Source organism: Molothrus ater, chromosome 17 (assembly GCF_012460135.2).
Source record: "Molothrus ater isolate BHLD 08-10-18 breed brown headed cowbird chromosome 17, BPBGC_Mater_1.1, whole genome shotgun sequence".
Taxonomy (NCBI): domain Eukaryota; kingdom Metazoa; phylum Chordata; class Aves; order Passeriformes; family Icteridae; genus Molothrus; species Molothrus ater.
The window spans coordinates 14,636,379-14,699,257 of record NC_050494.2 but is presented as its reverse complement, the minus strand read 5'-3'; the positions used below and the strand labels follow the sequence as shown (position 1 = coordinate 14,699,257).

Here is a 62,879-nt window from a genome sequence, read left to right as displayed (position 1 = left end):
GCTGCCAGTGGCTTGCACAGGGTTTGGGAGCAGGGATGAGTGAGTTAAGCCTTCAAGACATCTTGATTTTCCAAGAGACACATAGCTCCCAACAAACTTCCCACTGTGGAAAAAGCCTCTAAAGATGGAGTGGTGGGATGTGCAGAAACACCCGTCTCCTTTTCCAAATGCCTTCTCAGATTGCCCCAGCTTACATCCCAACCTCCTTCTGTGCAGCCCAACACCTGGCTTTTGAGCCAAACAGGCAGGGAAGGAAAATAGGGGGAGCTCAAATATGTTCAAGCTTAAAAAAAATCTACCTCTTTAATCTTTAAAACAAAGCTTTGACATTGTTTAAAAGAAGAAAAATGTTGACAAATAATAATTGAGAAAAGGACTAAAGAGAAGGGTAAAATAACACAAACATAAAACATGATTTTTGAATCTCAGGACAGATTTGAGCTCATTGTAGCTCAGAACTTTGCCTGGTTTTGGTCAGGGGGCAAGAAAATCCCCAGCAGACCCAGACCTGCTCTGTGAAGGGGCAGTGAGGAGGGGGATCTTTACTGGGCAAGCGAATTAAACAGCTGGAAACCAGCTACAATGGTTTCTTCTTGGCAGAAGGTGACGGCTGTAGGAGCAGGGATGACTCACCCAGGAGACCGAGACGGTGTCACAAGGCTGCCGGGGGCACCTTCAAGGCCAAGAAGTCAAAGCCCCCAGCTGCCTCCCTGGGCACGTGGGGGCTGCGCTTTCCCTCTGCACTCGACATCTCTGAAAAGCTGGGAATTCTTCCCCTCCGGCAAGAACTGGAGAAATTCCGCGTTCTCCAGGAGAGGGCCGGTGCTGCCGTGTGCCGGTGGGGACACGGGGACGGGGGACACGGGGCACGGGGGCACGGGGCACAGGGACGGGGGACGGGAGACACGGGGCACGGGGACGGGGGGCACGGGGCACAGGGACGGGGAACACAGGGACGGGACACGGGGCACGGGGCACAGGGACGGGGGACACGGGGCACGGGGGACAGGGACGGGGGACACGGGGCACGGGGCACGGGGCACAGGGACGGGACACGGGGGACACGGGGACGGACACGCGCGGCAGCCCCGCAGCCGGGCCGGGGCCGGGGCCGCTCCTCCCGGCGCCGCCAGAGATCGCTGTGGGAGCGCGCGGCGCCGGCCCGGCCCAGCCCGGTCCTAAAGCCCGGCCCAGCCCCAAAACCCGGCCCAGCCCCAAGCCCGGCCCAGCCCCAAAGCCCGGCCCAGCCCCAAAGCCCGGCCCCGCTGCCCAGTGCCCGGTTCCGGTGGCACCGAACCTCCAGCCCACCTGCGGCTTGTTGAGCTAAGGTGGCTGCGGCTCCGGGGGCCCGGGGCTCCCCTCCTCCAGCCGCCCCGGCCCGTTTGGGGCTGAGCTCTTTCCCTCGCCCCAGGGTCCCGCTCGCTCGCCAGCCGCGGCCGGGCAGCCCCAGCGCGGCCCCTCCTGCGGAGCGGGGCTCGCATCAGGCTCCGAACGCCTCCGGCAGCGACGCGGATCGAGCTTGGCAGGGGCTCGCTCAGCGGAGGTGACCCGGGCTCGGGGAGATGCCCCAGGCACAGCACGGGCTCCCTCCAGGCCCGGTGCCGGGCGGTCACTGCCCATTGTGCTGCCGTAACGCCCGACCGTGGCTCATTTACCGCCCGACCGTGGCTCATTTACCGCCCGACCGTGGCTCATTTACCGCCCGACAGGCTCTAAGCGCCCACGGGAGCGAGCTCTGTTAGGCACGGCATCCTTGTCACCCCTCTGCGCCCCAGGACGGGCTGCTGGCCCGGCCGTGTCCAGGCTCCTCAGCTCAGTCACCTGGGAAAGGTTTCCAGGCGCAGCAGGCTCTGAACTGTGAAGGGATGCGCTTTGTCAGGCGCAGGGCTGCGCTCAGGCTCAGCGATCAGCCCTGAGCCCTGTGCTGGAGGCAGCTGTTGATAACAAAGCCCCTGACACACACAGGTACCCGGCGTGGATCCGAGGCTGTCACCCCATTAATTGGCATTAATAATGCCATTAGCTGCTGTAATGCCATGGAGGGCAGCAGCGCTGGGACGAGCGTGGGGAGGCGCACGGCACCTGTCGCAAGGTGGCCCGCGGGTTCATGGCCACCCGAGCGTGCTGCGCAGTGAGCGGGGGCCCCAGTCCTGCGGGTGGTTGCGCAAGGGGGTTCCGAAGGTGCCACCGCACCCGCGGCCCTCGGACTGTCCCCGCGGCTCGAGGCAGCGCCGATGGAGAGGATTCCCCAGCCGAGTGTCCGGGCATCCTGTGGCTCTCCCGGGTGACCAGCCCGGCCTGTTTGGCTCAGCCACCGCGGCCCATCCGCATCCCCGCCAGCGGGGTGAGGGACCAGCCCCCGCTGCCCACGGGGAGAGCTCTGGCTTCACCCGGGGGATGCCAGGTGAGTCGCTGCTTTCCCCCTTCCTGCTGCTGTCGGTACTAACCGTGGGAGAACAGCAGCAAGAGGGAGATGCCCCCTCTCCGTCAGTGGGTTTTTGCGAGGCTGGGGTTTTTCACACGCTGCAGAGCCGGGGATGCTGCAGCGCAGAAGGCTGAGCTGCTCTCAGCCCGCTCAGGAACGCTCTCCCTGCAGCGGGGGCTGCTCCCCGGAGTCGGGCCCTCGCAGGGCTCCTTCCCTCGGCACAGCCCACCCAAAAGGGCTCTGCTCCCCGCTCCTGTGTTTGCTGCTGGCCCAGCAAGGGCATCCCCTGGGCCACGGGCTGGGGCTTCCCTGCCCTTCTCGTTCTTCCCGCACAGGAGCACTCCCAGCGCTCTCCAGGGGCATCCACCTCCCCCAGCCGCTGCGGGGGTCACAGGGGCACAGAACCCCCTTAGCTGGGTACCCCTGGAGCACCGCGGGCGTTCCCCGGGCAGGTCAGGAGCCCTCAGCACTGCAGGAGCCCCGGGGCAGCGCGGCCGCCTGGGCAGGGCTGGAAGGAGCCCGGCACCCCCCGGCTCCAGCCCAGCGCCGCGGGTGGGAGGAAGCTTCCCAGAAGACGGAGAGCTAAAAAAAGGCAAGGCTTGGAGCAACCCGGGGCTGCCAGCTATTTATTCTAGCATGCCTGTATGCTGCAGAGCAGGAGAAAGATATTTTAAAGCTGCTGCAAGGAAGCTTGTCTGTCTGCCTGGGTTTGTTGTCCAAAAATGCAATTACCAACAGTCCCCAGCACCAATCCTGCACCACCTTCAGCCAAGTGCCTTCCTAACACCCTAAGGCAGCCAACCCCCCCATCAGAACTACACTGAAGCAGATGCTTGGATAAAATGCTCAGGCACCAACACATCAGGAAGAGTTTGGGGAGCATTCACATCTCACACTCAATTTATTTCTGGCCAGTCCAAATGAGAAATTTCTTACCAGCTTTTAGCATCAAGGGCTCACCCTTACTGAGTCAAACTCTCATTGACACTTAACCCCTCTGGGCTTACAAACCTCACCTCCTACCAAAAAAAGCACACCCCAAGACTCTTGTTTAAAAAAAAATGAAAAAGCAAAGCACTGCAATCTCTGTTCTTGGATATGTATTTTTTACTGAAAAAATCATTCATAAATTAACAAATACAAAAATGTACAAACACATGGGTAAATAAATGTAATGACACAAAGGATTGCTTTGCTGAGAAGTGTGTGTGTGTTGTAAAACACTAATCTTCAGTGCAAAAACGTCCCCCTGGCACCTCTTAAAAACATAACAGTAAGCTCAAAAGCCATGATGATGGAAAGCTGCTGGAGAGTTTAAAGCCACTTCTGATGGTGAGGGGCCTGAAGTGCGCGGCCGATGCTCAGATGGTACCTCCCTTAGAGAAGCAGAGCTTTATGGAGAATTAACTGTCAATAAATAGTTTTGCAAATAAAACCCACATGGCTCATTTAAAAAAAATAAATCAGCATCGCACAGGACCCGCCCTCCAGCAGGGCTGAGTGACGGCGCTGACGTGGAAGGGGCAAACGAGTGGCCTTGTCGAACTTCAGCTGCCAGAATATGTACAAGTTCTCCTTAATACAAGAATTTTTACACCATAACAGCACATGCGCTTGACAGTATGTTTTTAACAGTTACATTTACTATACAGTATTTGACATAGCTGATAAGATTAACAGTGCACATTTTCAGATAATCCACATTTTAAAAAGGGAAAAAAACCTCAACATGGTTAGAAGGAAGGATGGGATGCTGCTGGGGATGGACCCTTCTGTGCCAACCGCAGAGTGCAGTTCTGAGCAGAGGTAACGGCTTTTGTTCCACACCAGGTGCGCCGGGTGTCAGGGACATGGAAGGCTGAGGATCCCAACTAAGGCAGTTCAACACTTACTCACACACACATGCATGATTCCGGGGTAGTGAACTTGGACTACTTGAAATACATTCCTTGTTTGAAGCACCATTAAACAAAGACAGGTTTCTAGCAAGGTCTCAAGATGAAAGAAAAGAGGGGCAGGGCAACGCGGGTTCAACACCCGGAAAGGGTCCACGTGAATTACAGATCAGGACTCTGAAGCAAAAGTCTTTATTGCTGTATGCGCCAGAAAAAGCAAATCCTCACCTCTGCCTATAAATAACCAGGCTGAATCCCCTCGGGAAGCGAGTTTAAAGCACATGTAAGTTCAGAGACTTTAAAACTTAGTTACAAACTCATCAGCGCTTTTCAAGGGCAGGCTCGCTGTCCTCTCATGCCGGCCGATAAGATCTGCACAAAACTTGTGTTTTCTAAACTAACGTTTTCTGGATACAGGTTAGGAATGCCCTGGGCAGTCACACCCACCACAGATGCGTATGGGGATCATACGTCCACAGAACTGAGGAAACAGTGTAAACCATGAGAAGTTAAGGAAACCGAAGGCAAACAATGCAATGAAAAGAGTTGAAGTCCTTCGGAGGTCAAGTACCCGCCCTTGTTGTGTGGAAATACAAACTAAAACCAACACCCAATGTATTTACTTTTAAGTCAGAGAGGTCCAGTGAAAGTGGTGGTGTCAGTGCTGTGTAAGGGCTGGACTGTGTCTGTGGGGACAGGGCCCAAAGTCCAGCCTGCCCACAGTGTGAAGAAAAGAGGGATGACATTGGGTGGCTGGATGGGCTGTCAGACCCAGCTCTGGCTCCCAGTCCTCCTATTTTCACGTGTCCTTCATGTCTCTCACTGAGCTGGGACCCCATCCCATGGCTGTGCCCATGCCAGTGCTGCCAGGTACCGAGGGGACAGCACAAGGTGCTGCCTGCCCCTGACAGCACCTCTGCGCCACTGGATTTACACAATAAATACAAACTAAACCAACCTCCCAAACCATTCCAGCACGTTCCAGAGTGAGGGCAAGCTGCTGTGGGGAGGGCTCAATGGGAGCAGTGGCTCCATCCCAGCCCCCCCGGGCTCAGCCCTGCTGTCAGTGGGACACAGAGCCACAGCCACGGGACTGCCTTCCACAGGGCTTTTGGACTCATTTGCACATCACTTTGCAAAAGTGACAGAAACGGGAGGGTTTGTAATAAATATTCCCATTTCCTCACCCTCCCTGGAACAAGCCAGCCCTGTGGTTTCTGGAATGAGTGATGACCCAGCTGTATCTCTCACCCACTGCACTGGAAGGTTCTGGGCCCTGGCCCACAAACATTTCTGCAAATGCCCAGCTGGGATCATGCGAGCAGGCTCACTGGCTTAAAAGGGAACACCTTGCACACGTACAGTGATGCTCACACAAGTGTTTTCAGAACTCAGGACTAAAATGAGTGACCGTATGTAAACCTCTCGCTTGGACTTGAGCCATAGGAGAAAAAATAAAAAGGGGCGATTTACACAGCATATTTACACTTACACTTCTTTAAGAAGCGATTCTGTTGTATGTACTTCAAGCAGGTCATTTAAAAAACCCCACAGACATAGAAGAATGGCATCAGAAATCGTCTGATCTCCCACCAGGGCAGTTGCCAACCAAATTGCTCGCAACGTTCACTGTCAAGAAGCCAGAGTCCCTCAGCTGAGCTGCTTCCCGGAGGAGAAAGCACATCCCAGGAGAGTCCCAGTGCCAGAGATTGCTAGAGGAGGAATGTGGAGACGAGAGCAGCAGGTCGAACTGTTGTCCTGAAACCCAGAAAGCAAGTGGCAGAAAAAATAAAGAGACTGCTGAGCTCGCTGCCCAGGTATCGGTCTGGATTGGTACAGCTAGGGCAATTTGTGCGTGCACTTTCAGCCTCATTCTCCAAAATACTGTGATCCTTCATTCGACAAAGTGTTGCTTGTCCTCAATAACCCTTGGAAAGGAAAGTCTAGCGTGGTGCTTTCTTGGTGGAGGGCAGAGCAAAGTTATTTTCTGCTCTTAATATTCGGTCACCAGAGCCAGCTCCGGTGTCAGGTTAACAGTGATGTTCTTATACAAGGCGTCATATGTGACGTTTGGAAAGTAGTTCAAGTTATTGAGGCCGTCCAGGGCTTGCCTTTCTTTTGACTTCCTCAGCAAGGCGTACCTGTGCAACGAGAACCAGAGGCCAGAGTCACTTCCACGGATCTCCCAGCACCTGCAAACTCCTCCCAGGGCTACCAGAACACCTCTAAAAGAGCCAGGCCCAGGAGTAGCTGCAAAACAATGGACTTCTGAGTCCTTAATAAAGGTAACCATCACATTTAAATACCCTGTGTAAATAAATATCAGAAAATTCCAGAAAAGTCCATCCCTTGATAAAGGGCAAAATGCTCACCAGCAAGCATTCAGCTGCCAGCACAACCTGTGGCACCTGCCCAAAGCCTGCAGGTCCCATCCCCAGGAGGGGGCTCAGCCTGGGGGCCCTGCCAAGCCCATCTTCCACACCATCCCAGAGAGACACAGCTGAGGGGGGATGTGGTCCTTGCCACCTTTATGAAACCAGACATGGACAAGAACAGAATGGCTTTAGCCTGAAGGATGGGGGCGAGGAAGTAAAACCAGCAGAATGGTGATATAGGGAAGGAAACTGCAGCTGGTGCACAAAACCAGCCTCAAACACATTGAGAGGCAGCTTGAGGAAACAGAAAGAGGAGGGTTGGGAGAGGAAAATAGGCAGAAATATCTCAGCAGGACAGTGACTCCCTTCAGCACAGCACTGGGGGCCTGGAGGCCCCAGGGTGAGTGGGAGCTGGGCTAAGACCTGGGCACAGAGAAGGGACCAGGGAAGGGTGGGGCAGGGGAAGGTGCAGGGTGAGAACAAAGGGGGAAGTACCAGGAACCAGAGCTCAGTCCCACGGCATTATCAGCCTGCCATGCTTCACTGGTTTGACTAAATATGTTCTTTTTAAACCAAAAGCAACTTCTCTTTTTCAAGAGTGAAGTAAGAGAAGCATCTCTGACTGGCTGCATTCTGTCCAACAGAGAAATGAAAAGTAGGGCTAAAGATGGAAACCCAAATGGAAACACCCCCAAAAATGAGTCTGCTGCAAAAGAAGACCAGCAGATAACTCAAATCTCAGCAGCAGCAGCCTACAGCCCCTCTGCAGAACAGAGCTTGCACTGCTTGTCCAGCAGCTGCTCAGCTACAAGTGTTAATTCCTGAAGTTGTTTGTGAAAGATGTATTAGGATTCTTAAAAAAATTTACTTGCCTTCCTAGGAACTGCACTTCACCCCGATGATGGTGGGGAATTGATTTGTATTTCCCTGTGTCTCCTTCTGGTCGAGTCACCGAGTAGCCTGCATACTGCACTCTGCATTAGAAAGGGGAGAAATAAAATAAACAAAAAATAATCACCCGTTGTGTTTGCTGTGCTGGCAGTGCTTCCAGGGCTGCAGTCAGAGCTCCTGGGGCTCTGGCCATGGCTCAGCCTTCCCATCCACGGAGCAGCCACACAAACCTCCCGCTGCCCTGGGCTCAGGCACGTCCCACAGCACCTCAGGGCCCCGCTCAGCAGCAGCGTGGGACACAGCACAGAGCCAGCACTCCTCTGCTTCCCACACACTGCCCTGCAGGCTGCAGCAGCCCCTGCCCATGGAGCCAGCACAGCCAGGGCAGGCACAGCCAGCCCAGCCCCTCTCTGGGGTGGCAATTGTCCCCTCAGAGCACTCAGAGCCCCTGTCTGGGGTGGCAATTGTCCCCTCAGAGCCCCTGCCCGGGGTGGCAATTGTCCCCTCAGAGCACTCAGTGCCCCTGCCCGGGGTGGCAATTGTCCCCTCAGAGCACCCAGTGCCAGGCTCAGCTCACAAACCACCACGGGGCCCACGGGGCCCGTACCTGTTCCAGAGGTCGTCATCCTCACCACCCCAGCCCCAGAAGGCGTTGGGGAACCCGTTGATCTTCTGGAACTGCTCGACAGTGAGGCCACTCACGCCCCCGAAGAACTCGTTGTACGGGAGCCTGAGCAGGAGAGAAGGGTCAGGGCAGAGCCCCCCTGCATGGGGCTCTCCCACCTGCCCTGGGAAAGCCCCAACCCTGAGGATGCTCTCTGACATTCCCTCTCATGCTCCCTTTGCACAAAGCCTGAGAAAAAACCCAGACTCATTCTCTGCCTTAAAAATCGATAAATGAAATCTATCAGTGTGTCCTCAGCAGTTGTGGCAGCAGGGAGGAAGAAGAGTGCTTACAGGTACATGTACTTATCCAGCTTGGCTGCAAAGTGCCTGGGCATCTGCCCACAGCCGTAGTAGTTGCGGTCGTTCTCTGGTATGTGGTCCACGTCGTGGAAGATGAGGCAGTCCCAGTCCAGGTCCTTCATTGCTTCCCGAAAGCCAACGTTGAAGAGCATGGCACGGTTGAAGGGTTGGTTTCCAGCCTGGCAGGGAGAAAGTTCCTTCTCAAGAGGAGTCCCTGCAGTTCTTGCTCTGTGTGTGTTCCCAGCCCTGCCTAGAAAACTGCAGAGGGCAACCAGGTCCCATACTGGGACCATGAAAGAAGTGATGTATTGGAGCAGACCAGTGAGATCAACCAACACTGGAATATTCGATTTACAATACAGGAGTAAAAATAAAGTTGCCAAGGCCTCGTTTCTCAGACACTTGGAAAAAACCCCAATTTTGATCAATCTGTTTTAGCTAGAGCTAAATATGGAGGCACATTTACCGTGTGGATGAAGCCAAGCAGCCTAAGTGAGAGGTCCATGTACACATGAAATAAGAGTCATGTTCTACATGAAATGCTTAACTCTGGTCAGGTCATTCCTGTGCCTGGGGGATGCTGCCTGGAACCACTGCAGGGATATACAAAAAAACTGCAGCATTGTCTGAACTGCAAATACCTGGTCCAAAGCTTTTTTTAAAAAATAACTCCTACTAAACAGAATTTTAAAAATAAAACAGCAACAAAAATCCCCAATTTCTGTTTTTCATGTAAAACCAGTAACTTCTGGGCACCAGTAATCTCTTAGCTGTGCCACTTTTAGACAGAACAGGACGACTTAGACATTGCAGCATGAGCCTGCACCTGGCACGTCAGAAGTGTGACCTGGCAGGGACAGGGCAGAGCTGTGCCTGCCCCCTGCTCTCACCTGCTCCACGACGTAGAAGGCGAACTGCAAACGCTGCCGCTGCAGCATGGGAATGAGGTGTCTGAAGAGGACGGGCAGGTGCTCGTAGCGATTGCGGAATGGGATCAGGATCGCCACCTGAGAGCAGAGAACAGGCCCTTACCCACTGACCCCGGGCTGGGCAGCAGCTGGGCTGGGCTGGGCTTAGAGGAGCAGGAGCAGCACTAACCAAGCACTCTAAGGTCTCCCATGCAGAGCAGCCTTAAACCCTCCCAACTTCCAAAACATGGATTTCCTACTCAATTTTTGAGGAATTGTTGCTTTGGAAAAATTCAGTGTCACCTTGAGAAGGGAGACCTGCAGTGCCCCCTTGCCCTCTCTGCCCAGCACTGGGGACAGTGAAGCAGCCCTCGAGTTCACTATTCCTTCCCTGGGCACTGCATTGCCACAGTTGAGAGCTCCTCCCATCGCTGCAGAGGTGCTCCCATGAACACCCTCCTGCTGCCCACAGGAGCAGCACACGGGGCTGCCCAGCTCCCAGTTACCTTCCAGCGAGGCAGGCAGTCACTCGGCTTCCAGTGCCCTCCCAGCTTGATGGAAGGGTCTTTGGAGAAGAACTGGTGGATGTCCTCCATGGTGATCTCGCTCATATTTACATCAATGGGGCCCTCTGTGGAGCAGGAGAAGCAGAGAGGTGAGGACCTGCTGTGGTGCTGGGGCAGCACTTGCTGCATGCCTGTCCTCCATCCCCAGCACTCAGCTGCTTTTCTCCAGCACCAGCAAAAGCAATCAGGAAATGCTGCTGGTGTAACACCTCAGCCTCCTCAGCCTTTGTGGCTGCTGTTGGATGCAGCTCTCCACGTGAGCCCCACTCCAGGGGCACCCCTCTGCTCCTCCCTGCGTGTTTCCAGCAGACTAAACCCCCCACCTCAGCAGAGAGCATTCCTCCCTTTGGAAACATTTGCCCCCAAAGCCCAGTTTTCCCCCTGAGGGCAGCTTTGGTGGGAGCATTTCCCCCGGGGGCCCAGCCCATGTCGCACAGCAGCCCCGGCACAGCTCGGGGCTGGGCCTGGCAGCACTGCCGAGGCACAGGGAGCCACCCCGCCGTCACTGCCCCTGGAAAAGGGCTGGCAGAGCCTTTCCACCGGCTCCCAGCACACAATCCCTCTTTTGTTTGTGTTTGCCAGGCAATGGGCTCCTACTTCAGCAGGGAGACATGCCTCCGACACAGCAGGGATTAATTCCTGAGGGTGGGTAAACAATGATTTCCCAGGAGGGAGCTGGCTCTGAACAGTGCTCCCATTCATCCCTAGGTGCCTGGCAGGGAAAGGTGCAATGGTGGTGAGGCTGGGAATGCCACTGAGAGCCCTCCAAAGCCATGGGGAGCAGGAGGGGGCACGGGGTGACAGGATGCCACTCACTCATAGAAGGGAGCCTCTCAGGACAGGTATTGTTGGGGAAGTAGGTAAAGTCTTCAGGAAGAAACGTTGTGGCTTGCAGAAGGGTGTCATTGTGGCTCAGATCAAGAGGATAATCTGGGAGGAAAAAAAAAATAGAGAAGCTTTCACCTGAGCTATAGATCTGTTATTTCCAGCCACCTCCCCATGCTACTGCAAGCAGACTCCAAAGTCAACCACAGCTGAGGATGTCCCCAACAGCACAGCTGTGTCCCCAGTGGAACGGGCTCTGGCCTTGCAACCCAGCTGGGTGCTCATCCCCATCCTGGGACAGGTGCCTACAGGAGCCCCAGCAGCCTTAGCACCACACCAAAGAAAGGTTTGCATTTTCTGGCCAAAGGAGGAATTTTGATCATCCAAAGGAGCACGTGACTCTTGAAAGGAAAAGCTACCAGTGCCTTGTCCCTGAAGGACCCTGGCACAGCAAGGGGATATGTGCTCCTCCAGCAGGTCTGTTCCCAACAGGAAAGAGGCAAGTCCCCAGGCAGGTCTCAATGCCAGCTAGAACTGCCAGTGCAGTATCCTCCACAGGGCAATCCTGCCTGGAATCCTCCTCAAAGGATCAATAAAAACTCTCACATTACACGCAGACTTCCCTCTGCTCCCTGCAAGAGCAGAGGAGCCCCCGAGCTCCCAATTCCCCTTTAACACCCTTGAACCTCCCGGGCAGCACTCCCAGCCTGCTGCACCTGAGGATGCCCGAAGGTTCTCCACCTGAACAAGCTGTGGGCGCTAGTATGTAACATCACGGCAGTAACGTTGTTTATTCACTCAAGTAAACAGTATCCAAACTATCTCAAAACTCAAGATGGGCTGTACACAGAGCCTAAGGGCTTCTCAAGTAGGATAGAGGTTATTTTGGATGCTTGATACTGTTCCAAATTTCCAGAAGCAATTTTCCCTGTAAACTCCCATTACCAGAGCACACCCGCAGTACTCGGCCCAGGTCCCTGCCCACAGTGAAGCTCAACTGCTCTGTTTTGCACCAAGAGCTGCCTTTTTTGCTGGGTTTCCTCTTGCAGCTGTCTCAGTGCCCACAACAGTGGGCGCTCCCCAGGCAGTGACACCCACCCAGGCGCCCAAAATCAGTCAGGGAGGGAAGGCTCTGACCCCAGTGTTAATGCAGTCCTTGTGGCCACAGCACCAAGTGCCTTCCAGACGTCACCACCACCTATCCTGTGCCTGCTCTGACCTGCCTGCCAGGGAAGGTTGCCCAAGGACGGCGCACGGTGCTCATATGCGCTAAAACTGTGCTCGTGGCTGGGGCTCCTGGGGAGGGACGGTGTCCTCACGTGCCCCTGCAGCTGGGACTGACTGGGATGAGGTTCAAGCAAAGCCCAGTATGGCAGCACCAGCACTGGTGCCACTGGCACTGTGGCCACCAGCTCCCGCCTGCTGCAGGGGGACACGGGTTCCTGGATCACCTGGTGCCCCCCAGGCCACAGCCCCAGCAGGACGAAGGCTCTCCCCACTTCCAGCAGAAGCAATGAAGCATCTCACCCTCCTCCCTTCAGGGGATCAGCCACTTCCTCACCCTGCCTCTGCTTTACTTGATGTTTCCAGTCTTAAAAATAGCTCGGGGTGGCTGCCCTGGCTGACTTTGTGCAGCACAGGGGTGACCCGGGGTGTTCATCTCCTCCTAAGTCGATAATTCCCCTCCCGTGCCATCCCAGCCAGGGCACAGCTGAACTGGTGGCTGCACCTCAGCAGGCTGGGCACCAAGGACACAGCTCATACTCCCGCTAATGAGAAAATGATCCTGCCTTGTAAAACTCTGTCAGCCCCTGCTCTGCTGCTGAACCCCGGCGGGCGAGGAGCCGAGCTCCCCACGCCAGCCTGGTGCCAACAGCCCCGGCGTGTGGGGACGTGCCAGCAGGGAGGGGACAGGCTGGGTGTCACCAGCCCAGCAGCAACGCCTCACACACAGCCAGGGGCAGCTCTGCCTCCCTGCACCACACTGACAGCACAGCTCAGAGCCCCACACGCTCCTGTGTGGGGATGATGAGGGGCTGGCAGGGCGAGCCTGCGCTCCGCTCCCCACATCCTGCCCAGAGTTCAGCAGATTATTTGTGGCAGATCCCCAGCCAAGTCAGCTCGGTTCATACTCGCACGGGAAGAGTGAAGCTCACGGGCACAGGCTCCTCCACGTGCCCAGAGCCAGGGCTCTGCGCAGGCGCACGCCTGGGATGGTATTTTTTAAATATGAAACCTGATCCTTGTACTGAATTTGAAAGTGTTTACCCTCAGACTGGTTGCAGCTACAAGTTGAATTCCTGGAAAGCAAAGAGGTTTTCAGATCAAATCCCATCACTTCAGACCTTTCAAAATTTTCACTTCTTATACAAGTTAGAAGCATTTGAACTTTTTACATATATAAATAAATAAAATTTTTATATTTTGACAGTATTTCTATATATAGGGTATTTTTACATTATATATATATTTTATATATAAAAATAAAAGCTGTAGACAATTAATCAAAGCTCCCACCCGGCATTTACCAGTATAAATTAATGCCTTCAACTTAATTTTCAATGAGAATGGGACTTTGAATCAAAATTTCAGTTATTCAAGAAATACCTGAGTCATTCACACTGCTGTTCCTCTTGGCATAGGCACTGCGGACCACCTGCTCATACACCTGAGCTCCTATAGTTCGCATGTTCTCACGGATCATGATGCCTTGGGCTTGCATCATGAAGAGGTAGGTGTTCACTGCAAGGAGGAAGAAAAAGGAATATTTCCATCAGCATCAGCTTTTGTAGGGAAAAGAAATCAGGGTCTTTTGGAAGCACTGGCAGCCTCCTGTTTGATTTGAGCTCCCATGCCAGAAGGATCCCTGGGCTGCACGTGCTGCAGCAGAGCTGGGAAGGGCAGGAATTGGGCAGTGGAGGCGTAGGGCACGTGAGGGAACCCAGCTGTGACAAGGGGGATGTACCCAGCCAAACCTGACTACCAGGCTGAGAGACAGCACTGCAGCTTAACCAACAGCACCTTTGGCTGCTTAATTAGGGGGTTTAATTAGGAAATACCATTATAACAGGAAAGCCAGCTGTGTGCCTGGAGAAGGGCAGCTGTTCCAGACTGCAGCACCGAGGGCTGGCACTTGCCTGGCAGAGGCACCACAAAAAGCACCACAAAAAGCATCCCCACACCAGGCTCTGAGCCCCCAGCATGTCACACCCCTGGGCAGGCAGCAGCACAAGCCCTGGGTCCCCAGGGCAGCTCCCCAGCCACGTCTCTTCCCCCTCTCCTCTCCTGCTGACCCTGTGCCCTGGCACAGCTCAGGCTGAGCCTGATTAGGTTTCAGTTCAAGCTGACACCCAGCTGGCAGCACCAGGCCCCAAAGCAACAGCAGCAAGCACAGCCCTGTGTCCCCAGCAGCTCCCATGGCACAGCAGGACAGACACCCACAGGGGCAGCAGGACAGACACCATGCACAGCACCCCTCGCCAGTGCCACTGTGCCCGCCACAGCCCTCTTGGTGTAGTTTGAGGCTTAAGAATGAAGTGGAAAACAAAATCTTGACATGAAGATACTGAGAAGGGGCAACCTAGAATGCCTATTCTGCACTAGTAATTAAAAAACCAGGTCAAAAGACACTCCAGGAGGGATAAAGAGGGCACTGGGCCAAGGAAACAACAGAGACCCTGCTCAGAGGAGGGCAGTAGCTGATGCAATGTCACCAGGAAACACCCAGAGCAGACAGGTCATTTGTACAGCAGGCATATCACAGCCTGAAACCAGCAGCTACCAGTGCCAGGAGGGCACAGCCATGGCAGGAGCACCGGCAGCACAGGTTGGATACGGCACCGCCACAGGAGAGGGGCATCCCCACCCCGGGGTACACACCCTGCATCCCCACAGCTGCCCCCCTTCTGCACCCACACACCGAGGCAGCTCCAGAAAGGCTGCCCAGATACATTTCCCAATCCCAAATGTATTTTGTTTTCACACAGTAAATATTTGAAAGGGGGATGGAGCCCCACGTCATGCCCAGAGCCCTGCCCGGCTGCTGCCCATGCCCAGCCTCCCCCTGAGCCATGAGGAATCACTGGATTTTCAGAAAGAAGGGGGTCAACTGCATGAAGTGCTTGGCAACTAAACATCTTGAAATGCAATTTTGAATGTCCATTTCCAGCCCCTCTCTTCCCATACACGTGCCCTTTGCAGTTGGGCCAGTGATGGCACCTTAAGCCAGCGGTTACACAGCAATGAGCAGGAGCTGCCTTAGACAAAGCTCAAACCCTCTTGGCTCAGCCACCTGTTCTGGGGCCAGCTCTGGAACCAGAGTGACCTCCAGGTCAGCTGGTGGCACCTACAGCTTAAACCAGAGTGAGCTCTGGTGCAGTTTCTCAGCAAGGCCCAGCCACAGCCCTGCCTCCGGTGTGCCACGTTAAGGGTTGGTGCTTGGGGCATCTGGTCCCCAAGGCCACATCCTGCCCAGTGACAGCAGCCACCCTGCTGCTGGCACCAGGCCCTACCAGCAGGCAGCAGCAAGCAAGGCATGCACAGGGCACAGCATCCCCTGGGGCTGGGCAGGGCATGCAGCCACGGGCACAGCATCCCCTGGAGCTGGGCAGGGCATGCACAGGGCACAGCATCCCCCAGAGCCGGGCAGGGCATGCACAGGGCACAGCATCCCCTGGGGCTGGGCAGGGCATGCAGCCACGGGCACAGCATCCCCTGGGGCTGGGCAGGGCAAGCAGCCACGGGCACAGCATCCCCTGGGGCTGGGCAGGGCATGCACAGGGCACAGCATCCCCTGGGGCTGAGCAGAGCATGCAGCCACGGGCACAGCATCCCCTGGAGCTGGGCAGGGCATGCAGCCACGGGCACAGCATCCCCCAGAGCTGAGCAGAGCATGCAGCCATGGGCACAGCATCCCCCAGAGCTGAGCAGGGCAAGCAGCCACGGGCACAGCATCCCCCGGGGCTGGGCAGGGCATGCAGCCACGGGCACAGCATCCCCCAGAGCTGAGCAGAGCATGCAGCCACGGGCACAGCATCCCCTGGAGCTGGGCAGGGCATGGCAGGGCACAGCATCCCCTGGAGCTGAGCAGGGCATGGCAGGGCACAGCATCCCCTGGGGCTGGGCAGGGCATGGCAGGGCACAGCATCCCCTGGGGCTGAGCAGGGCATGCAGCCACGGGCACAGCATCCCCTGGGGCTGGGCAGGGCATGGCAGGGCACAGCATCCCCTGGAGCTGAGCAGGGCATGCAGCCACGGGCACAGCATCCCCTGGAGCTGAGCAGAGCATGCAGCCATGGGCACAGCATCCCCCAGAGCTGAGCAGAGCATGCAGCCATGGGCACAGCATCCCCCAGAGCTGAGCAGGGCAAGCAGCCACGGGCACAGCATCCCCCGGGGCTGGGCAGGGCATGGCAGGGCACAGCATCCCCTGGGGCTGGGCAGGGCATGGCAGGGCACAGCATCCCCTGGGGCTGGGCAGGGCATGCAGCCATGGGCACAGCATCCCCCGGGGCTGGGCAGGCACGGACTGAGTGGGACAGCGGCACGGCAGCCTCGGCGCCGCCTCCAGCCAGCACTGACAGCCCTCCCAAAACCCCTGAGCCTAGCCAAGAGGCAGGCACAGCTTCTCTCCTCTGCACAGAGCTATGGGGGCTGAAGCCGCTCAGCCAGGCTGCTCTCGGGCCCAGGCTGCTGCAGGAAGGGGCAGCCAGGCCGCATCTTCCAGCGCACACGGAGCTGGGTCAGCGCTGAGAAACAACTCGCTGATGCTGATCAAGTAATTTCACTTTCTACTTCATTATGCTTCTGCTTGCTGGGTAAAGCAGATCCAGGTTTGGTGAAGCATGAAAGAACAGGAGAGAAGTCAGCGTGCAATCCTGGCGAATTTGAGGAAGAGGCAGGCTTGTCGGGCGCACTGAAAGCGCCGTTTGTTCCCTGCGCGGCGCAGACGGAGCCGGGCCCCGCCACAGCCACATGACACAGCTCGCAGGGCTCCAGCGGCTGCGGGGATCCTGAGCAGACTGTCACAGCATCCCAGGGGAGCAGGCAGCAACAACACCAGCTTTGTGTCAGGCAGCACTCGCCTTTTCACATATTAACCCCTTTAAGCAGATGATTAAGGAGATACCTGGCCAAGGATGGTGTGCCATCAACACGCCAAACACCCAACATAACAGCCCCCCACGACCAGGGACCAGAGCCCCTTCTCCTACCCCCAAAACTGCCTGCGTGAGATAAGCTTCACAAACACTGTGTTTATCCAGAGCATGCAATTCTTTCAGGTCAGAAAATCGGATTTAAACCACGTTATTGTAAACATTTCACCCCCTGTACACACATGGTGCTTAGATTGGCTCCAGGGGCTTGCTGTGGCCAGGGCTGGGGCTGCACCAACATTTGGGAATCGCTGTACTGAGCTCAAATCTCACTCCTCCTCCATTTACTGCCCTTTTGATGAGCAAATTAGCCATGTTTTAAATTTATTAAGCCTGACCTGGCTGACCCTGCAGAGCCCAGGGCCCCTCTACCCAGAGGCGTTTCCCAGAGCAGATGCCCATCACCCCTGAGCATTCACTGCTGCAGACACAGACTCGTGGTGGGCTTGGCCTGAACCGTGGTTCAGCCAGAAAGCAATTCTCCCTGTTGTGATATATTGCTAATCTCATCACACAGGATGATCTCGAAAATTACATCGGCCTTCTGCCTTTCCTCCCTGTGAGCATGCGGGGCTCCAGAGCCCAGCACGGAGTGACAACAGCCTGGCTGCTGCCACTGGGCAGCTGGACAAGGACAGCATGGCAGAGGGGAGCTGTCCCTTCTCCTATTCATTTCCAGCAAATCCTCATGCCCCACGCAGAAAACAAGCAGAATTTAAGAATCCATTTACCCAAATAACTGCCTGAAGATTATTCTCGTTGGTTCATTAAAGGACAAGTCAACCCCGCTGTGATTTAAACACACGGGAAACATGACAGCTTGTCACCAGCTGGAGCAAGGCTGCACCCCAGGGCATGGCACCCCTTGGGAGGCTGCACCCTAACCTCTCTGCTCACAAGCAAACTGGGAGAGCAAGTGCTCACTCCAGCCAGCAGTGGATGCAACAACTTCAGCCAGGGAAGTAAAGTCCAATTACATAAATGAGCACTGAAGTCTTCCTGTAATCATTTCTCTGTTAGTATTTTCGGAGCACTTCTAATCAAGAAACAGCTGACTCTCCCATGGAAAATTAGTTTCATCATGATGATACATACTAGAAGAGGCAACAGGGTAATTTGCAGCTTGGGAGCTGATTTGGAAGGGGACTGACTGTGATCTGTGCCAGCCCCCGACACAGGACAGGGGCAGACCTGACACGTCCCACTCCTGACCCTGACACGGGAGCTTCCTGCAGCATCCCATCCTGCAGGGGACAGCGGGGTGCCCCGGGCTGGGGGACACAGCCCCTGCAGCCGGGGCAGGAAGAGGGGCCGAGTGCCTCACAGCAGCCCTGCACGCCTGCAGCAGCATCAGCGCCCAGCACGGCAGCCAGGCTTTCCTGAGGAAGGAGCCAGCCTTCCTCTGCTTTGAGATTTAGGGCTTTCAGTCACATTCAGCATTTTTCCCATTCATTAGTGCACTCGTGCTGCAGAAGCACAGAGGGGATGTTTGGGTTCATCGTGGTCTCACTGCTACGTGCAGCCTTCTCCTGCCAGTACCTGGAGCCCTGTATCAGCAAGGACAATCCCAGCCAGCCCCCAGAGCCCCCATTTCAACCAGCACAGTCACAAACCAATGCATCAACCAGGAAACTCCTGCTGAACACTGTGCCAGATGCTTGGAGTGGGCACAAGGCACCCAGCAGAGCTCGTGGGACACCTCACGTGGGAGATGCAGCAGTGACTGGGAAGGGGTGAGGGTCCCACAGGCAGCAGGGTGGGTGCTCAGGCCACCCTGCCAGGGCTGGGGGGTCCTGCCCGCTGCAGACACCTCCCGCAGGGCCCAGAGACAGCAAAACCAGCAGAGTCATGTCAAGGCTACGCCTTCTGCTAAGCTCTCCCCGCAGATCCCCAGCATCAATCCAGCTCCATTAGCATTAGCAATATAAAGGGGTTTAATCAAACTAAGCCTCTAAGCACTGATAGACAGTTAGGATAGTCTTAACTCATAAATAACCCAACTAGGAAAAGTAGCAGCATCCCAGTGTTAATACACCATGAGACCTCAGTCTCCATTAGCTTTCCAGTGGCACTGTATTCCCCAGACATGCTGAGTGCCAGAACAATTAAATAAGAGGTTCCTATTAGTTTTAGAGAATTTAATATTAATGCCATCACTGTTACTTAGCCCTTTGCCTCTAAATAGCACAGGAAGGAATAATTTGATACATTAAATGGTCTAAGAATTAACAGTGCAGCAGCAGCACTGAGCTGGTAATTACAAACCACTTGTTCCCAAAATTGGCAAGTTGGCAGCTTGCACGTGCACACAGCAAGCAGGAAGATGGGAGGCTAAAGTGACACTCAGTCAAAACCTGAATATGGGAAATTTGTACCTGAACTGTCTTACAGAAAAATGACCCCAGGGAAGCCTCAGGAAGGGGAGGAAAATCCATATTATACTAAGAGACTCTAAATTTTTCAGGCACACATTTAAGGTGGCAACTTCCATTTGCACTGCCACAGCTGCCTGCACAGAGGTGTTTGTGTCACTGCACTGCTTTGGGATACCCAGCAAGGGGAGCACAACATGCTCTGCACACACGGGAAAACCCAGAAGGCCAAGGGAACTCATAAAACAGCCACAGCACCAAAGCAGGCGTGGAAGGAGCTCTGCACCCCAGAGCAGGCAAGGCTGGCAGTGGGGCCAGGCCAGGTGCAGTGCCAACACGTGCCAACCCAGCCCTGAGCACGGGAGAGCCAGGAGCACACAGTTACCTGTGCACCAGGGCAGGAATGCAGGGGGGGCTGTAAAATCACACTGGGCTGTGCTGCAGCTCCTCTCTGAGGAAGGGCACAGTGACACGTGCAGCTGGAGCACAGAGCATAACAAGCACTTGCCCAAGTTAAATATTACCCTTCCTCGAGAGATTCAGACTCTCCTGCTTTAATTGCCATTCAGGAGATGCAATTGCACACGGCTGCATGTCCTGTCTATTTTCCATCCCTCCGTGCCCATCTCCAGGCAGTCTGCTCTCCCCATCCCGCTCCCTTCACCAGGATCAGCACAGAGGCTCCCCAGGAGGAGCAGAGATCCGCCGGCAGCACGTTCCGTGCAGGCAGAGCACAAACGCAGCCACCACAAATGAGCAATCAAAGGCTCTTCAGCAGGCGCTGACACCGACACCGACCCGACCTCGGGGCTGGCAGCACCGGCTGCTGCTACCACAGCAAACATTTACACTTCCAAACACTCACAGCTCGGCGCTTGCTCCTTCCGTTCATTAGGAGACAAAGGGGTGGGAATTTCTGCCTCCTGGACACCCTCCAAAGGCGCCAGGAACCCCAGGGCCTGAGCCCAGTGCTCATGTAGGATCAGGATGAACAAACAGAGGGAGAGCTTTCGTTAAGAAAAATAATAAGAATTAAGTGAATGCTTGGGCAAGCAAGGGAGAGGAAAAAACAGGCAGAACCTCCCCAGTACTGTCCTTGAAGCAGGAGGGCAGGGAAGGACATGGGGACAACTCCTCATCCCCTGTGCCATGGGAACTGGAACTGCTGCAGGAGACAAAGGAAATCCTCTACTGCAGGCAGGCCCTGCCACCAGCCTGGGCATCCTGCTCAAACAGGCAGCCACAGGACACGCAGGAAAATGGGGACATGTGGAGTGGAGCTGCCGAGGAAATGCAGTCAATAGGGAGTTCACCAGTGCTGTCCTTCAGCTGGAAGCAATCTAGAATACAGTCAGACCACAGCAGAGAACAGGAGACAGGTGGGATTCAGATTTTAAATTTCTATACACATCAAACACCAGTTAAATAGATTTTGAAATCATTGTTTTGTTAGTCTTCCAAATTAGGAGATTATACCCATTGGAGAGTACCCATTGGAAACTATCAAAAAATAACTTAAGAGTAATGGATCTACTGACTCAGTTCACACACCACAAACTGCACTGCCTGGAGTTTTAACACCCTGACTTTGCTGGAGAAAAAGAGAACAGGTTCTGTTGTTTTGGCTATTCCTCCCTCAAAAAAACCACAGACCTGATTTTTCAAGCATGTTCTACAAGTTCAGCATGGCTGAACAAAAAGGGTTATCACATGCACAGCCGCATGTCTGCTGCAAGGGAGCCGTTCCAAGGGGGTCCGAGAGGCTGTTCCAGGTCAGTGCTTTGCCTGTCACACCCGGCTGGCCCGGGCTGCGAGGAGGAGCACACGGGACAGGGGCTGCGAGGGGCGGCACACGGGGCAGGGGCTGCGAGGAGGAGCACACGGGACAGGGGCTGCGAGGAGGAGCACACGGGACAGGGGCTGCGAGGGGCGGCACACGGGGCAGGGGCTGCGAGGGGCGGCACACGGGACAGGGGCTGCGAGGGGCGGCACACGGGGCAGGGGCTGCGAGGGGGAGCACACGGGGCAGGGGCTGCGCTCGCCCGGGGCACACGGGGCTGGGGCTGCGAGGAGGAGCACACGGGGCAGGGGCTGCGAGGGGCGGCACACGGGGCAGGGGCTGCGAGGGGCGGCACACGGGGCTGGGGCTGCGAGGGGGAGCACACGGGACAGGGGCTGCGAGGGGCAGCACACGGGACAGGGGCTGCGAGGAGGAGCACACGGGACAGGGGCTGCGAGGGGCGGCACACGGGGCAGGGGCTGCGAGGGGCGGCACACGGGGCAGGGGCTGCGAGGGGCGGCACACGGGGCAGGGGCTGCGAGGGGCGGCACACGGGGCAGGGGCTGCGAGGGGCGGCACACGGGACAGGGGCTGCGAGGGGCGGCACACGGGGCAGGGGCTGCGAGGGGCGGCACACGGGGCAGGGGCTGCGAGGGGCGGCACACGGGGCAGGGGCTGCGAGGAGGAGCACACGGGGCAGGGGCTGCGAGGGGCGGCACACGGGGCAGGGGCTGCGAGGAGGAGCACACGGGGCTGGGGCTGCGAGGGGGAGCACACGGGGCAGGGGCTGCGAGGGGGAGCACACGGGGCAGGGGCTGCGAGGAGGAGCACACGGGACAGGGGCTGCGAGGGGCGGCACACGGGGCAGGGGCTGCGAGGGGCGGCACACGGGGCAGGGGCTGCGAGGGGGAGCACACGGGGCAGGGGCTGCGAGGGGGAGCACACGGGGCAGGGGCTGCGAGGGGGAGCACACGGGGCAGGGGCTGCGCTCGCCCGGCCGCGCACGGGGCAGGGCGGTGCCGCAGCATCCAGGAGAGCGGGCGCTCCCCGCTCCGTTCAGCGAGACCCGCGGCACAACTCCCAGTGCCATTTACGGCTAGAGCACGGTCCAGCGTGTCCTATCTACATCGTCTGAAAAAGCAGCTCGGGAAAAGCCCTGCTCCCAGCCGAGCTCGCCCACGATGCGTGCGGCCCAGGGGACCCGCACGGGGTGGATCCCAGGGCAGGGATTCTCATCCCCGAGGAGCGCTGGCCTGTACCGAGCCTGGCCCTGTCTCCGAGCTCCGCAGGGCAGCTGGGGACACCCAGCAGCCGCCAGGGAGGGGCACGGCAGGGGCAGAGTGTGCCACCCCGCCCGGCTCGCCCTGTGCACACCCAGGACTGCCCTGCTCGGCGGGACACGGCCACCTGCAGCAGCCGTGGCCTCTGACCTGACTTGAACCTGCTGCTTCCACTCTCACCGGGGCTAAACGGCCCAGAGCCAGGCCCCTCTCTGCAATGCCACGCGGCAATAAAGCATCCCAAGCTGCCTCAGCCCTGACCTACAGAGGCTGCTTTGCAGCACACGCGATTTGCACCATGGAGACCAAGGAGAGATCCCTCAGCAGCAACACCCCGAGCCTGTCCCTGCTGTGGTTTCTTTTCTGTACATCGCCAGGTCCTGGGAAAGCAGCCATGCCAGCAGCCAGGGAAGGAGCACAGCCACAGCCCCACCTCCACACTATGCATCTGCCTCGCTTGCCAGACCTTTCAACTCCTGAAAAATTCTCCAAGCTGGAATTCTTCAATCATGTGGGATGATTGTTGTCCGAGATTTTCAAAGGCAGCAGCTCAGAGCTCCCTGCCAAGGGTACTCTCACCATGCAGTGAGTGTACCCATTTAAGACCCACAGCAGCTTGGCCTCCACAGTCAGATTACAGAGCTGTTCTTGTCTGCAATAATTAAAGGCAACACTGAATGGCCTCTCCAGCTGCTGTGTTTTATTAGAAGCAAAAAAGCTATCAGAGAGAGGATGCAACTCTGAACTTCCAACACACAGACCATTACCTACAGGATTTTGTAAGAACTCTGATGTCCCAAGACATTTATTAGCTTTGTTGTGAGCTAAGCAACCTTGGAATACACAATATTTTTATATGATTTTCTTCCGCCTGACAAGCAAACTGGTAATACAGCTGCTGTAAATAAATTAACTGATTCCATTATCAGCATAGGGAACGACTTCACTGGAAAAAAAAAATCATCCCTCTATCTATGAACTTATTTAACACCTAAGAAACTGCCCATCAAATCCCAGCCTGTGTGACACCTCCCTATGTGTCAGCAGTAGAGCAATGCCATGAGTCTGTTTGGGATGCCATGAACAGGGAAAAGAAAAACCCTTCCTTCAATCGCCCCAGGCCCGTGGCACCCGTGCCCTTCAGGACCAGACCCTGTGCAGGGCAGGCCATGAGCCCAGCACTGCCCTTCCCTCCTCCCCAGACACCCCAACCCTCACCAGCAGCGCCGGCGCCAGGCACGGGCAAGCCCTGAGCCTTATCACGGGCAGGGGGAATCAGAGAGCAGATCCGCACCACCCTGTACCACAGCAGCACTGCCATTAAGTTACACATTAATCCCAGATAAGCGGCCACAAGGCTATTGAGCCAGCCAGCTCAGCAAGGGATCAGCACTCGCACAGACCCGAGCTGCAGCCGGGGCTCGCGGGCCACCACCACTGAGAGGGACGAGGCTCAGAGCCCACCAGGCTCACCTGGCTCCGTACACACAGGAACACCCTGAGGCAAGTTCAGCAGAGGCTGTCTGTGATCAGGCTGTGGAGATGGGACACAAAATATCCTGCCTGTCCCTCTGTGGGCAGGAGCAGCCACCACTGCCTCCTCCTGCCCCGGCCACCAGCTCTGACTGGGTCTGCAGCTGCTTGGGAAGGGATGAGCACACACAGGGGCACATGAGGAACAGCAAACATCCTTTTCTTCCTTCCCTCTCTCCCACTGAAACACCTTTAAGCTCCTTGCGCACAGCAGCAACTTAAGTTTCTTTAAGAGACTTGTCTGCCAAGGGTTCTGACCACTCTCCCATTGATACAAGCAACAGGGCAGAGGGGGGAAAAATAATAAACTAATCAATTCCAGCCTGTCTGCAGCCAGAAATGGAGCTCTGCGTGAGTCAGACATACAGCTACCTTGGAAAAATTAAACACCTCGGGAATGGGAGGCCAGTGCTCCCAGGTGGAACAGCCAGAAGAGCAGAGCAGGCAGCGAGGGCAGGACTCCTCTGGGCCAGGGCAGCCCCGAGGGGTCTCAGCAAGGAGCTGGCTGAGGCTGGTATCCCACAGACCCTGCCCACATCGGCACCTCCAGCTCACTGGGCATGGCATGAGCCCACGGCAAAGCAGCAGCCCACCCTCCTCCTCCTCCCTGCCAAGGCACCAGCCATTCCCTCTATCTGTGGGCCTGTGAATGCCGTGTTGCTCTCTGGCACATCCTGTGGGTCTGGGGATTGGTGAGCCCTCCCCAGCCAGGGGGGACACCCCACGTGCGGAGGGAGGCAGCTGGGGGAGGGCAGTGTGGGGAAAAGGGTCAGAGTCAGCACCTGCCACGAGCCCTGCTCTGCCCCAGCTTTCTGCAGCGCAGCAGCAAACCCACAACTGCTGTGTTGACAGGCGTTTTCTCTTGTTTAATTAGGTGAGAGCAGGGTTAACCCAGAGCACCCTGAAGCCGGGCAGCCCTCGCCCCCCTCCTGCCACAGCTCCCTCCATCTGCTCCTGCCTGAGGGCCCTTCCCAGCCCCATGCACAGAAGCAGCAGCAGCCCTGGAGCTGCTCACAGGGCCAGGTACCAGCAGAGACCCTGCTGCTGCAGCCCAGACACTGCCAGGCCATCCAGGACAGCCCAGCGCACTCCAAAGTCAGGCTGAAGGGGTGGCTGCACACTGACAATCCTGCCCAGGCCCTCCAAACACAAAGGGATGCTTGACCAATCCTTTCCTATAACTCCACACATGAGTTAGGGCAGGAAGATGCATAACGGGTCTGGGCAGAAGTAGAACTGAGGCAGCACCTTATTTACAGGTTTGATTAGCAATAATTGAACAGGGAACGTTTTACACCTGGCTGTCACACAAGATGCTCTGCCAGCCCCACACCAGGGCTCAGGCCACAGCCAGGAGAGATGGGGCAGCCAGGACAAGGGGCCCACAGCACAGGCAGGGTGTGACAGAGCACGTCCCTGCACTTGCTCCAGGGTTATTCCTGCGGCAGGCAAGGAGGCAAAAACAAGGAGGCCTGAGAGGCAGAGGGGAGAGATGCTTGCAAAGTGCCAGGGCTGCTTTATGCAAAAGGAAGGAGCAGTGATGCTGTGGGAAGCACCTGCTGCTGCCTGAGAGCAGCCTGACCCACCTCAAAGCAGAAGCTGCCTGTGCCCCTCAGCCAAGTCTTTTGGTTGGGGTATTTTCAGTTCTACAGGCAGTGCCCACATTGACAGAGTGGGAGAGCTGTGACCTATGCTTGCCATACTTGCATCAAATGACAGCAAGACAGAGCTTGGTTCCTAGAATAAACTTCCCCTTTTCAGAAAAAGAGAGGGTGATTTGAATAAGCAGTGTATTTTCAACATCTTGCTCAACTGGACCATCGCAGTGCCCGCAGGTGAAGCGGTGCAGACCATGCTCACAGGGCACCCAGAGCAGCAACACACCTCTCGTGGCAAAAACCCCAGCCCCACAGGAAAGAGACACCACACTGCACAATGCACTGGCCCTGCCACTCCAGGCCAACCCTGACAAGCACAACAGCTCTTAACTGGAAAGTGATTTTAAACTTTTAACACCTTGCAAACACCTGCCTATAGGGACAGCTCTGAACCATGGGCTCCCTCTGCACACCAAGGGCACAGCAAGGAGTGAGTGCCTCTGGGCTGGCAGCAGCAAGGAACACCCTCTGCCTGGCTCTGCCTGGCTCCTCCACAACCAGCACCAGCTCCTGTGCTGCCAAAGGTCCCAGGGCAACGCTGCACTGGGGCCAGGACAAGGGGAGCAGAGGCCCCTGTGAGCTCCAGCACTGCTGACAGCCACTGCAGGGAGATGTGGGGCTGCCTGTGTGAGCAATAGGGAGTCTGGTCTCCAATGCAGAGCCACACAAGCTCACAAGAGTCACAGCTGCTCTTCTAGAAGGTGGAAGCCTGACTGCCAAACAGCAGAGTATCTCACTTAGCTGTCAGCACAAAGCTTTATGTGTCTGGAAACATGGTTTCAACCTGAAAGCTAGAAAAGGAAGCCTTTTCCCCTAAATGCTCCATGGTGGTCAATGGCTAACAACATTCTCACACTCCTACCTCCCCATCACCTCAAACTTCTCCAATCTGGTTCTGCATTTGGTCACTGCTGCTGTCAAACCTGCCTGCTGAACCTTGGGCTTCTTCGAGAGCACGGCACGGCACCCAGGCACAGGCCTGAGGCATATTCCCACTCAATAGCTGGTCTCCAGGCTGGCATTTCCAAGGGCTTTGATCCATTCCAAATAAGGCAATCAGCTTAGCCCTTGATTAAATACATAGCATAATCCACCTAAATCTTGTTAGCCGAGAAGCAAGTTGCTCGTCTCACCAGTTGTGGGTGGCAGCGCGTGTCACCGCGGGGCAAGTGGGGCTGTGGCACTGTGCAGGTGGCCCTCGGGGCATGTCCTGGGCAGGCAGCAGCACTGGGGCAGCTGCTGACCACAGCAAGGCTGCTCCAGCCAGCCCCTGTGCACTCCCATTCGTGGGGTCCTCCTGCAAAGCTTCCCCTGCAGCATGCAAAAAGCACCCACGGAAGGCACCTGCACCCTCCCAGCTGGCAGGTACAGGGAGGGTGCCCCCAGGGCACCGGGCACCCAACAGCCAGCAAAACCCTCAAAAAAAACCAAACACAGGAAAAGAGAATTCACTGATCCTGAGCAGGGAGCCAGGCTGCAGCAGGGAAGGAGGATGTGCTGCAGCTTTGGGGGAATTTCACACCACAGCAGTTTTTCCTTCCTTGGGAGGAATGAATCAGTAGCCCAGCCCTGTAGAGCCTCAGCAGAACAGGATGGTGCTGAGGGGGAAGCATGCCACAAGGGCCAGACAGGGGCCTGGGCAGGTGAGATGCAGGTGTGCAGGCAGGACATCAGCCCCACAGCCACCCCTCCACTGCTCTGGGCAGTCCCTGCAGCTGGGAAAGCAGGGAAAGGCAGCAGCTCCTGCTGCCCCCAGACCCTCTGCACTGCCCAGAGCACACTCACTGCGGGTGCACACACGTTTGCACCGTCCCCAACAGCGGGACACAGGGAGAGCGAGTACCCCAGCACCACTGCCACCCAAAGCCGTACTGGAACAGGGGAGATCTGCTCCCCAGACACAGAGCAGGTGTTACTGAAGTCTTTAGCAGACAAATTCCCTGGCAAGTGCTATTGCTCCCTGTTTCCCTCCTGGTTCTGGACCCAGCAGGTGGGGACTGGCTCTGCATGCAGGTGACCCTCTGGGGGCTGGTCACAGCCTGCAGGCAGGAGCCCTGCAGATCTCTCTTCCATGCTGCACTAGCAACTCCAGCACTTCCCGCAGCAGCCAGGCACGTTTAACAGCTACTGGAAAGATTTTAAGCTAATTTAACCCATTAAACTAGTTAACACATTACATGGCTTCTGTCATCCCAATTACCCTAAAAAGCCCAGGTATTGATCTTGAGACGAGTGCAGGGAGGAGGAAAAAAATATTTAAAAATTAGTAAGAAGGGGAAAAAAAGGAAAAAAAAGTCTTGGGCACAATCCCAAAACACAGTTGCAGGCAGATCAGGAAAATCTTCACAGGATTTCAAACAACAACAACAAAAGCAAGCAGCCAACAGAGGCAATATCTGCTCTCACCAAACACCAGCCAGGAAGGCTGAGCAGAGCTCGGCTCGCCAGTCACCAGCTGGTGTAAGAGGAATCAGGTTTTTGGCATGGGGATCCTCCCCCCAAGCCGGGCAAGGGAACAGGCTGCCCGCAGAGGAGCTGGGATGATAAATGACAGCAGTTGAGCACTGCAGGGGCATTTCACCGCTTCAGAGGTTGCTGCTATAACAATCTTCTCTGACTCAGCAGCTGAAAGGGACGCCGGGAAGGAAGCACCATAAAAAAAAAAAAGTCATGCATTATTAATATGGACTCTGGCAGCAAGACATGAGTTGGAAAAACACCGAGGGAGAAAAAAAAAATGACTGCAGAATAGGAGCGAGCTGCATGTGTGGAAGCATTTCACATTCCTGCGGGAGTGGGGGCCACCCCGCGCCCCTGCAGGGTCCCCAGCTCCAAGGGAAGCCCGTGTTTGCTGACAGGAACTCAACATGCACGGTGCTCTCCCTGGACCCAGGCTGCTGCAGCCCTGTGCAGAACCTGGCCACGGCCTGCACTCATTTCCAGCCACAGCAGCTCCTGGCTTTCCTGCCGAGGCACACGGCTGTTCCAGCAGCTGATTTTATTTACCTGTGCTCTGTGCATCGCCTGCTGACTCCCCAGGGCTTCCCCCCGTGCATCCCAGCCCTGCCTGGCCAGAGCAGCCGTGCCAGGAGTGCCCAGGGCTCCGAGGCACAGCCTGCAGCCTCTGCCAGCCCTGCTGGCACAGGGGCCACGGAGGCAGGCACTGAAATGCCTCCTTTTCCTGCCAGGTAGCAAGGGAAAAAAATATCTGTTTGCACTTGACTACCTGGTGCACTGCAGTGTTTGCTTTCCTCTCCTATTCCAGCTGCTCTGTACAGTTTTTTTGGAGGCAATTTATAAACATTGGCATTCACGTAGCCACCTTCTGCACTTCCCACCCGAAATCCTTGCTCCCCACCTGCTGCTGTGGGGACTCACCATCAATCCAGAGTGTGCACTCCTGTGTCACAGGCAGCCCATGGCCCTCTCCAGCCTGTGCTGCCAGTGCAGGGACCCCCGAGCCCCACTCAGGAGCCTCTTGGCAGGCTCTGAGCACAGCTCAGCCCAGCCCAGCCCGGGCCCCAGGCTCTCCAAAGCAAGGGAGGTGGTGGCTAACACAGCACCAGGCTCCAAGAGTCTCCTTGGATAATTTGTATGGCAATAGCATTCAATAAAGCCAATCAATTATTTTGCTATAAAATTCTCCAGACGCACAAACAAGTGCCGGTGGAACTGCTTACAGCCCAGCCCAGCCCACAGCAGCGCAGAGGGTGCTCTGCCTGTGTTTCCTTCCTTCCATCATGTGTGCAGGGGTATCCTCCACACAGAAACAGCTCCCAACCTTCACCTGTCAGGTGAGAAAGGCACAGGGAGGGAACAGCTTCATAGGAGCTGTCCCACACACAGCCCAACCATCACAGGGGCACGGGCCTGCCCACTGGGGCAGGAGAGGGGGAGAGGCTCCCACCGAGCAAGGGAGACTGAGGCACAAACCACAGGAAAAACCCACAGTCCTATTTGCACTCACATCCCCTGGGAGCAGCCCCTCCCTGCCGCAGGAGCTGGGGGCAGGCACGCACACCCAGCCGGGTCCCCCGTGCTGAGGAGGCTGCCCAGCTCCCCAGCAGCACCTCCAGAGGGGCCCAGGACGACAGCCCTGCCCAGGGCAAGGGCTCCAGAGAGCTTTGTGCCAGCCCACGGATGCCACGTACAGCTGCAGGCTTACATGGGCAGAACCTGTTGGTTTTGCACCTCAAACAGAAACCTAGGAAAATGACCTTTAGGAAGTGACACACAGCGTCACCACACGCTTCCAGCTAAAGCCCCAGCAAGCAAGCACTGAGCCATCACCTCCCCTGCACAGCCAGGAGGGAGACAGGAGCTCAAACCCAGCTTCTCACACCCCTGCAGGCACATTTGTGTGCCTTGAGAAAGCAAAGTGTCCAATAAGGGCACTGAAGCGTGTGGCTTTATCAAAAACACCCATAGTCACCATAAAGCACCGTGGGTCCCCCAAAACCACCTCCCCCCAGGTCCCTCCTTCACTTTAGCAAGACCAGCAAGCAGCAGGAAATTCCTTCCACAATGAAAAAAGGACCCCGTGGCCCTGCCCATCGTACTCCACACCATATGCAGTGTCCCACAAGGACACCTCCCACCAGGACGAGGGCTACACGTGCCATCCACTGTCACCCCTGGGACCTTTCCAAGCAGCAGATGAGGATGGCCCAGGGCTCTTCTCCTGCCGGGCACTGACATCACCCTCAGCTTTCCAATCCACCTTTCCTTTCAAAATAAGAGCAGCTCCAGGGTAATGCTGAAAGCCCTGGTGGTTTTAATGTTATCTATTCCACATTCCCTAAAAAACCACACCCACCAACATCTCTCAAAAATTTCTGATTTGGGCTTATCTTGCATTTCAACAGCACAGTCCACTATACATTTTCTCCTCTATCTCTCCAAACAGGACTAATCCCCACGGTATTTAGAGCTAGTGCTAGAAAAGCTTCAAACACACATTAACCACCCTAAAGCATCCGTGTTCAAAATGCTGCCAGCCAAAACCACAGCCAGAAGATTCTGAATGCAATGGAGAAGAAAAAGCCTGTATGGAAATAAACTTTACTAAAATAACCCAGCAAAGGTTTTGTCAAAGTAAATACATTGTATTGTGACAATGAGGTTTTAAAAATAAAGCTGTTGAGGGAAGGTTTTTCTTGCTCTGTCCAGCTGCAGATCAGCTCCTCTTGCAGAGCCCTCCCAGCACAAGGGCACATCTGCCATGCCACCACCACTGCCGCCACCCCTGTGAGACTCCCCGGAAATTTCAGTTAAGATTAAGTATTTAAGGACTCCATGTGCTTGGATATTTAAATCCACCAATTGTAACAGCATTCAAATGGGATCGAGTGCAAACACAGAGCTCCCCACACTGCTCAGCTCCGCTCCCCGCACTGGTCCCCAGGGGGGTTCATCGTACCCTGCAGAGCAGATGCTGCCTGAGTTAATGCAATTAATGAGTCCACCTGGAAGAGAGGCAGAGGATCAGCCCAGGAAATAAAGCAGCAGTGCCAGAGCCCTTATCTCCACCAGAACCAGCACCACCTGAGGCAGCTGAGTGCCTGCTGAAGCCCTGGCCTTCCATGGCCTCCCAAACCCATGAAGACCATTGTCTCCTGGGCTGACAGCATGGGTGGTTTTGCTTTAAGGTCTGCTCTGCTACAGATTACTGAGGTTTTGAAGCACTGAATTCACTGGAATGAACCAGTACCTGGAAGCTTCTGTGTCTGCCAAGCAGCTTCCACAAGCCAGGCTTCCAGAGATACACGGATGAAACATGAACTCTACACATAATCTGCAGTTGCAACACCCAGAGAGCCACCAGCAAAATAACCCAAACCAGATGTGCCTGACAAACAGCACAGGTGCTTACAGGCAAGGAAAACCCAGTAATTCATCTGCCCTCACAGTAATTTGTTAGCCTTGAGCAAGAGGTGGTCTCCAACCAACATTGCACCACCAGCATCCTGGACACACTGGCACAGGAGCAGCTGGGTGGAACAGGGCTGTTCCCCATCCCAGCCCTGCTTTGTAGGAGCCTCTGTGCTGGAAGAACGTGGTGCTGCCAAAGGAATATTTCCCACAGCTGCCACCAGTCTCCTCCTGCTCAGAGCACAGGAGATCCCAAGCTCAAGTTCTTGTATCAAGAAGCACTTGAGCATTTCTTACTACCCCCAGTCACTGTCAGACCCAATGACTGCAATATTCTCTGTGGGATTGGCTGTGGAACCAGGCTGCTCCCTCCTCAGGTTGTGAAATGCTGCTTGGCAGATCTTTGGGCAGAGGAGGGTGAGGGAGGGCAGGGCTGCTGTGTTCCACAGTAAGATACCACACTCCTCATGTGCCCGGGGAAGACCTGGAGATGAAAGCCAGGGCTATAACAGCACAAACCTCATTTCATTATTCCAAGCTGCACCTTCCCCTTCTGTCCTTGCTCAGACAGACCCAGCATGCTGCCAGCAAACCCAGAAGGACACCTGCACCCAGCCCCTGCCCGGCCAAGCTGAGGCCATCGCGGCTGAGCAGGGTCCTGGGCTGGGCACCAGCCCCAGTGAGGGCTGCCCCTGGCCCGGGGCTCTGCCCTGCCACCCCCTTCCTTCTGCCCAGGCTCCCACAGCAGAGCTCAGAAGGCAAAGCAGCAGCAACCTCTCCCCACACAGCTGCCCCAGCCCAGCAGCTCCACTCCCCACCGTGCCATGCCCCTGCCTTGGCCACCGCTCTTCCTCTGTCCCTCACCACCACAGGCAACTCAACCAGAGTGTCTCCAGCTGGGACAAGCTGGCAGTAGCAAAATCTTTTGCCATTTTCATCCCCAGAACTCCTCTGTGCTAAGATCTGCCAGGCTGATGCATTAAACGACCAAGGTGGATCAGCCACCTTTGGTGATACAACATTGTTCCAAAAGTGACAACGAGCTGTACCACGGCAGCTGTTGGTCCCCACAGCCCTGCTCTGCTGGTCACCCACACCCACCAGATCAGTGTTTCAAAGCATTCCTGCCTATCAAAATCAAGTTCTTGCACCATAAATGTAATTCAGGGCTTGTGGTGCTATTTCATGCCCTGTATGACCAGTTGGGAGCAATTCCTGATAAGTTTGGAGGAAGCAAAGGCAGACTGAATTACAGCTCTCTCTCAAAGGTAACAATCCTTCACCCAGTAATTTAAATTCTCTACATTATTTTCCTGCATCAGATCCAACCAAGTATGACTTCTGGGGAAATCAAAATTAAAAAAATTAAAATTAAATAGAAGCTCCAACAGCCATTGAGACAGAGGAAAAGCGAAGAGCTGCTACCTGAGCATCAGGGAAGGCCCCTGCCAGCCCTCCCAGCCATGCAGCCACCACCCTCCACACCAGGACCAAGTCCAAGGTCAGAGGTTGCAGCTAGAGGTATCAAGATTAAATGATTTTCAGCTTGGAAAAGCATTATTGCTTTCAGTTGCAGGAGGAAATCCCCCTAGTTTCCTAGGCCCTGTTCAAAGAGAACAAAACCAGACACTTGTAGAAAAGCTGTATGAGCCACCACCATGTGAAAACAGGGCACGCAGGGACAACCCCACACGCCAGGGATGAATTCAGAAGCAGAGGATAGGATGAAACAGAAACAGCTTCTCCAGGTGTCCCACCTCCAGGTCAGCACACTCTTTGTGCCCACATCACCCTTGCTCCGACCCTGGGGTCTGGGCATGGACAGAGTGGCTCTGGCGAGCCCATTTCTCCACATCCCGCCTGGGGAAGGCAACAGGCACAGAGGGCAGCTGTCCCGGGGGGGAGAGCCTCAGTGCCAAGAACAGGCCCTACAAAATAACGTGTCAAGGCCTCCATAACAGGACAAAACTGTCTGCCCAGTGCCAAGCTCTGTTTTTCCCAAGATGAGGCCAGTGTGAGCTCTTGCAGTGAAGGCCCAACCTGCCCTGCTGGTCCCAGGCCCTCTGAGCACAGCAGCGAGCACAAGCAACCTCCCCACCCGCACGGGCATCCCACGTACCTGCTGCCCGAGCAGGGCCTGTGGGACACGAGGGCAGCTCCTGGAGCCTCCAGCCACCCCAGCCCCGCCGTGCCCTGGCTGCAGAACAATTGACCTCATCCTGCACACCATGGGCACGATGAGACAGACCCACACAGGCACCGGGAGCAGCTGGAGGTCAGGGAGAGCCTGCTGTGCCTGTGCCATGGCTGGGTCCCTGGCACTTCACCCGCCAAGGTGGGAGCCCAGGGATGGAGCTGCCAGGGTGGTGTATGGGGAGGACACACGGGAATTGGATGTGAGAGCTGGGAAGGAGGTGGCACTGGCTGTTTACATTGGATCGCTCTGCACAAACTTGAGGCCACAAGAACATTTCAGTTCCCCAGGAGGAAACCTTGGTGAAGAACAGAAACGAGGAGCTACCTTGGGCATCACATACGTCCACGCACAGCACAAACATAAGGCCCAAAAGCCCTGGACTGCCTGCAGGAGCCAAGCATGGTTATTTGCTGACAGTAAACAGAAATTTCTTCCTGCATTTCCATCTGAAGCAGATTGCTGGGTTACGTGGGCTGTGAGGAGCCAAACACCACAGTCGATCAGGTAGCAGGCCAGCACTGGGCAGGCAACTCAGAACCCAGGCTGGGGTCCCCTTCCCCATCTCCAAAGGGCACCAGGAGCAGTTATCCAGCTTTTCCAGCCGACAAGCATGCCAGCTCCACACCAATGCGCTGAGACAGCACCCAGAAGTGCAACTGTCCCAGTTTTCTCCTGGCACTGGCGCACAACTGCTTGAACACAACACACCTCGGCAGCGCTGGTGAAATTTACCCCCACAGACGTGGGGCCTGGGGACAGGCTCCCACCCATGGTGACAGCACACCCTGCCACAGGGCCATGGCTCCAGGGCAGGCTGGCTCCAGCCCTGCCACCACCAGCTGCTGACCCACGAGCACAGACCCTTCCCAGCAGCCTGTGGCACCAGGCAGACAAAAGCCCTTCCAGGCTCCAGCTGGTTCAAGCGCACTTGCAGCTTCAGGTCCCATTTATTTGGATTTTTTTCTTTTCAATTGAGGTACAATCAAGGAATTGATTAATCACTGGATTAATCACTTCCCTGCCCGTGGTTTAGCCAATGAACTGCGAGTCCTTCTTCAGCCACTTCCCCAGCATTCCCTACAAGGGATGGTCTCAGGACAGAGGTTTCCCCAGCCCTTCAGTGGCCACAGAAGAGCAGCCCAGTCGCACTCCATGCACTGAGGCAGCAGCAGGAAGGACAAATGCCCCAGAACTCTCTGCTGACAGCATCTCTCCATCACCTGCATGTGGTTGATTTATTCAAATCCCCAGCTCAGCTCATCTCCTATCACACTCGCTCTTCTCCCAAGCTTCTACTCACCCCTGCAGCCTGAAAACAAACTCCCTCCAAGTGCTGAGAGGATTAGCCCAGCCATCCCAGGAATACCGGGCTGGGCTTTCATGAGGAAACATTTTTGGCTAAAAGAGGAAGAAATTAAAAAAAAAAGGAAGCAGATCTTCTGTCACCTGATGAGAAGATGACTCAGAACATCACTGACATCCATGGGTGGGTAGGGACAGGGACCACTAACACCTCCTTGCCTCCTCTTTGAGCATCACAGATAGGAAGAACATTGGGTAGGACGTGACCACATTATCTGAGGTCCACACAGAGAAAATCCTCTTGGCACAGAACTAGCCTTAAATGTATTTATACCCTATACCACCTCTAAGACTGGTGACCACATAGAAGTAACATGAAATTAATCAGAATACTCAAAAAGAAGGAAAAAAAGCCATCCTTACAAGAGAAATTTCCTTCTTAAAGCGCAATTCTACCTGGGCCTGGGAAGCTCATCCACAGCCACGCCGTTCCCTGTGCCTGCCCCACAAAGGATGCCCTGGCCACAGAGCCACTGGCCCACAGCAGCACGTGAGTGAACAGGACAAGCCAGGCTGTGCCCACAGAGGGAGCAGGAGGTGGCTGTGCCTCCCGGAGCCTGGGGGCCAGCAGAGCCCTGGGCCACCACGGCAAGGCTCAGCACACACAGCCCCACTTGGGATGTGCCCAGGACACGGGCAGAGCCTCATACACCAGCCAACCCCTACTCAGCCCTGGGAAAGGCTCCCAAAGCCCAGAGGCAGCCACGGGACATCATTTGTAAATAAAAACCCACAGAAGTCACCTTGAAAGCACACAGAGATCTCCTTGGGATGTCCAAGATAGGAATGGCATGAGCTATACCAATGACATTTCAAGGAGAAACTCCCTATTTCTTTGGAAAGGGCCGTTTCTATAGAAATAAATTGTTGCCAAAGTTTGGTTGAAGGCCAAACCACGAGCCTTAGCTCCTTGCAGGAACGAGATACACCGTATGAAGTGAACAGATGCTTTCCGGGCACAAGCCTTCCCGTATCTCAGAGGAGACAGACCGACAGCCCCACCAGCACCGGGTGCGGGCCATATTGACACACGGCTTCTCCAGTTCCCCACGAAGCTATGACACGGAGCACAGGGACGAGTACGCTCTCCTTCTAAAATACACACTTCTCATCTTCCCACTTGACAATCAGAGTAGGGTTTCCGCGAGGGAGCACGTTCGGATCACAAGCACTTGGACAACACTGCACTACTCCAAAACAAACTCCGCGGCGGGCAGCAGCGGGCTCGCTGCCCCCCGCCCGCCGCGGGCACGGGCGCCGCTCGGCCCCGGCGGCGCGGGGAAGGCGCGGGGAGCGCGGCCGGCGCCTCCCGCCGCCCCGGGGACCCGCAGCCCGGCCCGAGGGGCGCCGGGCACGCCGGGGGCAGCGCCGCCTCCTCCTCCGGCCGCGGCGGGAGATGAGCACGCGCTGGGCAGCCCCGGGCACCGCGGAGCCGCAGCCGGGGGCGCCGGGCCCGGGCCGCCCCTCGCCGGGGATGCCGCGGCCCCCGGGCCGGCCGGGCGCGGATTACTCAGCGTTTCCAGCGGCAGCCGGTGCGCCCGTGCCCCTGCCCGTGTCCCCCCGCCCCGGGCCCCGGCCCGCCGCTTACCGATGCCCGGCGCCACATACACGAAGTAGAGGAAGGAGGAGGAGAGCGAGAAGAGGAAGAGCGCGGCCAGCAGCGAGCGCCGGGGCAGCAGCCGCCAGGCGCCGCGGGGGCCGCGGGGCCACCGCATGGCCGATGCGGCGCCGCCGCCGCCCTGCTGCCGCTCCGCCGCCGCCGCCGCCGCTCACATGCGCCGAGGCCCGGCGGGAGGCGCCGCGCCGGGGCCGCTCCGAGCCGCCGCCCGCGCCCAGCGCCGCCGCATGAATGTGCCGCGGCGGGGCGGGCCGGGGCGGGGCGGGCAGCGGGGCGGGCCGGGCCGGCTGAGCCCCCGCCGCACCGACCATCCCGGCATGCGCCGCCCCGCGCAGCGCCGGCGGTCCCGGGGAGCCGGCAGCGACCTCAGCGCGCCCGGCCGCGGTCCTGGGGTGCCGCTGATGCTCCTGGGATAGCCAGCATTAGCCCCAGGAGGTTAGGCACCGGCTCTGGGGCCCAGACAACGGCCCTGAGACAGACCGCGATGGCCCAGGACACCCAGCAGTGGTCAAGGGACACCCAACGACGGCCCCGAGACACTCAGGAGTGGCCGAGGGCAGCCGGCCGTGGCCCCAGCGAAGCCATCCAGGACACCCAGCCACGGCCCTGGGACATTCATCCGTGGCTCAGGGCACCCAGCCATGGTCCGGGATACCCAGCCATGCACCTGGGACACACAGCCCCAGGAGAGCAAGGGCTCAGCCCCTGCCCTGCCGAGCAGCAGGGTCTGTTCGAGCCTGTGCTGGACATTGTGGGGGAAGACACAGCCCGAGGGATGTGATGGACACCAATGCATAGAAGGGAACAGGGGTGAAGTCATCACAGTCAGTGCAATAATCAGCACAACCAGCAACCAGCACCGCAGTCAGTTACAGAGTAATTAAGTAGTTTTGCACACATTTGTGGGCAGCTCCCCTGATGTGTGTAGGAGGAGTTGGAAGCAGATTTGGAGATGCTTGAAAATGAAAATATGAGACCAGAAACACCTTCTTTATCGAGGGAGCTGGAAGTAGCTGCAGAGCAGATGGAGCCCAGCCCAGCCCAGAGAGGACTGGGTTTTGCCTCGTTTATGATTGGAGACTTTGCTCAGGGGAGGCTGGAAGGAGAGACAATTCTTATTTCACCAAAAGATAGTGCTGAGAAAACCAAGCCAAGACTCCAGGCAGGAAGCAAGGCTGTGGGCCAGACATGACCAGCTGCCACTGGGAGGGCAGCAAAGGCAGCAGCACTCCCAGGAATGATGGGCTGTGGGGTAGGAGATGGGGACGGGCCATCTGCCAGGACATGCCCTGTATGTCCCTCTGGACACGTGTCCCAGGGACAAGGCTCTCCCAGGCAGGAGCGAGGCATTGCTCAACCCAAACCCTGACCCCAGAACACGGCGAAGGCGGGGCTGTGGGCTGGGCAGTGCCTTGGCCCAGCCCTGTGTCAGCCTGGTGCCACACACCGGGATAAAGGATTCTCCAGGTATGGCTGTGTGTCACAGCAACCCCTGGAAGGACCAGCCCCCCTTCCAGCCTGGATGCAGTAAGGGCACATAGAGAAAACAGTTCCCACGTTCAACAAATGGGACACAAGCAAGCTTCTCTTAGATACAGAGTCTCAGTGGAGCAAGGGAATAAAAATAAAGTTAAAAAAGAGAAGAGTTTAGCAGAAAAATAGAAATCTCTCATTAAAAGGTAAGGCGTTCATTTCCTTCCTGTGCCAAGTCATGGAAGGATGCTGAGGAGGAAAACAGGGATTTCCCTGGAGAGGCTGCATGAGCTGCATTAATTTCAGGAATGAGGAAACTGGTACTTGTTCTTGTTTTCCAGGATTGCTACTCTATCACCCCCTTCATTGAAATAAATTAAATCCTGAGCCCTATTAACTTCTGATAGTCCACAGTACTGCAGCAGAACTGCATGGCCAAGCGGCGGCTGGATTTGCTGTTCACAAAATAGCGTTTAGCCAGCTCCTGAAAGGATGCCTTGGGCAGGCAAATGCAAGAAGATTTCTTGGTTGGTTTATGATTTGTTTGATGCAGACATGGTCAAAGGTGAGACATCGTCGCAAACAATAATCTAACCTTTAGAACATATTTAATTAGCAATGACATTGCTGGAGGAGCCACCCAGAAACTGGCTCCCAGGCCTGGGCTGCCGCGATGGGGACTGTCACACACAAGTGAAGTCAGAGAAGCCTTGGAGCCACACTGGGACATGCCTGTCCCTCTCTGACTCACCTCCCATCTCCCTCTCTCCCCAGGCCTCCAGTCAACCCACTTCACTTTGACCCTTTTATTTTGTTTAGTCTGTTCCCCTCTCGTCCCTCCCTGCCCCTCCACTGCATCCCAGCTCAGGGGTTTGGAGCATCAGTCAAAGCCATCCTCCCACTCGTCCTTTCCAATAAAAACCCGACACTGAACAGGACGAGAGGTTTCAAAGTCTCAGGTCATTCCACAGGCCCGGTCAGGGCTCGGGGCGGGAGCACTGCCAAGTGGGGCTGTCACAGGAGTGCGTGGGTCGCTCGCGCTGGGGAGCCCCGGCTCTGCCCCAGCTCCAGCCTGCAGGCACTGCAGCCCTCCCAGCTGTGCGAGCAGCAAAGCCGCGCTTTGTGCGGAGTTTAATGGGCCCACGGTGCCTCAGACACTTTCAGGCCGGTTTGTGTGAGCAGCTTTGCCGATGGCCTCAAGGGGAAGGCAAGGTCTATTAGTGCCTGGCCATGAGCAGGATTGGAGGGACAGGTCCTGCCAGTGCACCTTCCCTCCCCAGAAGATGTAGCTGCACCCTTGGAGCACGTATCCACATAAAAGACATTTTGTATCTGGAGGGAGCGCAGTTTTGATGGCTCGGGGTGCCCCAGGGCTGGCAGCGCTCCAAGGGAGGGCACAGACGCTGCTGCCCCAGCAGTGTGGGGAGGTTGGAGCTGCACTTTGCCACAGCGGGGACTCAGCCGCTGCAGTGCTGCGTGTGAGGCGCAGCTGCCACTGCCCGCCCCGATGAGCGCTGGCCATGGCACAGCTGGGCCACATCAGATCCTGCACCCAGCCACGGGAGAGGGAGGCTGGGGCTGCCTGGCACCCTGCACGGAGCAAACCCACCTGCCCAGGAGCTGCCCCGAGGTCCTCACCCTCAGCTGGGCAATGCCACATGCTGCCAAGGGCCTCTGGAGACACCGAGCTGGGGAGCACTGCCTGGCAGGGTCAGCAGCAAAGCCTCACCAGGGCTGACCCCAGGGGAGGCAAAAGGACTGCTGTGGAGCACAGAACACTCAGGTTTGGAGTTTGAAACCATCACTAAAGGGATGCTCCAATTCAGCTGCACTTCTCTTATTGTCGCTTTCCACAGATACTTGATGTGGACTAGATAATCTGGGCAGATATCTTTGTTCTGCCATTTCAGGGAAGGACAGGCCATAGCAAGGATGTCATCACCCTGGCCAGCATTTTGCAGCCTTTTTCATGGACTTTGGGACTTCGGGCACCTTCAGCCCCAATGGCAGAGACTTTCCAGAATAGACTTCATGCTATGATTAAGAAAACGCCTCCACTTATAAAGGTGAGGACAGTCAGCATTGCACCGTGTCAGCCCTCCAGCTGCCCAGCTTGCTTCAGCTCTTCCTGGAGTTTCTGCTGCCAGATGGTTGTGAGGGAAGTGGGAACCTGAGCTGTGTCTCTCAGAGACAGACAAAAACTTGGGGTGCACTGGACGCTGACCAGCTCTTGGCCTCGCAGAAGCCATGTGCTCCCTCTGAATTTTACTAAATGTCTCTTTGCAGCACGGGGCTTGCTCCAGCTCCATTTAAAGAGAGCACAGTGTCATCCCAGGCTCTGAGCAGGAGCAGGACACAGAGGACGCATGCACAGTAGGAATGTAAATATTTTTTACATGTACACCCACAGCCCCAGCGTATGCAATAAATACTCAGCATATGCTATGCGCCAGAGCAGAGACGTAATTATTGATGCAGCAGGTTTTCAGAAAGACACAACAGGGTGTGTACTTAATTTGGCAATAAGAGCATACCTAAGTGGCCCTGGCATTTTCGGCTGGGTATCAGACCACGGCCACCCACGGATGCAGCTATTTAATCTCACATCAGTGTACCGGCAGCGGCAGAGAGAAAACCAAAAGCAAGTACTTGTTTGTTAAGATGGAAAAGCTCCACTGGATGCTGCAAGGTGCTCCTTGCACACAGGAGTGCTCTAGACCAGTTCTCAGATTATGCCACCCACCACACTTTCTAACAAGGCTATTAGGGCTCTGATCTTAGCAGCACCTGTACATGTGCCTAACCATAGGGATGACTCATTCTGCCAGAGTCAACAAATGTCTCATAGCTCCCAAAAGGAGGCAATATCCACAGAAACGATTTTGCAGAGCTCCACATTCACTTGGAAGGTAACTCTCATCAGAGAAATAGGCAAAAATTTTTATCTTCTTATGGCACATTGCAGAGATCCAAATGATTTTGTTGCATCAGCCCACCTCTGAAGGTTGATCATCTGACCCAGTCAAAGTGGGCTTGTGCAAAGACTCATAAAATGCCTTTGAGATCTAAATATTCAGTCAAGGGAATACAGCAGGCTGTACTTCCCAAAACTCCCCAAGGAAGGAAATTTCAGCTGACGAGATAAAATTATTAGTGTATTACTAGTATTACTAGTAATACACTAAGTATTACTAGTGCTGTGTAATTCAGCACTAGTAATTTATCCAGATTTTAAAATAGTGTTTCAAAAATCCCTGTCAAAAGGCTATGGCAATAGCTGGGGTAAACTACTGCCAAACAGCCCAAACTGTCTAAGAGTCAGAAAATCAACAGGCTATTTCCAGTACACCTGGAGGACAAGAGGAGAATGTCAGAAAGCTCTCCACTGGGGCCAGCCTTGTTTGTGCATCAGGTGGAAGAATGCTGCTCTTCCCTGGTCTGTGAAGGATTGCAAGGACATCAGGCAAAACCAGATGAAAAGGCAATGCAGGCAGAGGTGAAACCCTGCCAGGGGACAGGGATGGAAAAACATCTGCATTATTCAGGAACACAGCTGGATTTCAAAACTAGCAGCAGAAGCAAGAAAGTGAAGGATAAAAATCTGCCTTTCTTGAAGCCACCTGACTTCACAACTTCACACCATGTGTAAATGCAACTGCCTTCCAGAAATCCAGGGACAAGGACACCAGGAACAAAAGAACATTTCAGAGGAAATTGCTTTCTATTAACTCATAATTACATAATGCAAAATTAACTCACAAAGGCCAATAGCTTAATTGGATTCCCAAGAGGGGAAAACAGTTGTATGGTGAATAAGAACCTTCCACAGTCACATTAAGTATGATGGTTCAAATGCAGAATATAAATTCAACTGTGAAGCAAAAAAAATGCTCGTTTCCTTCAAAAGCTATTACAGATGGGGTTTTAACCATTTCTGCTCAATTGCTGACCAGTGGCTCAGGTGACCATACAAAGCTCTCTTCTGGATCCCTCCTTGCACTTTCAGCCACACAAAAAATCATGATTAATCCCATGAATACATTTGGGTATGTTGCTGAAATAAAGTATGAAGTCTTCCCGCCACCTTAATCTTCTTCTTAACTTGGATTTTGATTAACTGGAATAAATATTTAATTAGAAAGGCAAAGAGATGAACCTCTTGACCACCCAGGCGCTGCCTCTGTAGTCATTGCCCTTTGATGTACAAGGAAAGGGCTTGTAGGACTTCCTTAAAACATGTGCAGCCTTCCATTTCTCTTAAAATGGTAGCAAGGTCGGGCTCTGGTTTTGGATTTATCACTCGGAAGCTGTGCAGTGAACATGGCACAGAGTGATTTCTGCTCATCTTCGTCAGATGAGGGAGGGAGGCTCGCCTTGCCCCGCACAGCCAACAGGAGCTGGAGCATTTGTTATCCAGGTGTCCGTGTCACGCCCGTGAAAAGCTGGGGCTGGGGAGCTGTGCCTGCTTGCCCCAAAGCTGCTCCTGCAGCCATCCCTGGGCAGTGACAGCCACGAGGAGCCGCCGCAGGGTCAGGGGCTCCTGGCCACAGCTCTGGGCATTTTCCTCCTGTCAGGGGCTCCTGGCCACAGCTCTGGGCGTTTTCCTCCTGTCAGGGGCTCCTGGCCACAGCTCTGGGCGTTTTCCTCCTGTCAGGGGCTCCTGGCCACAGCTCTGGGCATTTTCCTCCTGTCAGGGGCTCCTGGCCACGGCTCTGGGCATTTCCCTCCTGTCAGGGGCTCCTGGCCATGGCTCTGGGCATTTTCCTCCTGTCAGGGGCTCCTGGCCACAGCTCTGGGCATTTTCCTCCTGTCAGGGGCTCCTGGCCATGGCTCTGGGCATTTTCCTCCTGTCAGGGGCTCCTGGCCACAGCTCTGGGCGTTTTCCTCCTGTCAGGGGCTCCTGGCCACGGCTCTGGGCATTTCCCTCCCGGCAGAGCAGTGCTGTGGAGCTGACACCAGCAGGGTAACACCCACACACGGCGAGTTGGGCTGCAGGCAGGCACCCCTTTCCCTGCTCCCTGCAGTCTGACAGAGCACTCGGGTACCTGCTGAAAAGTCACCGACCTCTGCAGGGGTCAGGCATGTGCTGAATCAAGGCTTGGGAAGCAGCTCAGCCTGTGAGAGATCTGCTGGAGCCAGCACCGCCCTTTAGGATTCCCTCTCCTCTGGGCTTAATTACCGCCTGCTTTTGGCACTAGCACCCTTTGTGCCATGTGCTCTTACTTTTCCCTGAAGGAGCATTTGCACCTTTACTATATTTATTTTATTCTGAGGAAATCCTAATGATTTCCTGTCATACTTGATTCTGATCCTGTTTGCTGTGGGACTCCTGCTATCCTCTATAAATATCTGACTCTCAAATCTTTGCAGAAGTGAGCATGACTGTGAGCAGGAAAGGTGAAGTCAAGCTAAAGAGACCTTCCCCAGCTCTAAAAACAGCTGCTGCTCTTGCTGCTGCAGCTGATTTATTCCTCATCTAGAGAACAACAGTTCAGAGCTCAGAATAGTTGTCTTTAATTATTTATTTGGCTGTGCTGGAGACTGGTGAGGTGCTGTATAATGTTTGTTGCATGGAAGTGTTGCTCTGAGGGAGGTTTAATTGCTTTAAACGTGGATGGTGATGAGAACGCCTTGGAAAAGCTATTTGCATACATTTTCTCAAATGCCAAATGTGTAACTTCCTCCACACTCAGGCAGTTGGAGGCTGCTTCTCTGCATTACCCGGCTTTGCTGGGTGCCTCTGCAAAATTAACAACCAGAAATTCCCCAGCACGGAGCAGAAAGGGAAACTCAGGGTTTGAATGTGGCATCATGTGTAACAGCCAAACCAGCAGGACTCTGAATCTGGGGATGCAAACTCTACACACAGAGTGCCCCTGGCCCTCGGGTCTCGGTGCTGACAGCATGAGCACCGCCTGCTCCCAGTCACTGGCTTGACTTGCTGACCAAAAGAAAGGAAATCAGTGATTTCAGCAATACAAGGCCAGCGAGCTGCCACCAAGGGCAGGGCACACACCTGCGCCACGCTGCACCCACACCACCGCTCACACCTGTGTTCTCAGCACTGATTCTGGAAAATGCTCACCAGAAACATCGCCCCAGTGATCTTCACACAAGGCCATGCATGAATCTCTTGTCCTTCTTTCTCCAGAATTCAAGTGCAAAGTGTCTCTCAAGCAGCCTCGCAGGTTACCTGGCTTCAGTCACAACAATCTGATCTACACAGATCTTTGCTCCATGGAATATCTCACTCTGCAGGGCAGTTCACTTTTCTAATTACTTAATGCTGTCAAGTATCAGCTGTTGACATAAGCGGGACCCTGCCTATAGGATGAAATAGGTATTGATTTAATGCCCTCACTGCAAGGGATCATAAGACATCTGGAAACAACCTATTTCACAACTGCAGCTATCCCTGAAGAGGAGTTTGCTGCCTGCCTGCCTTTGCATATACCTGCTCTTTTTCAGCTGAGATGTTGCACTTGGAGAGAAGAGAGATTTCCAGCAGCCAGGGGCGTGCAGGCTGGCCAGCAGTGCTGTACAGCAGCCCCGGCCGTGTTGCCACACAGCAAAGTCAGGAGGAACAGTGTTTTTCTGTCTGCTGCATAGTCCATGTGCTGCAAGACCAACGCCTTCTGGAAGCATCAGGTTTACCATGGAGGTGCTGTGCAGCTGTGTGTGTGTGATGGGTCAGCACCTTTCGAGTGTGGTGGATTTGCTGAGCCTGTACAAACCATCTACCCAGGAAAGCACCAAGAAAGGCACCAGCCCTGGCACACAGGACAGCAGCACTTCTGCTCCCCCACAGGGAAAGACAGCAGCTGTGTCAAGGTGGGCTTGAAAGAGGCAGAACATTTCCCAAGGGGCACCACGGATCCAGTGTGACGGGGTTGTTTGTGCCATCGGAACAGGAACAGGAGCTGCAGTCCACAATCAGGCTGACCCTGCTCTGGTATTTCCTCTGGGAATCTCAGAATCTCCACCCAAGCCCACAGCAGGGTCTGCAGCTGACAGTGCAGAATTACCCTGAGATAAGGGGCAGGGCAGAAAAGGCAGAGCATCACCAGCCAGTACAGCAGTGGTGGGAAGCTGTGGCGAAGCAGAATAGGATCACCTAAACTGGAATTTGTCCAGGACACCAGGGCTCATACTTGCTTCTTACAAACAACCTGAGTGACCACATAACTGCAGTCTGAAGTATTCCAATTGAGAGTCAGGCTGAGTTTTGTAAGAGCAGAAGTGGAAGTGATAGATTTTTGATGTCTCGCTGTCACCCAATTAAAGCAGTGCAACTCCATGGAATTTAAGTGTCAGCCACACATCCTGAAATACAAGCTGTGGGGCTCATTACAGGGTTTCACAGAGGATAATAGTGGCCTGTGATACAGAGGTGGCCAGCGAAGGTCACCTCATGGTCTGCTGGCCCTGACTGCTGTGTCCCCAAACAGTCACCACCCCATGATTCAGCAGGGTGAGGGTGCTCCCTGCATGACCAGCTGGTTTCAGCCAGGTTCGCAGAGTTTCTCTTCTTATGCAACCTCCATTTGTTATTCACAATGGCCGACTGAGGCGAGCAGCCGAGTTTGCTAAGAACGGTGCCTAGTTACAACAACAAACCAGGCTTGGCCTTGCCATCAGCATATTTTTCTCAGACAAACCAAGAAAAATACTTTTTTACAGTGCACAGTTCATTGTACACAACCTGGATTTAGGCTGTTTAATTTGTAGGGGTATTTTAAACTAAACAAACACCTTTTTGTTAATGTTTTTCCCTGCTGCTGCAGATTTCTGGATTTAGGATAGCATGAATTGCTTTGAGCCATCACTGCTTTGCTGGGACAGAGGGATGTGATGTTATATATCCCAGTTGAAACTCTGAGACTATTCAACCCTTTTTCAGACCTGAAATTAATTGGAGTATCAGCAGAAGACCCCTTGGAGAGCAGGGGGAGCTGCTGGTTACAGCTTCATCTCACCCCAGAGCCAGGAACAGCCATGGGCAGCAGCACTGCAGGAATGGCAATGCACCCCTTCAGCTGTGTACCACGGCTGCATGCCTGTGGCAGTGAGAAGGAGCAGCTGCATCTATCCAAAGGGTCATCTATCAAAAGCCCTTGGCTTTTGGTCCTTTCTCACCAGGCTCTCCTCCTCCAGTGCTGCCAGACTGGCTCTGGCTGGGGACGAGTGGAGTTTCTTCAGTGGCACTGCTCAGGTGCTGTGGTTTGTAGTTTGGACAAAACCAGCCCTGGTAACACCCCAGTGCTTTATCCACTGTCCAGCAGGGCTGGCACAGCATCAAGGCCTTTTATTTTCCACACTCTGCCCTCACAGTGAGTAGCCTGGGGAGGTGAGAGACTGGTGGGGGGGACACACAGCTGACCCTGAGTGACCAAAAGGATATTCCACACCACTGGACATTGTTCTCAGCAATAAAAGCTCAGGGACAGGATGAGGAAAGAGAGATGTTCAAGGTTATGGTGTTTGTCTTCCCAAGTAACATTTATGAGCTTCCCTAGGAACGGCCCAACACTTGCCTGCTGATGCAAAGTGGTGACTGAATTCCTTACTTGCTCTCTTGCTTGTACAGCTCTGCTTCACTTACTGAACTGCTGCTGCCCCAACACATTCCTGCTTTCTCACTTTTGTCCTTCTGATCTTCTCCCCCATTTGACTGGAGGGGAGTGAACACCTGCCTGGGTATTTACCAGCCCACCACAGCTAGATAGCTTTCCTTCCATTGTCTTATCTTTCTTTCACAATGTATCTCCTTTTCCCTATGAGGTAGTTATCGCTTGTGTGGCATTAAATCTTTGTTATTGTTGCTTTTCCACTTTACCTCTCAAAAATCTGCATTTGTCCCCTTTCGATGCTTCAGGATGCAGGAGCCATGTTCTCTATCCAGGGTAAGACAGGCCACAGGGCCCGGGAGGGGGGGGAGATGTAGCTCTGTGTCCTGCATGTTGTGTGTCAAAAGTGATTTGTGAAGTAGGTGTGAACAGGAGCTGTGTTTTATCAACAAAGCAATTGCTGTCCTGATGAGGGATTGCAGAGATAACAGAAGCAGAGAACATTCTTTTACTTCTTACACTTCAGAGATGCCCATAAAGACCACCAGCAGCAGCCTCTGACAGGAAGGAGATGTGAGAGAGTGTGGTGTACCAGGCCGAGCAGAATTTTCAGGTGATTATTTTTCTCTCTGCTTTGACTTTGCTGGGTACTGAACAGAATACTTCTATAATTTCAGCTGTGAAGCTTCTCTCTCCCAGCAGAGGCACCATGGACAAGGTAATGGAGTCTCCCAAAAATTCTGGGTTGTCCTGCTTGTATTCCCAACAATCTGCTAAATGGCATGGGCAGAGGTGTCTGGCTAGCTGCAGCAAGGGCTCCTGAGCAGAGCGGGCTGGAGGCCAGCAAGACCAGCTGGGAATACGTGTGCACACTGGCACACACTTGGGAGTGCCGCCCCATGCGCCTCCCTGTGCCCCTGCCAGGCAGTCCCATTACTGGCAAAGGGCAGAGAAGACAGGCATCCTTCCTGGAAGGGTCCTGCCTTTCCTCCTGTGAGGGCTGGCAGTTCTGGAGGCAGCTTGAGAGCAAGATGCTCATGTGAGCGAGAGGTGACAAGTCCTGGGAGTGCCCAGCAGCTCCAGGCTACTGCCATGAGCAAGAAATGCAGTTGTTTGTACAGTTGCTCTCTTTTCCAATTGCCATTTGTTTGTAGACATGTCACAGCAGATGCACCTCACCAGTACAACAGATACTTGGACTCATTTGCAGCTGGCACCAGTAAATGTAATCCAGCTAACCAAACACTCTGTTTATCAGAGCTGTCATAAAGATTTGTTAATTCCCATTGACAGAAGGCCTTTCAGGATAGTCTGTAATAAGGAAAGAGGAAGAACTTTTAATTTATAGACGAAAAAGAATGTAATCCAGAGAATACTGAACCCTGCCCTTAACAAACAGGTGTTCAGCATTGAAACAAACCCCGGGCAGAGGGCAGGCAGTGAGGAGGTGAGCTGTACAGGAAGGAAGGCAGGGCCCAGGCAAGGCCAAGATTTCTGCAGATGGCACTGGGGTTTCACCTCCTGGGTGACAAATGGCTCCTGTCTGGGCAGCAGCTGCTGCCTGCCCACCGAGGGCAAACATGGGCACAACACTCAGGGTTCCCTGCAGCACATGGGCCCGTGCCCAAGGAATCTGCGGCAAGCAGGTCTCGAACAGAAAAGGAGGTGGCTGTGTTCACAGACCAGTGGGGACTGGCTGCCAGAGGAAGCTGCAGATACTAGAAGCTTCCATGATTTTTATTTACTGAGGAGCAGCTGGAGAGGCTTTTGGGAGCCAGGTTTACCCTGTCTTTGCCTCCTGAGATGCCTCCTTACAGCCTCTAGTGGCTTTGGGTATGGGAAAGGGGGACATTTGGTTGTTTAAATTCTAATTTTGGCCTAGCCATAATTGATTGTTCCATTCTTCATTATTTTAATTTTTTTCTTAATTTAGAAATGGTACTCTCTATTGCTCTTGTCTTCTTTCCCTGTCATTCCCCTACTCAAACACACATATGCAATGTGCCATCAAATTCTGGGATGGATACACATGCACCAAATACATAAATACACTCCAGAAACCACACCTGGAGCAGGGTGGATGAGGTTCAAACTTGCAATGCTGGTTTGAAATGAAGCATTGAGCAGCCCTTTGAAAAAGAAAGTGGATTGACTTGAGGAAGACATTCAGGAAGAAATGGAAAAGGATGGTACTTAGTCATCACTGCCTTCTCACATCTCATGTCGTGAGCATGCAGAAGCCCTTGGCCACTGCTGGGAAGAAGACTCGGGGCCTGCAGGACTCCCTGTCCTGTGCAGTGTGTCTGTGTCCCTGGGACTGGGGGAGACAGGAGCATGGAGCTGCCCTGTGCTGGGCTCAGCCCGGCTGGCTGCCTGCCTGCAGGGTGCAGAATGGGCAGGTAAGTAAGGGGTGTCAGTGAGAGCCATCGCTCTCTTTGCCTGCAAACAAACAGAAACCTCTTTACTGGGAGATTGGGGTAAAGAAGGGGGAGCAGGTTTCCCCAGTGCGTTTGGGTTTCAAGATAAAGCCTTGGTCAGAAAGCAGGTGGAAGGGACCCTGTGAGACGCTTCCCAGCTCACCCGTTGACTTGCTGTCTGTTCTGGGCCCGTTCCTCCAGCCTCTCTGTGCCTCAGTTTAGGCATTTGTAAAACAGCAACAGCCTCCTGCCGAAGCCTGTCACTAAACATAGCCCATTTGTGCTGGGAGAGTCACGTCGTGAGACAGAAGGCCCATCACACACTGCTGGGAGAGGGGACTCGATGAGTCACAGCACCAGCTCTGAAATTCATGGAATGCCTGAGTTCACAGTCAAAAAAATTCAGTGTTTAAAACAAAAAACAAGGGAGGAAAATTCCTCTCTGTCCTGTCTCTGGGGTAGCACCTCCTGGCCATACCTGTCAGTGTGTGAACCATGCAGCCAGCAGAGCATGTCTGCTGGTAAACCAGCGAGCTCTGTGCATGGGGCCAGTCCTGCGGCTGCCTGCCTGGCAGAGCAGTTCTTGGTGTGTAGCAGGGCACAAGCCAGCATGAACAAACCTCTGCTGCCAAAAATGAAGACAAGAGGCTGGGGTCAGGAGAGCTGCTGCATTTCCCTGAAAGGCAATCAGGGCCTGGAGAAGCTGGCATCACTCCTCAGCAAGGTGCTCTTCACCCCATGCCCACCCAAGGCAATACACCCAGCCTGTGCATTGAGCCACTCAGCCAGCAGTGCCAGCAGGTGACGTGGCAGTGTCCTTGGGGACACTCCCTCCAGTGCCCTTTGGGTCCCTGTTTCCAAGGGCTGATCCCCTTTGCATTTCAGGTGAATCACAACCTTTGGTGCCTGGCTACAGCAGCACATCTTGCTAAGCACTGGCTGCAGCCACGCAACGTGATTCCCATTGTCACTGCTTCCTCCTGGATAAACTCCAGATTGAGCATGTCAAAACCAGACTAAACACGCAATGAAAAGCAAACAAACCAAGCATCCAATAGTTTCAAACAACAGATAACAAAGCAGCAGGAGAGAGATTATCTGTTGAGAACTAGTGCCTGGAATTTGCCTGCCTATGTATTTATTTATGTTTATACATGCAAGTCTGTGTACATATATGCACCCAGGCATATGCCTAGTGCACATAGCTAGAGAACAAGAGAATAAAATGTACATGCTAGGGCACTTGAAGAAATGGAAAAACAGCTCTGTACAGTGAAGGGTCAAAAAGTGTTTTCAGTATTTCTTAGTCAGCTTAAGAGAATCTCTCACATCTATCCCAAAGCAGTAAAGCAAACCACATGCTGAGGCTTTCCCTGCCTCCTTAGTGGCAGCTGGACCTTCACCTGTGTAATAAAGAAATGTCCTCAGTTTAATAACAAAGATCATTCATCTGCCCTGTGAAAGTACCGCCAGTTCTCTCTTTTTCAGTCTCGGACTGAGAGAGGGGAGTGAGAGGAGATGATCCATTTGTGCAGAGGTTGTTCTCAGGCCAGTGCAGCTCTCCAGCACCCATATCCCAGCCTGCCAAGATCTTCAGCAGCTGTGACGGGGCCAATCCTGGGTGATGCTGAAGCCCCCAAAAGGCAGGTGTTTTGTAAGCCCTGTTGGTACTGTGGTGCCATAGCCACAGGCATCTCCTCCTCACATGCAGCCCACAGACATAGCCATTTTAAGGCCACTGCTGATCTTGGTGTTCTCAGTATTGCTGATTTTGTCTTTGAAAACTGGCTCATTTTGGATTTTGGCCTATACTATATTCCATGCCAGAATCAGGATCTGGCTTCAGGCAAGTTTAGAGCTGAATCCCTCTCCACAACCCAGGAAATATTTTATCTTTACTATGAATCCAAGCTTGGAAGGGAACTGGTGTATTTAAACACTTGTAGGATAGTTCTACAGTAAATCTGGTTGAAGCACTTCCACCTTCCCTGCATCTGGCAGCCTCCTCCCACCGTTGCTGCACCCCACTGCAGAAGAAGTTCAGCACTGCTCCAGAGAGAATTGACTCAAGGGTGACTTCAACATGCCTGAGATCACCATGTTTGTAGATAATCTAAGAGGCAAACCCACGTGTCTTCAAGGCCAAAGACTGTCACAAGAGCTAAACCAACTCCCTAGAGGAAATCTGGCATGCCCTTGGCCTTTAGAGCCAACAGACTCCACTCCTGAGCAAGAACAAAGTCCTGGGCTGTAAATTAGCACCTTCCCCAACATTTCCAGCACAAGGTTACAGCTGGTCACTAACACATCTGTGCCTGCCCTCCATGCTCTACACAGCTATCTATTTAGGCTGCTCTGCATAATTTAAGAATTAAAACTAAACACTATGTTACCTACAGCCACATCATCTTAGATGAGCTTAAACAACTGTGAAATTCCTGTGATCTATTAAAAGCAACATTCAGTGCATGCATTAATCAACAGATGCTCAGTAGCTGTGCATCAGAAAACCACAAGTGAGAAGCAGCCTGAACAGCCTCCTGCTGAAATGATTACTTTCCTTGTCACCAAGTCCTTGAAGCACCAAGTGCGTTGTGATGCTGGAGCGATGCTCGCCTTGGTTACCTCAGTGGCAGTAACTCGGACTGGCCCCCTCTCGCTGGAAACAACAGGTCAAACAAGCAGTGGTATTTCCTGCTGATGAGTCAGAGATGAGACATGAAAATCACCGTCTCTTGGCACAGAACACTTGAGACGTTATAATTTGGTATCACCTGTGATTACTTCAGCAGAGTGTGCTGTGCTGAGCGTGTGTGTGCAGCACTGCTGCTCAGTGGGAAGGAGACAGTTGAGAGCAGCTCACCGGCTGCTACGTGCTGCTTGCTGCAATTTCCTGTTCTCACACAGGAGCCTGACCCTGCAGCCCCTGTTGCCTCCAACTGTTCTGATGCTCCCCCCTCGATGCTCCCTGGGACCCTTGTTCTCCATCTACCTTTTTCCCTTTTCCTGTTGTTTTTTCCCTTCCGATCCTGGCCTCTGTGAGGTTCATTCCTGGGTTTGTGTTTATATTGCCAGGCCTCTGCTTTCCTGGCTAAGTCTTCTTCCCTTCCACATCCCTTCCTGAATCCTTCCCATGGATCCCAAACCCCATCTGTGGTTTCCTTTTGGCCATGGCCAGCAGGCACAGTGAGGACAAGGTCAGTCACCTCCTGAAGACTTAAATCTGTACTCATCCCTTTTCTGCACCAGTCCCTCTGATTAAAAACACATGACAGCTAAAAGGCCAGTAAAACAAAACAAGTGTGGAGCTTTCTGATCACACCAGTTGAAAGATTCAAGGAACAAAAACAACCCAAAAAATGAGGCTGAGGCCAAGGCCAAAACCAAAAAAAACCCAAACAAAACAAAAGCAAAGAAATAGCAAAGAAAAAGCAAACCAGTACAATTTCTGGCCTTCTTTCTTAGGCCAGATGACCTACTCATTATGCCAAACACAACTCATGTGACTGGGAAAGAGAGTTTTAAGATTTCCTTGTTCTGCACCAGCCTGGTACAGAACTGAGCATTGCTCTGGTGACAAGGGCAGGACCCTTTGCCACTGGTGAAGATCACACAGGACTCCAGCCATGCCCTTTTCCCTGACCAGCTGACTTTTCCACCACTGTCTAACTGGATTTGAAACCACCAGGAATGGACACAGCTACTCCTGCCTCAGATCAGTGTGGGCACAGCTGTAAGGGAAGAGGAGCAGGTGCCTGCCATGGCACCAGCTATGAAGTGCAAATATGGGGCTTCCAGCTGCACAACAGAAAGAGTTCTTCGCCCTGAGAGCAGTGCAGCACGAGGACAGGTCTCCCAGAGCAGCTCCATCCATGCTCCATCCATAGAGACATTCTATTCTTTAGACATTTTCAACAGTTCTCTGGACAAGACCCCGACCTGACAACTCCTCTGACCTTGAAGCTGGACCTGCTGTAAACAGGGGATGGGCTGGAGCTCTCCAGAGGTGCTTTCAATGACATTTTTCTCTGATTTTTAGGAGGACAGGATGATGACCTGCCAAAGAGGACTGGGCTGCACAGCTGGGGAGCTTCTTCCTGTCCTGTGACCAGAGCATGAGGTATACTGCATGGAGCAGAGAGGCACATGGCCCCCCCTGTCCTTCTCTGCCACAATCCCACTGACTCTCGGTCCCTTTCAACAGAACTTCTGGCTTTTTCACTGTGCTTCCCAGAAAAGCAAATAAAAACTCCAAAAGTTATTATGAGCTAAGACCCTGCAAGGTTGCAGAAGACTAATTTCTTCTTAGAGGCATTCTCAAGGGAAACACTGATGATTCACCTTTTAGTGACCAGCTACTACCAGCCATCCTTGGCAACTCTGAGTCTTAGTTTTCACAGAAAAAAGGAAGACAGTATTCACAAGGAAATTTCCTGTGTTTCATCCGCTTAAGTGCATCTCATTCTGGATTGAGCTTCATTATTTATGGATGAAGTGTTGTTCAAAATCTCTACTCCAGTACATAATGAAAACTGAGATCAAAAAGCAGAAGTGCCTGGGTTTGTGATGTGTTGGGGGCCTGCAGTCCCGCTGTTTCCAAGTGGAGGAAGACGTGCACATCACTCTGGAAATCAGCTTGCACCACTTTGCAAAGCACCATTTCACTGGCACCTGTGAGCTCCGAGTCACCCCCTGAGCTGTGCCTCAGCTGAAGCCATGCACTCTGTCCCCAGTGCTACTGGGATGCAGAGAATGAGTTAAAGCAGATGGGATTAGCAAACTGCAGATCATCGGAAATTAGCCAATGTGGAAAAAACCCTTGGTCAGAACTGCGGTAAGACTATCTAAGTAGGTCACGACAAAACCACATCAGATGAGCAAAGGAGGTGTAGGTTCAGTCTGTCAACATGAAACCAGACGTTCTCCCGCTCTGCCCTGCCAGTAACCCTGAGAAAAACAGCTACTGTCCTGGTCACTGGTTTTTAAAATTCCGGCATGTTCATCCCTATTCAGGTGGCTTTCACTTTTAAGTAAATGAGTGTCAATGTCATAAATCTAAAATTTCATTTGATTAAGTTCACAGCTGATATTTCAGAGGGCCTTTAAAACAATCTGAGGTACTCAATGAGTGTTTGTACAGCTCCCCTTTTATTTCCTGAGCTAGTCAGACCAGAAATCAAAGGAATGCATGTGATGCTGTTATACACTGTCCCATGTCCCTGTCAGCCCAGCAACTTGAACTTGCACTGCATGGATGGATGGATGGATGGATGGATGGATGGATGGATGGATGGATGGATGGATATCCTCAACTGACTTTATAAACAGAAAGGTGCTAATTAGCATTATTTTCCAGGATGCACAGGAGACTTTAGAGACCCAACCCCAGCAGCAGCCTGGGCCAGGAGGGCATTTGAACTTAGACCAGATAAAGCTGGTTTAAATTTTATTTTAACTTGCCGATTAAAATTGCTAATTAATTACTCACTGCTATTTAAATTCAAGTGCATTTTTATGCTGTTTTTGAGGCAGTGGCCTATGATTCAGCTCAGTGGGACATGTCTGAGGCTCTGTTGTTGCTGTAGGGCCAGGCTCTGGCTGGAGGTGGGAGCCGTGACCAGCTGTGCCCTGCTCAGGTCAGCTCAGCCAGGGGAAGGGTTCGGGCAGGTGAACGTGTCTGGTCGGAAAATCAGGGTCCACGTCTGCCCTGGGCACTGCAGAGCAGGCCTGGTGTGACACTTGGCAGGCATCTCACCCCGGTGCCAGAGCAGCCTGCGAGCCAGCCTGTGCCACCGTGACCGCAGCGGTGGCTCTGGGGACGGGGAGTGATGGCAGCTCTGAGGGACAGGACACAATGGCGGCTCTGGGGACAGGGATGGATGGTGGCTCTGGGGACAGGGAGTGATGGCAGCTCTGAGGGACAGGACACAATGGCGGCTCTGGGGACGGGGAGCAGTGGTGGCTCTGGGGACAGGGAGTGATGGCAGCTCTGAGGGACAGGACACAATGGCGGCTCTGGAGATGAGGAGCACTGGTGGCTCTGGGGACAGGGAGTGATGGCAGCTCTGAGGGACAGGACACAATGGCGGCTCTGGGGATGAGGAGCACTGGTGGCTCTGGGGACAGGGAGCGATGGCAGCTCTGAGGGACAGGACACAATGGCGGCTCTGGGGACAGGGATGGATGGTGGCTCTGGGGACAGGGAGTGATGGCAGCTCTGAGGGACAGGACACAATGGCGGCTCTGGGGATGGGGAGCACTGGTGGCTCTGGGGACAGGGAGCGATGGCAGCTCTGAGGGACAGGACACAATGGCGGCTCTGGGGATGGGGAGCACTGGTGGCTCTGGGGACAGGGAGCGATGGCAGCTCTGAGGGACAGGACACAATGGCGGCTCTGGGGACAGGGAGCGATGGCGGCTCTGGGGACAGGGAGCGATGGCGGCGCTGTAGCCGCTGCCCTCGCCGGCAGGGGGCGCCCCAGGCACCGCCGCCCCGGCGCGCGCGGCGCGGGAACGGTGGCGCGCGCCCGCCGCCGCGCCCGCGGCCGTTCCGCCGCCGCCGCCGCGCGCGGCCGGACGTGCCCGCCCGAGCGCCGGAAGCGGCGGCGCGCGGGGCGCCGTGGGAGCGTGAGCCCGGCAAGATGGCGGAGTGAGTGCGGGGCGGCGGGGGCGGCCCGGGGCTGCGGGCCACGGTCGTGCCGTGCCGCGCGGCCGTGCCGCGCCGTTCCATTCCGCGGCATGCTGGCCGGGATCGGTCGCGCTGCGGGGCACGGGCGGGCTGGGCTGTGCAGTGCCGTGCCTGCCGGGGGTACCCGTCCCCTCCGCAGCGGCTCGCGGTGCCGTGCCGTGACGTGCCGTGCGGGCGGCGCAGTGGCGGAGGCACCGGGACCGGCAGCGGGGTTGTTGTTGTTGTTGTTGTTGTTGTTGTTGTTGCTGTTGCCGCTGTTGTCGTGCCCAGCCGGGTGCGCCGGCCGTAGCCTCGGTGCCAGGCTCGGTGCACGGCGGGGTGGGCGCTGCGGTGCGTGAGGCAGTCAGCATCAGCCCGCTCCGGGAACGGGAGCTTGCCGTGTGTGTCTGATCTGACTGCTTGTGAAACGCACCGTGAGGAGCCGGTCACCGGCACGAGCTCCGTGGGATCTGGCGGTGGGTCCGTGCGTATCTGCGGTGGGCTTTGTCGTGCTGCTCCCATCCGGTATAATCACACATTGTATTGTCCTGACAGGTCTGCAAATGCCACCCACGAAGTCATCAATGCCACCCTCCACACTTTGCTGGCCGCTACTACCAAGTTGGTGGCACCTACACCTCCCAAGCCCATCCTTCCAGTTCAGACTGGAGTCCAGGCACAGCAAGAGGAACAGTCTAGTGGCATGACGATTTTTTTTAGTCTTCTTGTTATAGGTGAATGATGAACTAACTGAAAGTCTGGTCTCTGTTAACTGTAGTCTGTGTCTAAGGACATAGGCCAACTCAAAATCATAGTTATTATTTCCCCTCTGGTTCTCTCTGAGAAGTGGGATTTTACACAGGCACAGGGATTTAGAACATTTGTGGTGGTGGAAGCCACTGCTTACACTGGTGCTTCTTCGTTTATTGCCAAAGTGAGGTCTACTAAATCATTAGAAGTTTGCTTGTGTATTTTAAAAATAATACTTTAAAGTATATTTTACTCTTTTCCAACACTCCTCAATATCCATTCTTTTCCCTTCACAGCTATTTGCATCATATTGGTGCATTTACTGATAGAATACCGGCTTCATTTTTTACCAGAGAGCGTGGCTGTTGTTTCCTTAGGTGAGTAACCGTGACATTTTTATGTTGGATTTGCGTTAATCCAGGGAGGAACTGTCAGTAGTGTGCACTAGAGATGTTATGAATATGAACGAGCCCAAACTTTCTCTGGAGAAAGAGGTTCTCATTTATTAAAACAGCTGCAAGGAACGGAGTACCAAGGATACGCCCAGGCACCCACACAGCGAGCCAAAACCAGAACAGTGCACTAACCCCAAGCGCACTGAGCGCTCCCCAGATAACAAGGATCCAAAAAGAAGAACCCTGAGCCCACCGAACTGCCCCCATTTATAGCCCCCTTCGAGTCCAGGATTGGTCCGTTTTGGATCCGCATGGTGATTGGTCCATTTCGAGGCTTCTCATTGGTCCTTAGCGCCGTTCATTCTGGACCAATCGTTTCTGCAGGGCTTCGAGTGATTGGTCAGATCTTCCATCCAATCCCGCTTCGACCTCGCCTTGCCCCGCCAGGCCGCCCTTCCACCAAACCCTGGGCCCTTCTAGAACCTTCTAATAACCCCCCACTCTTAACAGAATACAATTAATATAACATAATTAATAGAATATAATTGAACTATATCCTAATTTAACATAACTTACTTTACCTATGACAGAGATAATGCTCTGTTGTGTGATAGCCATCACTAGAAAGGTACAGCACACTGAACGCAGTGAAGAAAACAAGTAATTCTCAGAGTTAAATTGATTGAAGAAATAAAGAAATGAGCATACACACAGACACTGGCCCAGGAAAATGACATCTGTAGGGATGTCACTGCCTAAGTACTTTGGCATCTTCCTGTTTGCATCCTCAAACCTCTCCTCATGGAGATCAGGTGTGTACTTCATTTCGAATAAATTTGGAGTATTTCTGAGCCCACAGTTTTATGTCAGGGTAATTGAATTTATTTTTATGCTGCTGCTCCTGATTTTTAAATGTATAATTGAGGAGCAAATCGGGCAAAATATTAATTATTTTCTCTAATGTATTATTCTCTAATATTCATTATTTTCTCAATGTACTCTCAGCCCTGGTGGGAGTACAGCACCTGTGTGATCCCTGCAGCTGCCAGCTCAGTGACCCTCTTGTCCTGCTAATGCTCTGCACAGCTGCAAGAGCACAGCTTGAGTTTCAAGTATCCAGTTTTGCCAGCAGTGCCAGAAGTGAGGTGTGTCCTGTTTTGACTTGTGAATTTAGCAATCCTCTCAGGAAGTTATTGAAGGCTAATAAAAGTGACAGCAGAGAAGAGAGATATGATTTTCACAAGTGTTTTTCCACCCATTGTCTAGGCTGCTCAGAAGCTTCTGGTTTATGTTTTCTAGAGGGTGTGTCTCTCCTGGTGGACAGGGTGGGAGTGCGTTCTCTGAGGCTGGATTTTTATCCTCATCCTTATAAGTTGCTGGAATTTTGTTGGTAAAAATAGTTTCCAGAAATGTTTTTTCTCTTTGATTTGTTACTGAGTTTTAACATGTTCTCAGGAAAAATAAAGGTTGGTTCCAATAAGAAAATGCCTATAAAATTTTCAAAAAATGAGGTATAGATTAACTGTTACTAACCCTTCTAATTAGCCCCTTGACAAAACTGACCTGCCTGATTTAATAGAAACAGCTGATCTAAACCTGCATTCATTCATTCATTTAGTAATAAAGAAAGAGTAGTTTGTAAATGCATGTGGCATGTGAGTGGCTGTATCTGCATTCTATCCTTCAAGTAACAGCAGACCTTTGATGTTGCTTCATTTATGTTTTCCTCTTCCTTTCCACAGAAACCATTTCATGGAACAATTATTTCTACCCTCTGGGACGGATGCCTTCCCAGATTTCTGTATAAAGGAAGGCTTAGGCCTCATGGCTTTGTGTGTGTGACACATCCATCAGCAGTAATCCATGTGATTCTGTTTGTGAGACTCTCTTGTTAGCTACAGCATGAGAGAAGGTCTCATGAGTTACAGAAAAGCACACTTAACATGAATTACAGGAAGGCATACTTCAAGCTTCTCAGACACTCTGTACCTTTCATTTGGAGTATTTGGCTTCTGTCCCAGTGCTTGACTATGAAGTCTCCATTCTGTAAATTATAAAACACAACTATGCAGAAGCACAGATCTGAAATCTGGCTGAAGCCAAGTTCCCTAGAACTACTTGAAAATAATTGATGACAGTTCATGAGTTATCTTCATGACTTCCAGAAGAAATCTTGTTACAGTTTTATGTTTGAGGATGTATGGGAGGAAAGAGTGCTATAACCTTTAACCACTGAGTCTGCAGCAGCCTTGATAAAATTCTATCTTCTGTATTCACATTATTTCTACATGACTTAAACAGTGTGTAATTCATTTGGAAAATAGTTCTGACAGGATCCCCACCCTGATCAGAGTTTGTTGCCTTCTTCATTGCCAGAAAGGGCTATGATTTCATTCAAACAAAATTCACTTCTGTGGAGAAGACTGATTTCATTTAATCTACTTTAACTGCAAATAATATTGAAGTGACATGAAGCACAGAAGCCTAACTCATAACTTCCTGATTCTTCAGCAAGAAAGGTGAAATTTCATTTGAGTGCAGCTTAGATGAGAAGTGGTTTTGAGTAGTTAAGCCTGTTATCTTTCTGAACCAGTGAGCATCACACTCTCAGTAGGTCTGCTTGGAGCTGGGCTATCCCAAGAGACAATCTGTTGTGCAGGGAAACTCTGCAGTTATGTAACGTATTGGGAACTGGGGATTCGGGGATTAAACCCAAAACCACTCAGTGTTTTTCTGGTTTAGGAGTGAAACTAACTTGCACTGTGTTTTGCGTTGTTTTCACTTCTAAAACTTGGAGAGCTGATAAACAGTGACACATTTTATTGCTATTTCAGAATGTTTTCTTATTCTCTCCTAGGTATCCTTATGGGAGCTTTTATAAAAATCATAGAGGCTCAAAAGCTGGCCAACTGGAAGGTATTTATTGTTACCAATAGTTGTAACAATTTTTAAATGTAGAAAAATCCCTAAATCTCACAAAAAAGGCTTTGTAATACTTTGTGTTTTAGAGGGCAAGTCCTGGCAGAAGTTTCTCCAAGAGCTGAAGTCTCCAGTGAAGCAGGGATTCTCCTACTGTTTATCCACATTGTCAGAGCAATGAACTCTTCACCATTCCTGCTTTAATTTAAAATCTTGCAGCATTTAAACTATGATTTTGTTTCACAGCACCGAACAATTTATTAGATCAGTGAACTGATTGAAGTCACAGTGATTTGAATTGCCAGTTCTAAACAGAATTTATATCAGCCAGCTGAACATCTTGGTCTGAGTAGTGAATTTTAATCCTAGCTTGCAATTTTATATTTCTTGGCAGTTTTTGCCCTAAAGGAAGATCTTTTTCTCCTTAGTTGAAATACATTAAAATGCATGGATTTTCAATCTGATGTAGCTTTTGAACTACATATTAGACTTTTTTTTATCAACTAACTACACTGGTTTGGTGTACACTTGTTTAAACAATTACATAGCTCAGCAGTTGTGTTGAAATATTTCATTTTTACGTATGAAGTCATTGGAAGCAGTGGGGGCTGCAGTAGTTAGTGCTTTTCCATTCATGATTTGTGTCAACTGGATTTGACTTAAAATTGAAAATCAGTTAAATGGCCACAGCATCAGCATTTTAAATTAGTTTCTTATAGATTAAATAAAATAATCTGAGTAAGATCATGCATGTAAGAGAGAAAAAGAAAGCTTCATGCTCTGATTAAAGCACTTGTTCTCTAAACACAGCAAATACTGATCACAGCTGATGAATTACATGGGGGTTTTCTGGGAAGTGTTGGTCTCATCTTGGGAGGCACTGGGGAGCTGTGCTTGTTTGTGTAGTCAGCCAAGGTGAGAGGCCGCAGATACCACGTTATTATTTTTTTATTTGAGTTATTTTCACTGTAATAAAGCTTAGGTTTTAACATAGGCTGTTGTAATGTTAGATCAATAATTATGGACTTTATTACATGGTTATAAATGGTTCTAAATTTACTAAATACCTTTTGTTTATCTGATAAGATAAAAAATGAAATATTTAACTGCGGGCTATATCCCTGTGCAAAGCAAATCTTGGATCATCTCCCTGCCCTGAAAACTTTGCTGTGTAATTTCTGCTGATCACGCCTTAGTGAGCGTTCATTCAGGTTCAGCACTAAGACCTTGTGCTTGCTGGTTGTTCTTGGCCAGCACAGCTGATAGTCAGAGTCCTCATGTTTTATTTTCCTCTGCTTCCATGCAGCACAGACACAGTCCTTCCTCTCCATTGTTGTCAGTTCCCTGTCCAGCTCTGTTTCAGGCTTTTGTGGGGTGCAGGTGCTGTGCTGGCAGGAGCAGGCAGGGTCAGCCTTGGGCTCGGGGCTGTGCGTGCACACCCGCGGCCTTTCAGCCCAGAGGATGAGTTTGCTTTGCTAAGCCCCCCAAATCCTTTAAGATGATTATCACTGGTACAGGCAGGAATGAGACTTTAAAGAGCTGAGTACCTCTGTTGTGAAAGCTGGTGTTAGAACAGAACAGAGCAGTCCATCAGCTGTTCACCCCGGTTTAAACAAGTCAATTGGTGCTCGTGGAGGTGACAGCTCTGGGGGGACCAGGGGAGGAAGCAGGTGGGAAAAGAGACTGGCCCTCAGCTGGGATTCATTTGCCTTTTGTGCCTCCTCTGCCAGCAGAAAAACCAGGGTGCCAGGCTGGGGGTGCAGCGTGAGCAGTGTTAGCCAGGGGATGAGATAAGTGACAAAGACTGAGGACACAGAAAATAGCATCTTACCTCATGGTGGGTTCCATTTATATCACTGTGAGGGCAAAGAGGAGCCATCAGAACAGTACCATTCAATTCAGGCAGAAATGACATCTGCTGAGAAGAATCCAGCCTCAGGCCCCTCAGGTGGTGTGTCACCTGAGCCTGGTCACCTGCAGGGGCTGATGATGTGATTTTCTTGTCAGGTGATGAGTTTTCCAGTGAAACTGCTTGGTCCCAGTTAACCTGTTCTGTTCAAACAGTGGCCAAGAGGTCACTGTTCCTTGGCAGTCCTTACAAATGTCCAAACTCTCAGATAAAGAGGGAATGCTCTTTGTGGAAACAGGAGGATTTTTCCTTTACCATAAATAACCTATTTTCTATGCAGCTTTTTTGGAGACAGTAATTTAAAAGAAGTAACTCCTAGCTTTCTATCACTGGGTTGAAAAAGAAATAGAAGCAGCAGCCCTGGAATAGTGTACTGTTCTTCAGTCTTGTACTTCATGATAAGAAGGGAGAAAGATCTTTCATTTTCCATCACTATTTTTAATAGCTTTTCTTTTGGAAGATTTGATGTTATTTCAATAATGATGATATCTCTGAAATTATAATGATTTTTTTTTTTGCAGGAAGAAGAAATGTTTCGTCCAAATATGTTTTTTCTGCTTTTGCTTCCACCTATTATATTTGAATCTGGATATTCACTGCACAAGGTCAGTCCCTGCCAGACACTCATTTTGGATGCTGAGGTTTTGTTTGGAACAGATTCTGCTTTTAGTTATCTCCATGAAGCTTAGGATAATTGCATTAAATTCCATTATATTAATCATTAGGGAATTGAGAGTGCAAAATTTAAACCTCTTCAACCCAGAGTGCAGGGAGTGTAGCTTGTTGCTGATAACTGAGTGCTGGCAAGGTGTGGGGCACTGCACAGATGAGGTTTTCCTTGGCTGGAGAGGTTCTTACCTCACCAGAGCTGTACAAGGGCTGCTGTGAAGGAGGAGAAGTGGGAAGGGTGGGGTCACTCCATTGCTAAAGAAGAGGGAAATGTGTGTGAGGTTGGGACCCTTGCTGGGGGCCCGTGTTTCCATGGGCATTTCTCACAGCTGCCCTCCTGGCCGAGGGGCTTTGCTGCTCCCTTGGGCAGCCCTGGTGCTGCAGGAGAGGAGGGAGCAGTGGCCATGGAGGTACCAGGAGCTGCTGACCAGCACTG

The 62,879-nt window shown here is 53.4% G+C and overlaps 2 protein-coding genes across 3 annotated transcripts in view; one reads left to right on the top strand and one right to left on the bottom strand.

The window, feature by feature from the left end:
- Nucleotides 1-3,508: 3,508 nt before the first annotated feature.
- On the bottom strand, nucleotides 3,509-36,785 carry B4GALT5 (beta-1,4-galactosyltransferase 5). The gene is made up of 9 exons (XM_036395709.2): nucleotides 36,648-36,785; nucleotides 13,459-13,593; nucleotides 10,843-10,956; nucleotides 9,967-10,091; nucleotides 9,443-9,559; nucleotides 8,544-8,731; nucleotides 8,194-8,316; nucleotides 7,568-7,669; nucleotides 3,509-6,461 (listed from the first exon to the last, which is right to left on the bottom strand). The coding sequence occupies exons 1-9, from the start codon at nucleotides 36,772-36,774 to the stop codon at nucleotides 6,314-6,316; spliced, it is 1,179 nt and encodes a 392-aa protein (XP_036251602.2). The 5' UTR covers nucleotides 36,775-36,785; the 3' UTR covers nucleotides 3,509-6,313.
- An 18,937-nt stretch (nucleotides 36,786-55,722) lies between these two features.
- The window catches only part of SLC9A8 (solute carrier family 9 member A8), an 18,801-nt gene continuing 11,644 nt past the window's right edge, over nucleotides 55,723-62,879 (top strand). For both annotated transcript variants that reach the window (XM_054516647.1, XM_036395559.1), the window contains exons 1-5: nucleotides 55,723-55,783; nucleotides 56,357-56,535; nucleotides 56,848-56,928; nucleotides 59,804-59,862; nucleotides 62,296-62,379. In XM_054516647.1, the coding sequence (XP_054372622.1) occupies nucleotides 55,776-55,783; nucleotides 56,357-56,535; nucleotides 56,848-56,928; nucleotides 59,804-59,862; nucleotides 62,296-62,379 (411 nt within the window). In that variant the 5' untranslated portion in view covers nucleotides 55,723-55,775. The remainder of the gene's footprint in view (nucleotides 55,784-56,356; nucleotides 56,536-56,847; nucleotides 56,929-59,803; nucleotides 59,863-62,295; nucleotides 62,380-62,879) is intronic.

Bases quoted from the DNA above. Each gene is read 5' to 3' on its own strand.
- B4GALT5 (XM_036395709.2), bottom strand. From the start codon at position 36,774: ATGCGGTGGCCCCGCGGCCCCCGCGGCGCCTGGCGGCTGCTGCCCCGG. The intron at 10,957-13,458 runs GTATTTCTTGAA...TTTTCCTCCCAG, and splicing joins CAGCAGTGTGAATGACTCAG to ATTATCCTCTTGATCTGAGC. The intron at 8,317-8,543 runs GTAAGCACTCTT...TCTCCTGCTCAG, and splicing joins CTGGATAAGTACATGTACCT to GCTCCCGTACAACGAGTTCT.